Source organism: Eretmochelys imbricata, chromosome 11, assembly GCF_965152235.1.
Source record: "Eretmochelys imbricata isolate rEreImb1 chromosome 11, rEreImb1.hap1, whole genome shotgun sequence".
NCBI classification, from domain to species: Eukaryota; Metazoa; Chordata; order Testudines; family Cheloniidae; genus Eretmochelys; species Eretmochelys imbricata.
Genome location: NC_135582.1, coordinates 83,048,702 through 83,119,011, shown reverse-complemented (window position 1 = coordinate 83,119,011; position 70,310 = coordinate 83,048,702). Strand labels below are relative to the sequence as shown.

The following is a 70,310-nucleotide window of genomic DNA, read 5'->3' as shown; positions in this document are numbered from 1 at the left end:
GAAAAGGGAAATAATATCCCAAGTGTCTGTTAAAGGGGAAGGTTTCTCCAGCTCTTTTTTGTCTGTGGAGCAGACAGAAGGTGCCTCTCAGCCTGTGATGGTTGAGGGTAGTGCAGTTGTCTTAGAGTTGGTTCTGGTTACAACCAACATCCAGAAAAGAAATGGTCCTAAATTTTTGTCTGCTAGGGAGAGTGACACTGTAACTAGGTTGCATCCAGTAAGGGTATGTCTACACTACGGAATAAGGTCGAATTTATAGAAGTCGGTTTTTTAGAAATCGGTTTTATATATTCGAGTGTGTGTGTCCCCACAGAAAATGCTCTAAGTGCATTAAGTGCATTAACTCGGTGGAGCGCTTCCACAGTACCGAGGCTAGAGTCGACTTCCGGAGCATTGCACTGTGGATAGCTATCCCACAGTTCCCGCAGTCTCCGCTGCCCATTGGAATTCTGGGTTGAGATCCCAATGCCTGATGGGGCTAAAACATTGTTGCGGGTGGTTCTGGGTACATATCGTCAGGCCCCCGTTCCCTCCCTCCCTCCGTGAAAGCAAGGGCAGACAATGGTTTCGCGCCTCTTTTCCTGAGTTACCTGTGCAGACGCCATACCATGGCAAGCATGGAGCCCGCTCAGGTAACCGTCACCCTATGACTCCTGGGTGCTGGCAGACGTGGTACGGCATTGCTACACAGTAGCAGCACCCCCTTGCCTTGTGGCAGCAGATGGTACAGTACGACTGGTAGCCGTCATCATCATGTCCGAGGTGCTCCTGGCCACGTCGGCTGGGAGCGCCTGGACAGACATGGGCGCAGGGACTAAATTTGGAGTGACTTGACCAGGTCATTCTCTTTCGTCCTGCAGTCAGTCCTATTGAACCGTCTTATGGTGAGCAGGCAGGCGATACGGATTGCTAGCAGTCGTACTGTACCATCTTCTGCCAGGCAGGCAAGAGATGAGGATTGCTAGCAGTCGTATTGTACCATCTTCTGCCAGGCAGGCAAGAGATGAGGATGGCTAGCAGTCGTACTGTACCATCTTCTGCCGAGCAGCCATGAGATGTGGATGGCATGCAGTCCTTCTGCACCGTCTGCTGCCAGCCAAAGATGTAAAAGATAGATGGAGTGGATCAAAACAAGAAATAGACCAGATTTGTTCTGTATTCATTTGCTTCCCCCCCCTCCCCGTCTAGGGGACTCATTCTTCTAGGTCACACTGCAGTCACTCACAGAGAAGGTGCAGCGAGGTAAATCTAGCCATGTATCAATCAGAGGCCAGGCTAACCTTCCTGTTCCAATAAGAACGATAACTTAGGTGCACGATTTCCTATTGGAACCCTCCGTGAAGTCCTGCCTGAAATACTCCTTGATGTAAAGACACCCCCTTTGTTGATTTTAGCTCCCTGAAGCCAACCCTGTAAGCCGTGTCCTCAGTCGGCCCTCCTTGCATCAGAGCAACGGCAAACAATTGGACATCTGAGAGTGCTGTCCAGAGCAGTCACAATGGAGCACTCTGATGGGGCTAAAACATTGTCGTGGGTGGTTCTGGGTACGTATCGTCAGGCCCCCGTTCCCTCCCTCCCTCCGTGAAAGCAAGGGCAGACAATCGTTTTGCGCCTTTTTTCCTGAGTTACCTGTGCAGACGCCATACCACGGCAAGCATGGAGCCCGCTCAGGTAACCGTCACCCTATGTCTCCTGGGTGCTGGCAGACGCGGTACGGCTTTGCTACACAGTAGCAGCAACCCATTGCCTTCTGGCAGCAGACGGTGCAGTATGACTGGTAGTCGTCCTCGTCATATCCGAGGTGCTCCTGGCCACGTCGGCTGGGAGCGCCTGGGCAGACATGGGCGCAGGGACTAAATTTGGAGTGACTTGACCAGGTCATTCTCTTTAGTCCTGCAGTCAGTCCCATTGAACTGTCTTATGGTGAGCAGGCAGGCGATACGGATTGCTAGCAGTCGTATTGTACCATCTTCTACCAGGCAGGCAAGAGATGAGGATTGCTAGTGGTCGTATTGTACCATCTTCTGCCAGGCAGGCAAGAGATGAGGATGGCTAGCAGTTGTACTGTACCATCTTCTGCCGAGTAGCCATGAGATGTGGATGGCATGCAGTCCTTCTGCACCGTCTGCTGCCAGCCAAAGATGTAAAAGATAGATGGAGTGGATCAAAACAAGAAATAGACCAGATTTGTTTTGTACTCATTTGCCTCCTCCCCTGTCTAGGGGACTCATTCCTCTAGGTCACACTGCAGTCACTCACAGAGAAGGTGCAGCGAGGTAAATCTAGCCATGTATCAATCAGAGGCCAGGCTAACCTCCTTGTTCCAATAAGAACGATAACTTAGGTGCACCATTTCTTATTGGAACCGTCCATGAAGTCCTGCCTGAAATACTCCTTGATGTAAAGATACCCCCTTTGTTGATTTTAGCTCCCTGAAGCCAACCCTGTAAGCCATGTCGTCAGTCGCCCCTCCCTCCGTCAGAGCAACGGCAGAGAATCGTTCCGCATCTTTTTTCTGTGCGGACGCCATACCAAGGCAAGCATGGAGGCCGCTCAGCTCACTTTGGCAATTAGGAGCACATTAAACACCACACGCATTATCCAGTAGTATATGCAGCACCAGAACCTGGCAAAGCGATACCGGGCGAGGAGGCGATGTCAGCACGGTCACGTGAGTGATCAGGACATGGACACAGATTTCTCTGAAAGCATGGGCCCTACCAATGCATGCATCATGGTGCTAATGGGGTAGGTTCATGCTGTGGAACGCTGATTCTGGGCTCGGGAAACAAGCACAGACTGGTGGGACCGCATAGTGTTGCAGGTCTGGGACGATTCCCAGTGGCTCCGAAACTTTCGCATGCATAAGGGCACTTTCATGGAACTTTGTGACTTGCTTTCCCCTGCCCTGAGGCGCATGAATACCGAGATGAGAGCAGCCCTCACAGTTGGGAAGCGAGTGGCAATAGCCCTGTGGAAGCTTGCAATGCCAGACAGCTACCGGTCAATTGGGAATCAATTTGGAGTGGGCAAATCTACTGTGGGGGCTGCTGTGATGCAAGTAGCCCACGCAATCAAAGATCTGCTGATATCAAGGGTAGTGACCCTGGGAAATGTGCAGGTCATAGTGGATGGCTTTGCTGCAATGGGATTCCCTAACTGTGGTGGGGCCATAGACGGAACCCATATCCCTATCTTGGCACCGGAGCACCAAGCCGCCGAGTACATAAACCACAAGGGGTACTTTTCGATAGTGTTGCAAGCTCTGGTGGATCACAAGGGACGTTTCACCAACATCAACGTGGGATGGCTGGGAAAGGTGCATGATGCTCGCATCTTCAGGAACTCTGGTCTGTTTCAAAAGCTGCAGGAAGGGACTTTATTCCCAGACCAGAAAATAACTGTTGGGGATGTTGAAATGCCTATATGTATCCTTGGGGACCCAGCCTACCCCTTAATGCCATGGCTCATGAAGCCGTACACAGGCAGCCTGGACAGTAGTCAGGAGCTGTTCAACTACAGGCTGAGCAAGTGCAGAATGGTGGTAGAATGTGCATTTGGACGTTTAAAGGCGCGCTGGCGCAGTTTACTGACTCGCTTAGACCTCAGCGAAACCAATATTCCCAGATGAAGTGAGCTGTAGCTCACGAAAGCTCATGCTCAAATAAACTGGTTAGTCTCTAAGGTGCCACAAGTACTCCTTTTCTTTTTGCGAATACAGACTAACACGGCTGTTACTCTGAAAACTGTTATTACTGCTTGCTGTGTGCTCCACAATATCTGTGAGAGTAAGGGGGAGACATTTATGGCAGGGTGGGAGGTTGAGGCAAATCGCCTGGCTGCTGGTTACGCGCAGCCAGACACCAGGGCGGTTAGAAGAGCACAGGAGAGTGCGGTACGCATCAGAGAAGCTTTGAAAACCAGTTTCATGACTGGCCAGGCTACGGTGTGAAAGTTCTGTTTGTTTCTCCTTGATGAAGCCCCCCGCCCCTTGGTTCACTCTACTTCCCTGTAAGCTAACCACCCGCCCCTCCTCCCTTCAATCACCGCTTGTAGAGGCAATAAAGTCATTGTTGCTTCACATTCATGCATTCTTTATTCATTCATCACACAAATAGCGGGATGACTACCAAGGTAGCCCAGGAGGGGTGGTGGAGGAGGGAAGGAAAATGCCACACAGCACTTTAAGCACAGCACTTTAAAAGTTTACAACTTTAAAATTTATTGAATGACAGCCTTCTTTTTTTTGGGCAATCCTCTATGGTGGAGTGGCTGGTTGGCCAGAGGCCCCCCCACCGTGTTCTTGGGCGTCTGGGTGTGGAGGCTATGGAACTTGGGGAGGAGGGCGGTTGGTTACACAGGGGCTGTAGCGGCAGTCTGTGCTCCAGCTGCCTTTTCTGCAGCTCAGCCATACACTGGAGCATACTGGTTTGGTCCTGCAGCAGCCTCAGCATTGAATCCTACCTCCTCTCATCACGCTGCCGCCACATTTGAGCTTCAGCCCTGTCTTCAGCCCGCCACTTACTCTCTTCAGCCCGCCACTTACTCTCTTCAGCCCACCACCTCTCCTCCCGGTCATTTTGTGCTTTCCTGCACTCTGACATTATTTGCCTCCACGCATTCGTCTGTGCTCTGTCAGTGTGGGAGGACAGCATGAGCTCGGAGAACATTTAATCGCGAGTGCGTTTTTTTTTCTTTCTAAGCTTCACTAGCCTCTGGGAAGGAGAAGATCCTGTGATCATTGAAACACATGCAGCTGGTGGAGAAAAAAAAAGGGACAGCGGTATTTAAAAAGACACATTTTATAAAACAGTGGCTACACTCTTTCAGGGTAAACCTTGCTGTTAACATTACATACATAGCACATGTGCTTTCGTTACAAGGTCGCATTTTGCCTCCCCCCACCGCGTGACTACCCCCTCAACCTTCCCCCCTCCCTGTGGCTAACAGCGGGGAACATTTCTGTTTAGCCACAGGCAAACAGCCCAGCAGGAATGGGCTCCTCTGAGTGTCCCCTGAAGAAAAGCACTGTATTTCAACCAGGTGACCATGAATTATATCTCACTCTCCTGAGGATAACACAGAGAGATAAAGAATGGATGTTGTTTGAATGCCAGCAAACATACACTGCAATGCTTTGTTCTACAGTGATTCCCGAGTACGTGTTACTGGCCTGGAGTGGTAAAGTGTCCTACCATGAAGGACGCAATAAGGCTGCCCTCCCCAGAAACCTTTTGCAAAGGCTTTAGGACTACATCTAGGAGAACCGCGAATGCCAGGGCAAAGTAATCCTTTCACATGCTTGCTTTTAAACCATGTATAGTATTTTAAAAGGTACACTCACCAGAGGTCCCTTCTCCGCCTGCTGGGTCCAGGAGGCAGCCTTGGGTGGGTTCGGGGGGTACTGGCTCCAGGTCCAGGGTGAGAAACAGTTCCTGGCTGTCGGGAAAACCGGTTTCTCCGCTTGCTTGCTGTGAGCTATCTACAACCTCCTCCTCATCATCATCTTCTTCGTCCCCAAAACCTGCTTCCGTATTGCCTCCATCTCCATTGAAGGAGTCAAACAACACGGCTGGGGTAGTGGTGGCTGAACCCCCTAAAATGGCATGCAGCTCATCATAGAAGCGGCATGTTTGGGGCTCTGACCCGGAGCGGCCGTTCGCCTCTCTGGTTTTCTGGTAGGCTTGCCTCAGCTCCTTCAGTTTCACGCGGCACTGCTTCGGGTCCCTGTTATGGCCTCTGTCCTTCATGCCCTGGGAGATTTTGACAAAGGTTTTGGCATTTCGAAAACTGGAACGGAGTTCTGATAGCACGGATTCCTCTCCCCAAACAGCGATCAGATCCCATACCTCCCGTTCGGTCCATGCTGGAGCTCTTTTGCGATTCTGGGACTCCATCATGGTCACTTGTGCTGATGAGCTCTGCATGGTCACCTGCAGCTTGCCACGCTGGCCAAACAGGAAATGAGATTCAAAAGTTCGCGGTTCTTTTCCTGTCTACCTGGCCAGTGCATCTGAGTTGAGAGTGCTGTCCAGAGCGGTCACAATGGAGCACTCTGGGATAGCTCCCAGAGGCTAATACCATCGAATTGTGTCCACAGTACCCCAAATTCGAGCCGGCAACGTCGATTTAAGCGCTAATCCACTTGTCAGAGGTGGAGTAAGGAAATCGATTTTAAAAGCCCTTTAAGTCGAAATAAAGGGCTTCATTGTGTGGACGGGTGCAGGTTTACATCGATTTAACGCTGCTAAATTTGACCTAAAGTCCTAGTGTAGACCAGGGCTTAGTGTCCTAACAAAATCCCAGAGACCAAATGACTCTGGTACTGTTGCTTTGCCTGTTGCTAGTGTGTTGCTGGGAAAGGGTGCAGCAACATTGTCAACGTTATCAAGTTGATACCCTAGCCAGGGCACAAGGAAAGCATAAAGGTGATTTGATTGTGTTGCCCACTGACAGTGTGGAAACGTAACCAGAAGGAAATGATTCCTGAACTTGTGTGTGTTGAGACTGACAACTTGTATGTTGCCTAGTCAAGGCACTAAGAGAATTTCTCTCCTGTGTGTAGGAGTCTCTGATGTTCAGTGTGGTGTTAGTTACAACTGAAGCATTTTCCAGGCTAAGGACATCTGAGAGGGCTCTTCCCTGTATAGACTTGCTGATGCTTGATGCCATCTGAGCACGAAATGCAGGTACCCCTTCAAGCTCTTTCTTGTGTGAATTATCCAATGCGGAATAATGTGTGAGTTCAGACTGAAGTTTTTCCTGCAGTTATTGAAGCTTTTCCCACATTCCAAGTATTTATGGGTTCTCTCTCTTGTGTGGATTGTCTGATGTGAAGTAAGGTTTGATCATCAATGAAACTTTTTCCAGTCGAGGCATTTATAAATACAGTGCTATGTGGATTCTGAAATGTTTACGAAGGTATGAACTGGAACTGAAGCTTTTCCCATCATCCAAGCATTTGTGGGGTCTCTCTCGTATGTGGATTGTCTGATGTATATTAAGATTTGAACTTTCATGGAGGCTTTCCCACAGTGCAGGGTGGGCAGAAAAGTTTTGCTACACTGAAACATGGTCAAAGAGCCACAGCGGCTACATTTCAGGTCGGAATCTGGGATAAGGTTGGTTTGACTCAGGTCTACATGCTTCAGTGTGGACACCAGAGCCCCAGGTTTGACCCTAGGTTAGAAATGTCTTTATGTAGGGTTAAGAAACAGTGTCGATGCTCAAGCCCAGGGTTCTCCAACATGGGCCAGCTGACTCCAGACTCAGTAACCCTGGGCTTACATTGCATTGTAAGCAATCCCAGAGTGACAGACATGCATATCCCCATTAGTGTTCGGTGACACAACCACGTCAGGAGAAAAAAAAATTCCACGACTATCTTCAAAAATCTCAGCTGGAAAATGAAAGGGATATAAACAAGGAAACATTTTTATATGCTTTATTTACATTAAGTAAATGTCAGGCTTAAAGAGACTGGGAGGGACTTTCATAACCAGACCATGTGGTAAAAACAGTCAAAAATTTGATGCATTGTCCTGAAAGGCATTAAAGTGGAAATATTGCAAATGAACTCTGGGTAGGAATTAATGAGCAGGGGTGAAAGTGGCTGGTGCAGGCCGCTATGGCGTGCTGGTGAGAACTGGCCGCCGGTACCAGCCAACGTTAAAGCGCTACTACTTTTGCTCCCCCGCGTCGGCAGCCCTGCGGTAGGGTCCGGCAGGGCCCCTGATGGGGGGGCCAAAAGGGCAGCGGCCTTGGGTGGCCCTTCAAATCACAGTGGCGGCAATGAAGGGCTGCCTGGGGGAGCCTGATCCCCAGCCCCCCCTCCACACGAGGCCCCCCCCTTCCGGTGGCCAGAGCCACCCCCCACACCTTGCCCAGGGGGGACCCAGGGTACCAGTAAGTCCCTCTGCTTACTTTCACCCCTGCTAATGAGTTACAGTCACACATTCAGAAAGATTTTATAGATCTCCCTCTCGTGTTTTCTTTCCTTCTCCCTTTTATTTTATTTCACCCGGTTTTTCACATCATTTTAGCTAGCACTTGTTTTCCATCCATTTATTTCTCTGTCTGCCCCTAAATCTCTTTTATTCCCTATCACAAATCATTCCAACACAGGTTCCCAGTTTTCTCCCCGAGCTCTTCCCTTCCTCTCCTCTGCCCCAAAGAGGTTTTCTGGTTTCAGGATTGTTTTGCTTTCACTCTTTTCACATTAGTTCCCTACCCCCCATGCCTTTCCCCAGGTTTCTCTATTTACACTTGTTTTACTTTATTCCCCCCCCACACTTTGATTTCTTCTCTCCCTTCTGATTAAAGCTGCTCTGTACCTGCCTCTCTCCTCCCTGCAGCCAGCTCACCTTCATCCAAATGACATCCCCCCCACCCCTCCTCCTCACCACAGCATCCCTTCCCCAGTAGCCTGGAGGTCACACTTCCCAGTCCCTGGGACTGGGTCTCTATCTCCCAGGCTCCCGGCTGGTGCAGAGGATCCACCTTCTCTCCAAACCTCCCAAATCACAATTAATTTGCTGTCCTTGCCACCCCCACATCTGCCTGTCCCCCAGACCCGCTAGTAGTTACAGCCCCAAGCCCCACATCACTTCTGTCCCTGACCCTCCAACAGTTCTCATCCTGCAGCCCCCACATGTGCCCTTCAGGGCCCCTATGCTCCTCCTGCAGCTCCAGAGCTATTCACACGCCCTCCTTCCCATCCCTGGGGCTGCAGGGCGGGAGGGGGAGTGTCAAAGAGATTAGATATTGGAGTTGGGTAGACAGGTGTCCTCCAAGGTCATACAGATGAGTCCCAGGCTAGGTAGATGAGAGTCCTCCAGTATCATAGAGACTAGGATGACTGTGATTAGAGACACCCATTTTTTCATGCCCATTGAACTATTCCCACCACGTTTCAGGAGCACTGTCTGAGCCAGAATTCCCACAGTCCTCCTGCGCCATAGAGGACAGTGCCATACGGGCGGCAAAAGCCGTGGGTCGATGAGATCGGAGGAGGTAGAGAAGCTGCCCCTGCTTCCTATACTTCGACAGGTCAGACACCTGTCAGGCCCTCCAGGGTCATAGAGATTGCATGGCAGAAAGTCTGAAGGAAGACAGGAAACGTCCAGTGTCACAAAGACAAGTGTGCGTGAGACTAGAGAGGTTGATTTCAAGGGGATATCCCTGTGATGGGTTCGGTCACAGAGCCCCCGTTGGGACTGTTACCTGATGTGCCAAAATTACTTCTGAGCCAGTTTTCCCTGCCAGCCTGGCCCCCCCAGAATCCTGCTTTGTTGAGCCAGACATGCTAGCCTCCCAACACAGACCCAGGGTCTGGGCCATGCCCCCAAAGCTGCAGAATTCACTGAAAACAGCTCAGCAGGGTACCTGTCTCCAGCACCCAGACACCCAGCTACCAATGGGATCCAAACCCCAATTAAATCATTTTTACTCTTTATAAAGCTTATACAAGGTCCATTCATAAATTGTCCATCCTCTATAACACTGATAGAGAGAGATGCACAGCTGTTTTCTCCCCCAGGTATTAATCACTTACTCTGGGTTTATTAATAAACAAAAGTGATTTTATTAAGTATAAAAGGTAGGATTTAAATGGTTTCAAGTAATAACAGACAGAACAAGGTAAGTTACTAAGTAAAATAAATCAAAATACGCAAGGCTAACTTAATACACTAAGGATCTAGTTACAGCTACTAACTTCTCACCCTGGATGTTATCTCTGGTATAATCCTTTTCAGACCAAAGCTGTAGTTTATGGCCTGGTTCCAGCAATCACTCCCACCCCTGTAGTTACTGTCCTCTGTTCCAGTTGCTTTCAGGCATCTCTTTGGGGTGTAGAAGCCATCTCTTGAGCCATCTGAAGACAAAATGGAGGGGCTTCCAGGGCCTTTTATATTCTCTGTCTTGTGGGAGGAAATCCCTTTGTTCTTCTGTGCAAAATTACAACAGCAAGAGGGAGCTGGGAGTCAGATGGGCAAGTCACATGTCCATGCATGACTCAGTTGGCAGGCATTGCTCGCATGCTACCTTGAACGTTCCCAGGAAGGCTCCTCAGACATGTATTGGAGTCTCCCAAGGTCCATTGTCAGTCAATTACTTGAATAGTCCCTTCACAATAAGATTAAGATTCAACTCGATAAATTTATGGAGGAGATGGTATGATGGGATAACATGGTTTTGGTAAGTAAATATTCATGGTAAATAGGCCCAATGGCCTGTGATGGGATATTAGATGGGGTGGGATCCGAGTTACCCAGGAAAGAATTTTCTGTAGTATCTGGCTGGTGAATCTTGCCCATATGCTCAGGGTTTAGCTGATCGCCGTATTTGGGGTTGGGAAGGAATTTTCCTCCAGGGCAGATTGGAAGAGGCCCTGGAGGCTTTTTGCCTTCCTCTGTAGCATGGGGCACGGGTCACTTGCTGGAGGATTCTCTGCTCCTTGAAGTCTTTAAACCACGATTTGAGGACTTCAATAGCTCAGACATAAGCGAGAGGTTTTTCACAGGAGTGGGTGGGTGAGATTCTGTGGCCTGCGTTGTCCAGGAGGTCAGACTAGATGATCATAATGGTCCCTTCTGACCTAAATATCTATGAATCTATGAATATGTTGGCCAAACCTCCCTTATGTGTTTTCCACAGCAAATGCTTCAAATACAAGCATAGAGCCAACGCTCATAACTTCAGAAATAAAAATGACACATGCATACAAATAGGATGAATATATTCAGTAGATCATAATCTTTACAAAGATATATTACATGGCATATTTAGCATAAAGCATATTACAGTTATGTCACATTTGCACTCATAAGCACATTTCTATAAAGCATTATGGGGTGCAACATCAAAATCCCCCCACCCCCACCCCACATCTCAGCTACACTGTTTGGGCCAGGATCCTGTCCAGAACCAGGGACGAATTCACTGCCCGGTGAAAGAGGCTGGTGGGAAAGTGAAGATCGGGGCCTCGTTATCAGCATCAAAAAATGCCACCTGCCCCCATTCACAGTCCAGAGAAACCCAGATCCTTCTGGGGACCCGGCTCAGGGGAAGGGGGATCTCAGGGAAGGTGAGAGCCTGGAACCGATGCCCCCACCGCTGCACAGCCCAGATCCCCCCCTCAGGGTTATGACTGATCCAGCCTTTCCTCCTCACAGACTCTCTGGCCACCCCCACAGCCCAGCGCCTCCCATCCCCCAGCTCCACCTCCCAGCAATGTCTCTGAATCCCTCACAGCCCAGCACACAGAGCTCAGTGTCAAATCGCTCAGGATTGTCAGGCAGATCCTGCCGGGTGTATCCCCTTCTCACACTTTTCCGATCCTCAGATAGGATGAGCTGGGGATGAGCCGTGTCTGGATCCAGAGTCACAGTCACTAGGGAGAGAGAATCAGAGTGTGAGGGGCAGGGCTCAGTCCTGGGGGAGGCTGGGACTATTTCTCACACTCCCCAGCAGCCCTGGTCTGGCTGGGACAGGCCTGGATCCCAGGGAGCTGCCTCTGTCCTGGGCACCTGACACTGAGCAGAAATGTCACTGCAGTTCTCAGTCTGGGTAATGGGACCCACTTTTGTACGTTCTCATTTGGTTACAGAGGCTGCAGCTCCCTGTTCCCCAGCTGGCTCTAGCTCAGATGGCAGAGAGTCTGGAGGGGGAAAGGGTCACAGAGATGAGAGCACCTGGTCTCGGATTTACAACGCCAGCCTGGGGAGCTGCTTCTCTGCCCTGAGTGCCTGAGACCCAGCAGAGATGCCCTGGCAGCTCCTCCCCATGGCTGCTGGGACCTGCTGTGGGGGCTGCAGAAACTGCCCCTCTCTCCCCCCTTCCCTGCTGCAACTCCCTGCTGGGGCTGCTCCTCTGAGGGTCAGAGAGGAAGAACCTGACGTTGTGCAGAGAGGAGTGAGAGGAGGGAGGCACCAGATATAAACCCAGGGGGAAGCTGTACACTGAGCCCATCCTCCTGTCCCTGGCCTGGGAGAAGAGGAGGGGACAGGGCGTTGGGGCAGAACCACTCCAGCCCAGAGAGTGGTAAATGGGGGGTGGTCTTGGGAAGAAAGAAGGTGGCAGCATCAGAGGGACACGCTATCTCTAACTGAGGAAGAACTGGGGAGCTCAGCCTGCCCAGCTGAAGAGAAAGGAGGGATGCTGGTGAAGAACAAGGGGAGAGAGCCCCTCACCCAGGGAAAAGCAGAGAGGTATGGCAGTGTCCTGAATTTAATATTTCAAAGGCACATGGACGGGTCTGGAAACACCAGGACATTTGTGTGTTGCTCAGTGCAAGAGTGTCTGTTCATGGACTCAGTGCAAAGGCTGGTGCCAGGATTGTTTGTTTGACTTCAGCATGGGACCTCCTTAGCATTTCATGTTTGTATTTTTATTTCTTGGGGGTGGGGGTGTCACGGTCGGTGTTGGTTTGGTTTGTGTCTTTAGCTACTTGTTCATAAACCTGTTTTCATGCATTTTTTCTCTGAAGTGCAAGTTAATCTCTCCTGAAATCTCTCACCTGGTCTGTATGAGCCTACGGATTTCCCTCTTTTTGTCTGAATTTCAGAGCACAATTCATGAAGCAGTGAATAGCTCTAATGGGAGAGCCCAGCCCTGGCCTAAGAAAAGGTCGGATGTTGGAGAAAAGCTATGTAGGAGACCCCCTCTTCCAGAGTAAAGGAGAGGGATGTGTCTGCCCTAAGGGGAGAGTGCTCTCTACACATTCCTCTCAGTTTAATATTGGAAGGGCCTGTGAATGTCTATGAAAACCCCAGGGTCAGAGTTAAGGGTGTTTGGATATTGGTCAGTATCTGTTTCTATTCACTGGTGTGGGCATGCACTGAGCACTAAGGTTGGTGTCAGGACTGTTTGTGTGCCTTCAGCGTGGGATTTCCGTAGCAGTGAATGTTTTCTTTTTAAGTCTGGTCGGTGTTGGTTTGGAAATGTTTTCATGGGAATTTTCTCCTTTTTTAAAGATAACCTGCACCTGCAATCTTACCCTGTCTGTGTGCTCCTGTCTCCAGTTCAGATAGCAGAGTGTCTGGAGACGGAAAGGATAAAAGAGAGGTGAGATTTCATGCTGTCATATTTATAACATCCCCACTCTTAACTGACATAATTATGTCTTAATAATGAGAGAGAAACAGAGACATACCCACCTCTTTAATAATAACTAAACTGAAACCTTCTATTTCAGGGGTCAGCAACAGTTGGCATGCAGCCCGGTAGGGTAATTCGCTGGCGGGCTGCAAGACATTTTGTTTACATTGAGCGTCCACAGGCATGGCCCCCTCTGCAGCTCCCAGCTGCTGTGGATTACACACAAGAGGCTCCTGTGCTGGAGAGGCTCACCAGGATTTACGCCTTCCCTTTTGGCCAACACCAGCTGCCATATGGGGCCAGAGCTGGTGGGCTGGGTCCACATTTCAAGAGTGGCCTGAAATGTTGGGTTCTAAACTGCTCTCGAGCACATGCCCTGTGCTCGAGTTGTGTAGCTGGGAGAGAGAAACTGAGGTACCCCAAGTTTTGCTATATTTTTACCTTAATGATTTTGCCAAGGCGCTCTAAATGAATCAACGTGAGACATCCTGGTGCCTGGGCCCCTACTACATCTGCTCAATTTGATGATAGATACATAACCTAATTATTAACCAATTGGCCAGAGTCTAACTCCTTCCACAGTCTCAGAGACACACCATGATTTCCCCTCCTAGATTTCAACTCTCAGTACCTTTGAATTTCCTCACAGTCTCCATTAAAACAATATTTTCTTGGGAGAAATCACTGAGCCTCTTCTCTAGCTCTGGAGAAATCTCCACTGGCTGCTGGAACTTCCCCTTCTCATACCTGGAGAGAGAGAATTTCATTATTACATTTCAGTCACTAACTCACCATCATCCCTTGCTAGGGGAAGTTGCTGCTCTACGGAACCTGCAGCACAGACCATGGCCGTGCCACCTTCCCCCAAAAGCCCAATTCGTGCTCTTCCACTCTGGCCTGGACAGAGCAGATCTGAGGATAACAGAGGAGTTGAGTCTCTAGGGCCAATTCTCTCGTTGGCTTCCATGCACCAATACTGTTATGCTCCATGTTTCTTGTGTGCATCGTGCTACAGGATCTTTCTTTCAGGTAGTAGACTGAGACCTCAGCTGCACCCAAACCAGCTCATTCCACACAGGTCTCCAAACAGACTTCCAGTGGAAAAGACCCTTGATCCCTGCTGAGCAGGGTCTGATTATTACCAGTACGCTAGGGGTGAACGGCCCGTATTGCATCTCCAGAACCCTGAGGCAGCCAGTCCCTCAGGATGTCACATCTCCGGGAAATACTTTAGGTCAGTCTTTCCCACTGAATAGATATTCCAGAGTATTCTATAAAAGGCGGAGACCCTCAGAATTAAGTTGATCAGAGAAATTTTTATCCAAGAAGTGACCCTGCCCCACGCATTTTGCTGTAGAGCCCTGTGGAGATGTGCTGTTAATGTTCTCTCCAAGCCCTTTCATAGCATCGTGAATTACAAGGGGGGTGAGAAAGAGCCATGTACCTGCTCAAGTGCTTCTGAAATCCTAGAGAGGAAACAGACAGAAAAACAACCTTAGTCTCACATGCCATGACGCCACCCGCTGCGGATCCCAGGGAAGGGATTTCGCAAATATTAGGAAAAGCAGCTTGGCCCAGGGCCCAGGCCATGGATCTGCTGACTCAATGTCACCTTTATATCTACGAGTGACACTGAGATCTCCGACTTCTGCACCCTGGTGCCCAGGATTCAGGATCTGTCCTGTCCCTGTGGTGGGATATGGGATGTTTCTAACTCAGTCTCACCTGCAGGAATTCACTCGCTGGCTTCTGACCCTTCCCCTCCAGCTCACTGATCAGCTCACTGAGATGGGAAATCTCCTCAGAAAGTTTATTGACATTGTCATTCTGTATCTTTACAACCTTCCTGTCCAGCTTCTCCAGCCGGGCCGGCAGGAGTCGCTCTTGTTCCTCCAGGAACTGCCGCAGTTGCTGAAATTCAGACACAATCTTCTGCCTCTCGGCCTATGTCTGGATCTATTAAAAAAAATGGCAGGCCAGGGACATAGAATCTAGGGTCCTCTCATGGAGTGCTGAATGTGCAGGAGACACAATTTTTTTGCAAACTCTAAGATGTCTGACACTTGACTTTACCCCATGGTTAATAGGGAGAGGATTTTCTAACACATTCCCACTACGGTGACCAGATAGCAAGTGTGAAAATTCGGGACAGGGGATGGGGGTGGTGGTGGTAATAGGAGCCTATACAAGACAAAGTCCCAAATATCAGGACTGTCCCTATAAAATCAGGACATCTGGTCACCCTAATTCTCACCAGCCCTCATATCTCTCAATGGGAAGTTTCTATGACTAACATGGGCAGGACACTGTGTTATCAGAGGTCTATGTTAATCCAGACCTAGAGCAGAAGGAGGCAGGACTCAACACTACATTGACAGAGATGCTAGGGGAGAAAAAAGAATGGAACAATTAAACAAGGCAAGAAATGCCTGCAGACCCAGGCAGACAGCGCTGCCCGGGATATAGGTCAGTTCCCTTGGGAGGAGTTTTGTGAAAGCCGCAAGGGCTAGAAATGAATTGGAATGAAAGTTGAGATTCTGCAGAATATGATGTTGTCCTGATCCAGCCAGAGGAGTTCGCAGGGCCAGTGTATGTGTGTGTGCAAACATGAATCTAACATAACAATCCCTGGTCATGGAGAAACACACACAAGCCCACTTTCTCCAAGGCTACAGTGGAATCTGTTTCCCAGCAGACCTCCCACTGCAAGTCTCTGCAGGTTAATAACATTGGGCACCTACCAGATATTCCCGGGTTTTCCTCGCTCCAGTCACTTTAAATCCCAGCAGCTTTTCTCTCTCTTCCTGCAGAGTCTCCAAATGGGCCTGAATCTTTCCCTGGAGAAACAGAAATGATTTGAGGGAGTTTATTTTGAGGGTTCAGAGTGTGTTTGTGGAAAGGGGTGTTTTTCCATTGCAACCAAAGACTCTTTAGGTGACTGTCAGCTCTACAGGGTCCATGACATCAGGAACCACAAGGAAATAAAAAGAAAAGGAGTACTTGTGGCACCTTAGAGACTAACCAATTTATTTGAGCATGAGCTTTCGTGAGCTACAGCTCACTTCATCGGATGCATACCGTGGAAACTGCAGCAGACTTTATATACACACAGAGATCATGAAACAATACCTCTGTGTGTATATAAAGTCTGCTGCAGTTTCCACGGTATGCATCTGATGAAGTGAGCTGTAGCTCACGAAAGCTCATGCTCAAATAAATTGGTTAGTCTCTAAGGTGCCACAAGTCCTCCTTTTCTTTTTGTGAATACAGACTAACACGGCTGTTACTCTAAAAGGAAATAAAACCTCATTAACAGAGACTAGGATGTTTTATATTCAGACAGTTTAGAATTATTTGTCCTCTTTCTCCATTGAGTTAAACTGGCAAGAAACTGCAGTCACATGGTGGTGAATCAAGAAACCTACATTTGACAAGTTTTCGCTAACAACTTTGGCTGGTGCTTGGCCACATACACAATAACACAGTACAGACTGCAATCCAGTCTAATCCCAATGGTATCTGATTTGGACCTGCGCTGTCTGGGGCCCTTCTGTGTTTGGATTCAAGGTGCTGAGGGTCCACACAGAGTTTGGCTCAGTGACCTCCCCTGTTGCTGGTCGGCTTCTGAGTATTAACTCCTCATGGAGCAATACGGGAATTCAGAACCCCAGTGGGAAACCTCATCTCCCTTCTGGGTCTGGGATTGTCATCAAGGCCTCGGCCTTGAAATGGCCACACTTCATCACAAGCAGGTACTGTTGGGGAGGCAACATGGCCCAGCAGTTGGAGCTTTGGCCTAGGCCTTAGAAGACCCGGTTTCTGCTCCCAGCCACTCATTTTCTGGGCACGTCAAAGCCCTTCTCTATGGTTCAATTTTCCTCTCCCACCCTTTGTGTCTCTTGTCTATTTAGACTGTAAACTCCTCAGGACAGGGATTGTCTCTTTGTGTTTTGTGGGGGCCCTGCAGAATCCAGGTCAGATCTCATCTGGGATTTGTAGTGGTTACTCGGATGCAAATATTATTATTATTATTAATAATAACAACAACAACAACAACAATAAATTTAGTAATAGCAACAGCTTTGTAACTCCCCCTTCCCCAGTCTGAAGGCAGCACTCTCACATAGATCAGCCTGCAGCTCTAGTGATTTAAACTTCACTGATCATTTAGCAGCTTAAGTTGGGCTGTAGGATCCCTTATCACTTATCTCACTAATGGGAACTAGATTTGAAATGGCTTCAGCTGCTCAGAGAAATGTTTCCCACATCCATCATATTTAAAGTCTTCATTTTCGTCTCATTAGCCACCTTACCCTGTACATTTCTTTTCATATCATTTTTCATACTGTGAAGGCTTTATGGAGCTGAATGATGCAGTTACATCCACAGCTGTAGGAGGGAGAAATTAAGCCTGACCTGTGAGTTATTGACAAAGTTAACCTGTAATTAACATAGAATCAACCAGACAGGACAGTGATTCCCTACCTTGTACTCCTGGGCAGCCTCCTCGATGGGAACCACTGTGTGAGCTCGGTGCGCCTGGGATCTGTCACACACCATGCAGATGGGACTTTGATCCTCCTCACAGAACAGGTTGAGAGGCTCCTGATGATCCCCACACACCCCCTTCCCTCCTGCTCTCTTTGCTGCCTGGAAACTCAGACCTTTGGCTATTTCTAGGACTGTTCAGTCTGAGGTTTCTCTGCTGAGCTGTTTCTCTGCACTGGGGGCAGGTGAAATTCGCATCGGATCCTTCCCAGCTCTGGGTGATGCAGACTTGGAAGAAACTGTGCCCACAGTCTATAACCACTGGATTTTTAAAAAGCTCCCAACAGATGGGACAAGCAGCTTCATTCTGGAGACTTTCCAAGACTTTCTGCAGCCATGGCTCCCTCTGGGCAGTGGAACTGGGTTAGTTTCACTTTCCTTAGCTCAGTGGAACTGACCCCCCCCTGCAATAAAAACAGGGTGTTTCCCTTCCTGGCACTGACTCATGCTGGTTGCTCAGCTGGAACCAGCCCCCTGGCAACATTCCACCCCAGAAGCTTTTGTGGAAAATGCACTAATAAGGCTCTGGTCCTGCAATCAGCCCCCTGTGTCTCTAAGGGGTGATATTAAATTCACAAGCTGAAAAGTTGGTTAAAGGGAATCAGTGTTTGAAAGGCCTGTTTGCCATTGGCACCAAGGCTGCTGGGACTCAGTGTCAAGGCGCCCTGGTGTCTCCAACTCTCATGGTTTTATCATGAGTCGAGGCCATTTAGTGGCACCCAGCTCCTGGAAGCATGGTGACTAGCTGAGAATCTTGCCTGCCAGTTTCTAAAATGCGGAAGTTTCTAGCCCTTGTGGCTGAAGCAAAAATCTTGAAATTGTTCCCCAGGCTTCAGATTTATGAGACTGTGACGCACTCTATATGATTTTATGGAAATATGCTTATGACTGTATATATGACATAACTGGAATATGTTTTATGCTACATATGCCATGAAACATATCTCTGTAACGGTTATGATCTACTGAATCTATTCATCCTATTTTTGTATACATGTGTCATTGCTGTATTTGAAGTTATGAATATTGGCTGTATACTTGTCTGATTCTAAGTAGGTTTTAGTGAAGCAGTTGGTCAGCTTCCTGAGAAAAGACTGTTCTCAGTAAGTGCCCAGTCAAGAAGCCCTTAAGCCAACAATGAACTTGGAGACACCAATCCACATCTGGGCTTTCCCAGGAATGTGTCTTGGCTGGTAAGGAACTCAGTCATGCATGGGCATGTGACTTGCCCACTTAACTCCAAACTCCATTTTGTAGCTGGGCTTGCATAGGAGAGAGGAGGGGGTCGCCACCCACAAGAGAAAGTGTATTTAAACCCCTGGGAGACCTCTCCATTTTGCCTTCAGCTGGCTAAAGAGAGAGCCTCTCCACCCCCAAAGATACCTGAAAGAAACTGGAACAAAGGACAGTAACTACAAGGGGTGTGAGTGATTGCTGGACCCAGACTAGAAGGAGATTAGTCTATAAAAGAAAGCTTACGGGAACTGGTGAGGTTATTATCTGTATTCAGTTTTCTTAGACATAGACTTGCGTGTTCTATTTTATTTTGCTTGGTAATTCACTTTGTTCTGTCTGTTACTACTTGGAACCACTTAAATCCTACTTTCTGTATTTAATAAAATCACTTATTAATTAACCCAGAGTATAAATACTGGGGGGGGGGGGGAAACAGCTGCGCATCTCTCTCTATCAGTGCTATCGAGGACGTACAATTTATGAGTTTACCCAGTATAAGCTTGAAACGGATTTATTTAGGGTTTGGACCCCTTTGGGAGTTGGGCATCTGAGTATCAAGGACAGGAACACTTCCTAAGTTGCTTTTAATTAAGCCTACAGCTGTTAGGGGACGTGGTTCAGACCTGGGTCTGGGTTTGCAGCAGGCTGGCGGGTCTGGCTCAAACCAGGCAGGGCGCTGCAGTCCCAAGCTGACGGGGCAGGAAAGCAGGAGCAGAAGTAGCCTTAGCACATCAGGTGGCAGCTCCCAGGGGGTTTCTGTGATCCGAACTGTCACAGAGATTTAAAACAAAACAAACAAAACCTACATTTTCCTTTATTCGACCGACATTTTAGTTTTGTTTGTTTGTTAGCTTTTGGGTGTCGCTCTGCTTTCTTTCTCAAGATTTTCTGCAAGACTAAATTTTTTTTAGAGAAAACTGCTCTTCTCCTCTAAGCACAGCACACCGAGAGCTGGGGCATTTAGGAAAGAATTGAAAGAACTGGGATACAATGGTAAGAGCCAGGGACAACACCGATGTGAGAGGTTTGCTGATGTGGAAAGGGCTGCACTGCTGACTAAGGTAGGTAGAAAGCCTCTGTCCTCATAGTATCTGAGCACATACTTCACAGCACCTGCATGAGGCAGAGAAGGGCTGTTATCCCGTTTTTTATACAGATGAGGACAGTGAGGCACAGAGTGAATAAGGATTTGCTTAACTTCCTCAGAAAAATGTTGACAGAGCAAGGAATAGAACCTGGGTTTGCTCTCTTCTTTCACTACCCCCTTAACTCCCCCACCCCGACAGTCATTGCACTGTCCCTCTCCACAATCATGAGGCCAGACATATGCACACTGAGGGGAAATAGTGGACAAGAATTGATTACATGAAGTAAAAAACTTATGAATTTTCAGGCCTGTTCTAAAATATACAGGATATCTCTGAATGTCTTTACTCAGCCCTCTGGCCCACATCCATTCCCCTCTCCTGTTCTGACTGCATCCACAGATCAGCTACTCCTTGGGGCTACACTGTTTCTAGAGATGAGAAAGAGAAACAGAGATTCAAACATCTCTCTCTCATCCACAAAGAAAGGGGAAGAACAGGTTAAAGAATATCTAGATAAGTTCAATGTATTCAAGTCAGAAGAGCCTGATGTAATTCGTCCTAGGGTGCTTAAGCAATTTTGGAACCATTAATAATTATCTTTGAGAACTCCAGGAGGACGGGTGAGGTCCGGGAGGACAGGAAAAGGGCACACAGAGCACCTATATTTTAAAAGAGGACCAAAGAGGCGGCCCCTGGATATCATAGACCAGTCAGCCTGACTTCGATACCTGAAAAGATACTGGAACAAATTATTACCCAATCCATTTGTGAGCACCTAGAGGATAAAAGCATGATAAATAATAGGTCACCTGGATTTGTCAAAAGAAAAACAAAACATGCCAAAGCAACCTAATGTACAAACGATTCAGTGTCACAGAGCTGTGTCCGTCTGGGCTTCCCTCTCTGGGCTCCCCTCTGGGTCAGACACTCCTGTGGTCCCCCAAATAGGGAAGGTGACCCTGGTCCAGCTGTGAGCTCAGCTGTGACAGACCCTTCGCTGGCCAGCAAACCCCCCCCCCGCCCCCCCGCAACTCAGATTGGGCTTCCTTCCAGCTACAGAGTCCCCGGGGTCTGTTCCCACCGCAGCGGTCACCAGGACCCCAACTTCCACCTTTGGGGTACATGCCTCTGTGCACCCCAGGGCAGGACCCGTCCCCCTGTCGACCTGCAGCTTCCTGGCAGCCAGCAGCTGGGATGGCCTCAGTGGGATGCTCCCCACCCCCAGAGAGATGACAGGACAGGAGCTGGCTTTATCCAGCCACTTCCGCAGGGACTTGCCTTGAGCCCCAGGGCTACCGGAACTGCTTTCGACCACCCCTTCCCTCAAAGCTGCATTTTCCACTCTTATAGAGGAATTAAAGAGACACTCCCTTATTTCCCCAGCAGAACATGTGACTTTATCCTCCCCTCTGGAGCTTTCCGCACAAGATTCCTTCTTGCTGCTAACAAACCCTAGGACAGATTCTGCCACATCAAAGATATCATTCCCCAGTAGAAATGGTGCAAAATTGCGTGCTTCTGTTGCAACAGTCAGTTCAGCCTGCAAATCACCAGTTTCCATGTGCACTGTAGCTAAAGGTGCAAGGACTTTGTAACCTCCCGCCAGTTCTAATTCTGCCATTTTCCCTGGCAACAAATCCTTCTCCTGGTCTCCCTCCTGACCACAGAAATCTCTGCACCCGTGTCTCTTAAACCGTGGAGTACTTTGCCATTAAGTTTAACAGCATGCATGTGCACGCTGCTTGGTTGTGTAGAAGCAACCTTTACAAATCCTGTGTGGAAAGAAGCAGTAGCCTGGCTCTGAGAAGCAGCAGCTTCATGTGTTACTTGCTGCCTGTTCTCACTCAGCGAGGGACATTTATTCCTCAGGTGCTCAGTGGACTTACTATGAGAGCACCTCTTGGGCTCCTCTGCTTGCACAGGAAATTTGGGACGGGTAACAGGAGGATGGGGAGGTGAACACCCCGCTTCCTTTTTCCCAGGGGTAAAATGGTGATTCTGCTTTCCCTCAACCCTGTACCCCTCTGCCAGTGGTTCATGTTTAATTGCAGCTTGTGACGGCTCAAGAGAGTCTGCAAACTCAGCCAATCAACCCACTCCATCCACCTTTTTGTCCCACAAATACTGTTTTACATCATCACTGCACATATTCAGGAACTGTTCCTGAGTAACCAAATCACACATTCCTTCAAAGCTTGTAATGCCTTTTCCCCTCACCCACTTGTCTAACAAATCTCTCATTTCATTTACATAGGCCACATTACTCAATCCAGATCCCCTTTTAAGATTCCTGAATTTAACCCTTTAGGTTTCAGGAGTAATCTGAAACTGTTTTAAAATCAGTTCCTTAAATTTACCATAGTTTGAAGCATCATCAATAGGAATCTTATTGAATATATCCAGAGCTTTTCCAATCAATTTTGCCATCAACATAGTCATTTCTTGATCATCAGGGATTGCATGGAGGGTGCACAGTCTCTCAAAGGTGATGAAATATTTGGCAATATCACTGGACTCACCATACTGCGGATATAATCGTTCCCATTTGTGGATTTTGGGGGAAGTGGAGCCAGCTGCTGGAGGGCTTTGTCTCTTCCACTCCATAACAGTCAGTTCATGCTTCTGGGCCTCCCTCTGGGCCTGTATTTCTCTGTCTTTTAACTCCATGGCTAGCTGCTTCGCTCGCTCCTTCTCCTGCCTTGTTGGTCAGCCTCCAGCTGCCCGAGTTTCATGGCTCTTTTGTGAGCAGCTTCCTCCATGGCTGCCCGTGCCTCTGTAGCCCTTGTGTGTGCAGTCTCCTCCCTGGCTGTCTCTGCTTCTTTGAGCTTCAGTTGAAACTCGCGGTCCTTTGCCTTCTCTTCTGCTTCCAGTCTGGCCACCTCTAGTTTTGTAGGTGCCTCACCGGTAGTCATTTTCCTGCTTTCTTGTGCTTATTTCCCTCACCCTAAATAAACAAACAGAAAATAACAAACCAGTAACCACTTTGTCTGTTCTCCAGCCACCACACCCGAAACTCACTTAAAATCACCACCAGTGTCTCAAAGCAATCAGCTGTGCACAGATCCTGCTCGACTACGCCACTGTGATGAGTTGTGTCACAGAAACCCCTTTGGGACTGCCACTTGATGTGCTGAGACTACCTCTAAGCCCGTTTTCCCTGGCAGCTTGGGACTTCAGTACCCGGCCTTGTGCCAGACACGCCAGCCTGCTCCAGCACAGACCCAGGTCTGAACCACGTCCCCCACAAGCTGCAGACTTAACTGAAAAGAGCTTAAGAAGTGCTCCTGTTTCTAGCACCCAGACACCCAGTTCCCAATGGGATCCAAACTCCAAATAAATCCGTTTTACTTTGTATAAAGCGTATACAGGGTAAACTCATAAATTGTTCGCCCTCTATAACACTGATAGAGAGAGAGGCACAGCTGTTTGCCCCCGCAGGTATTAATACTTGCTCTGGGTTAATTAATAAGTAAAAAGTGATTTTATTAAATATAAAAAGTAGGATTTAAGTGGTTCCAAGTAAAAACAGACACAACAAAGTAAATTACCAAACAAAATAAAAGAAAACACGCAAGTCTAAGCCTAATACAGAAGGAAACTAAATGCAGGAAAATCTCACCCTCAGAGATGTTCCAATAAGCTTCTTTGACAGACTAGCCTCCTTCCTCATCTGGGTCCAGCAATCACTCCCACCCCTGTAGTTACTGTCCTTTGTTCCAGTTCCTTTCAGGCATCTCTTTGGGGTGGAGAGGCTATCATCTGAGCCAGCTGAAGACCAAATGGAGAGGTTTCCAGGTGCTTATATAGTCTTTCTCTTCTGAGTGGAAACCCCTCAGATGGAGTTTTGCAGTCACCTGGTCAAGTCACATGTCTATGAATGATTCAGTTTTTGGCAGGCTAATGCCATTGTTTACGTGTTAGTTTGAACGTTCCCAGGAAAGCTCAGATGTGGATTGGCGTCTCCCAAAGTCCATTGTTAGATAAGTGCTCCCAATTACGTGAATAACCCCTTCACACTATGTTGACCAAATTTGCCTGATGTGCTTCCTACAGCAAACACTTTCAATACAAGCACAGAGCCAATGCTCGTAACTTCAGATATACAAATGATCCATGCATACGAATAGGAGGAATACATTCAGTAGACCGGAGCCTTTGTAAAGATAGGTTACATGGCATATCTAGCATAAAACATATTCCAGTTATGTCACATGTACACTCATAAGCACAGCTCCATAAAGCATTATGGGGGGCACCGTCCCAGCAGGAATGAAATTTAGCCTGGGAAAGGCGTGGTGGGGGACGGAGATGAGCAGCCTCTTTGATAATGTCTGTCGAAGTGGTTAGACGCTCTCACCCAGAAAGGGTGTGTTTGAGTTTCAGGCTAAATGCACCTTTTTTCCTGTGCTCCAACAATGGCACCTGATGGTGGTGTGCTCTAGTCACACTACCTGGTGCCGTCTCCTGACTGTCATGAGGAATAGCTGTCTGTGGCCGTGCTCCTTCTTGCAGTTGCTCGCTGCATCTCTGCCCGTCAGTCTCAGTCTGCAGCCCCTCTCTCACTCCAGGAGCTGCTGCTGCCTCTTTGTGACCTGGCCCTTTGCCCAGGTCACTATATATGTTTTCGCCTTTTGGGGCAGAGTCCTTCAAAATCTCTTCCATTCAAGAGGTGTCCTGTGCCCTTATCCTTTGACTTCTGCAGTTGCCCAGACAGTCTTCCAGTTCACTTCCCCAGTGGTGGGAGTGGAACTCAGACCTGCCCTGTACTCCAGGGTCCAGCCCGGGATCTAGAACACACAGCCGAGGTCTGTTCAGTCTCCAGGGTGTGAAGGATTCACAGTGCCTGGAGGGGTGCTGGGAGGATCCCTACTGAATAGAGCACTTGGGAAAAGGGAGCAGGTTACAGGTACAGCAATGGCTGCACAAAATACACTGGGCAGTGAGAAGCAAGGCTGTCAGTCATCAGGACCCCTGTAAAGTGGAATTTGAAAGTTTATTGTGGTGCTGGCAGACCACGTGCCAGCTCATGCCAAAGCCCCTAGGTGTCAGCTGAACATTGCCAAGCACAGAGCTGGAACCCATCTGGCGCACCAGTCTGTTAGTATTGTTAAAACAGGGATTAGAGTTTATAAGAATATGTTTAGTGTTTGGACTTTATGAAAAGCTTGTAAGCTTCTGCATGTGTTAGTCTCACTCGTAATATCTGTGTCCCGTGTTATAAGGTGATATTTAGGTGGTTGCTCTGTAACTCTAAATCACCCACAAAGAAGGCCCATTGACACCAGACAAACCATTCTGCAACCTCAGGGGACAAAAGACTGTTGATTGATCTGCCCACCATGAAGAGGAGACGTTCAAGTGAATTCCTCCCAACAGTGAATTTGCGATTCAAAGCAGAAGGGGGGGATGGAATAAAAAGCCCTGACGAGGAGGAACTTTATCTCTTATGTTGCTGGGACTCTGAGGGGCAAGGATTACTAAGCGTAAAGCAAAAGGTCCCCAGTGCTTGGTCTGGACTAGCCCTAAAGGACATCTAGAGTGTGCTTATTATAGAAGCCTCTTTTACTTTTTGAGACTTAAGATTGGAACTCATTTGTGTGTATCTCTGTTCACCTGCTTTAACCTTGCACATAACTCTCTTATTTCCTTTCCCTAGTTAATACATCTTTAGATAGTTTTTATTATAAGATTGGGTTTAAGCATTGTCTTTGGTGTAAGATCTAAGGTGCAACTGATCTAGGGCAAATGACTGGTCCTTTGGGACTGGGCGTAACCTGAATATTGCTGTGATAGGTGGTGTAAGGGACCATCTATCACAAAGGCATGCTTAAGGCAGGAGAGACTGGGGCATTAAAGGGGACTGCCAGGCTAAGGCTGTTGTAATGTTTGAGGAGGTTACATTTGATAATCGGTTGGTGAAATCTAAGTATAGAACTCCCTGCCAATGTGGGGTTTGTGCCCTGCTGACTAACAGTCTGCCTGAAGGTTGGTACGCATGGTCTGGAGCCATGGCAGGACAGCTTGACAGAGACATGTACAAATAGGCTGACATCAGGCTAACCTTGTCATGTAGACCAGGCCACAGCCCCAGAGACCCAAGATCTTGCTGAATCACAGCCAGAAGAACCACCAGACGGAAACCCAAATGTGAGAGGGGACCACTTCCATTACATATTGCGTGATCCATTATGACACAACTTCAATAGGGGGATTTAAATAACTGAGTTCTGAGTCCCGGCAGGGTGCTGCCATGTTGGTCTAACCTCTCTTCACCTTTTGCTCTTTTCATCCAGGCCATGTTGGTGGAAGCTCTCTCTGCCCCCCAGGCTTTTAACTCACCCATCCATGCTCACAGCTGCATTCCTGCCAGGGAGGTACAAAAAATGATGCAACAACCAACCACAGCTTCAGCTTCCTGTCTTCCCCCTTCCCACGGCCACGCTGTCTGTCAGTGGCTATTCTAATCCCCTGAGCGTACCTGCTCCTGGCCAAAACAAAACAAAAAAGTGGAAAATTCACCAGGCAGAAAATAACTTTATTTTAAACTGATTCATAGGAAATGTGCAGGATTTGAATGCCTCGAAAGGGATCATTTAATAATCAGAACAGAAACCAGGAACAACATTTGTACAAAGCACTTTTTCAAGGCACTGAAATGGCTACATTTCTCCTCAACTAAAGCATTAAAGTGATGAATTCTTTAAATAACAAATGACACCATCACTTTCAATGGAATCTACAAATCTCACGGTCAAGCAGTTCCTCAAAGGATTTTAAGTGCCTGACTCCCATTGATCTCAAAGGGAGTTAGGTGCCTAAATATGTCTGACCATCGGGGCCTTTTCCTTTTCACTTCTATTCATTTTGTTCCATTCAATTCCCAGATTCCCCACTCCAGCCCCACTGTCTTCTGCCCACTAGTGCCTCAGAGTTCAAAACGCCACCAACGATCACGAGATTGGCCTAAAATTCAGGAGAATTTTAAGATATACATATTTTTAAAAATTCTGGTTTGGGGTTGAATGTTTGACTTTTTGAACTGTTGCCTCCCCTGCCAAATGTTCCAGAGATAATTTCAAGTTGAAAATATAAAAAATAAATTCTCATATTAAAGAAATTAATATAATAAATACAAATACATAATGTAATCAATAAAATAAATATCTTTGGCCCATCATATATAAATATTTATAATTATCACAGAAATTAATCATCATTAATTCAATACCCCATGAAATAATCCTCCTCCAATATTCCCTGCCCTCCCGTCTCCCATCTGAGACCAGCTTTCTGAGGTCTCCCTTCACCTCTCTCCCACTTCTCCCAGGCCCCTTTTCCCACATAGTCCTGCTTCCTGACAGCTGTCTCTAGCCTTCTCCTTCCTCCAGAGCCCTGCTCTCTGAAAACCTCTTCCCCTGCCCCCAGCCCCACATGGAGGAATCGGCCTGGCTGGATGGTGGTGGAGTAGAGCAGAGGTTACATGAGGACTGACTGGAGCAGCACTGACTCCCCAGCAGAGAGCAGCTGGACCAGAGACCACAGAGCAAGCTGACTTCACAGTGCCCCAGCCCAGCCAGCTGGGAAAGCTGAGCTGAAATTACAGACCTGGATCCAGTAGCTCCTCACTGGGGTGGGACAAGGTGGAGCAGTGCTGCTACCAGGCTGGTGCAGACCAGCCGAGGAGAGACGCCTCTGGGTGCCCCTAAGCTACAACGGAGACTGACTCCATGTGTGAGAGGGGATTTGGTGTGTGGGCTTTGTGGTGAGTTCTGGGCTTTGCCTCCGCAGCACAGCTATTTGAAGGTGGGAGGGGCTGACGGAACTCCGCATGTTTTTATTTGGGTTGCTCAAATTCTTATCTTCAAATACAGATGTAAGCAGAGTCAGGATGGGCTCCACCCTGACATCTGGTGGCGAGGTGTGGAAAAGAACTTCAGGGGCCGATCTCATTTGCATAGACACACCCACCCCGCCTAGAATGAGGCCGTAGCTGCCCAAATGGTCACTTTGGCTGCTGTGGGATCCCCATTGTCTCTGTTACTGGGGCAGGAAGAATAAATTGTTATTACCCTGATTATGGGAACTGTGCTTGGAACTGCACTTGGCCTTTTGTTATGATGGAGGGACTCACCATCAACTAAGTAGCACTCGCTAGGCAAGGGTCATTGGTTCCAAAACTCTGTGAATTGAGAGAGGCTTGAGACAGGTATTAGTACCTGGTGGTGGGGACCCCTTTGTGAGGCATGTTTACCTGGGTGGCAGGATTGACACCAATTGCACCTCTGTCTCTCCCTGCTGTGGAATGTCAGAGCTAATTTTGGGTCTATTAAGAGTTTCAGGTACTGTGCTGAATTCACTTTGGTCTTAGGGTGCCCCAGCACTAAGGCTCCCACTGCTATGAGCTGGAATCACTGAGCACTGTGTCAAGTAGTGGGGAGCTGGAAGATCTAGAGTGCAGTGGTGCTGTTTGTGGATAGGCTGGCGGAGCGTTTGTGAGACGGCAAGTGGAGCCGAGCTGTTCGTGAGATGACGGAGTGGAGCGGAGCTGTTCGTGAGACAGCGGAGCCCTGTGGAGCTGTGGGGCAGTCAGCTTCAGGTCACGTAAGATGACCCTTACCTCTTCCCCCCCCCACAGGCACATTTTTAGCCGGACTGGGGAGTAACACTCTGCAGATGAACTTTTGAACTCTGGGGCCTGACCTTTTGGACTTTGGGTGATTTTTTGGATTGCTGGACTCAAGAGACGTTTGGGTTGTGGGACTCAAGAACCCAAGGGGGGGAAAGGATGTGGCCCAATTTGCTGGGGGGGGGGGGGTCTTTGCTCATGGTTTGGTTAATGAACACTAGTTGTGGTGTTTTCCCAATTTAATGCTGATGTCGTTTACCTCATGTTATTAAAGATTCTCTGCTACACTGAGACTCTGTGCTTGCGAGAGGGGAAGTATTGCCTCTTTGAGGCGCCCAGGGGGTGTGTAGGATTTTCCCAGGTCACTGGGTGGGGGCTCAAGCCAGTTTTGCATTTGCCTTGATGAGGGGGGACCCCTGTGCACTGAACCCGGCCCTTGCTGCTATCAACTTGGCCTGGCAGAAGGGTTACACATATACTGGGGCTTTCATGTTTCTTTTGACTCTTTTCTTCCCCACCCCCAACAAAGATTCCCATGTTCCATGTTGCCAAAGAGCATGTTCCCACTATCTCCTGGCTGCCCGGGCTGTGTTTGTCTCTTTGTTCACCAGATTTCATGAGCGCTGTCTCCTCCTGGTCTGTGCTGTGGTCATTGTGCCCTGTGCTGGTGAATGTGTTAGAGCCCCTTTCCCTGCCCAGGCCATAGAGGGGGAGCCTGCTACAGCCTCAGCCCAGGAGTCAGACCTCTGGAGCAGTGCCGGCTCTCGCTCTAGAGATGGCTGGGTCAGTCCCCGGTGTACTGGCTACGGTGCACCATCACGCTTATAAGCGGGAAAAACCTTCTGCAAAGTTAAGCGAGGTTTTGTCTTTAGTTCCCACTGCTCTGTGTGGAGGTTCAGTGGACTCCTAACACATTGACCCAGCCCTGTTTGCTCCCACAGGCACCTGGCTTCACAATGGACTGAGCGACCCACTGAGATAACTTACTCTCAGGATCATAGAGGCTAGGAGCTAAGGGGATAGAAGAGGTTTCTGCTAGAGTGATAGATGGGAGTCTTCCCAGATCATAGTGAGGTGGACACCAGAGACTACAGAAGACCAGCTGATAGTCCCCCATGGGATATTCCCCTGGTGTCTCAGGACACAGTCTGAGCTGGGATACTTTGCCCCAGCCCAGAGCCAGGGGCAGATTCTCTCTCCATTGAAAGAGGCTGTTGGGAAAGTGAAGATTGGAGCCTCGTTATCAGCATCAAAAAATTCCACATTCCCCCTTCATAGTCCAGAGAAACCCAGATCCTCTCAGGGAGCCGGGGCAGGGGCAGGGGCAGGAGGGTGAGAGGGGAGGTGAGAGCCTGGTACTGGTCCCAGTCACACTCCTCAGGGAAATGTCTGATCCATTCCTTCCTCCGCACAGATTCTCTGCCCCCCCCACCCCCAGCCCAGTACTCCCCATCCATCACCTCCACCTCCCAGTAACCTCTCCCCAAGGTGAACCCCTCATAGCCCAGCACACAGGCCCTAGAGTCAAATCTCTCTGGCTTGTTGGGCAGATTCTGACAGGTGTGTCCCCATCTAACACTTTTCCAATCCTCAGACAGGCCGATTTGGGGAGGATCCCTGTCTGGATCCAGAGTCACAGTCAGGGGTTGGCAACGTGTCTGTACATGGACACAGTGGCCAGTCAGGGTAAGCCACTGGTGGGCCGGGACGGTTTGATTACCTGCAGCATCCACAGGCATGGAGCCCCACAGTTCCCAGGGGCCATGGTTCACTGCTCCAGGCCAATGCGGGAAGTGGCACGGGCCCAGGGATGTGCTGGCTGCTGCTTCCTGCAGCTCCCATTGGCAGGGAATAGTGAACTGCGGCCACTGGGAGCTGTGGGGCTCTGTGCCTGCGGACACTCCAGGTAAACAAACTGTCCTGTCCCGCCAGCGGCTTACCCTGATGGGCCGGGAGCCAAAGGTTGCTGACCCTGGTCATGGTCACTGTAGGGATGAGAGAGAATCAGAGAGTTAGAGGTGGAGCCCAACAGGCTCAGGGAGTAACCTCAGCCCCACTGGAGACAGGAGGGCAGCAAACCTCACAATCTGCGTGGTCACTGCAGGTCTGTGCAACTGCCCCCTCCTCCCTCAGTGGCAGTCTGTGGGGGAGGTCTGGCAGCCCCCTCCCCAGCCACAGTCCGTGCGTGCCCAGCAGTCCATGTGTGTCTCAGCAGCCCCCTGCTCACTCCCACGTGGAGCCCAGATCAGAGTGGGCTGAGCCTCTGGTTTGTTTGATCCCTGAAGGGTTTTCTGGGCACTAACTGGGACCCCAAGTTTCTCCTACTTTGAGGAAATCCCTGTGAAAACTCACCTTTTCCGGGTGTCTGTTTCACACCCTCTGCCAGAGACGTTCCCCATTCTTTCTCCAGTTCAGCTGGCAGCAGGTCTCGTGCGAGGGGCGGGGGAGAGCTGAGATTTCAGGCTGCCGTCTTATGGCGGGATTGCTGCGATTAACTGGCTGAACGTGCTAATTCTGAGGACGAAACGGGGAAAGGGGCAGAGATCGAGAGTCAGGGAGTGAAATGGAGAAAATACAGGAAGCATTTCGAGCAAGGGCGAAGTGCAATGACCTGAATCCAGAATATTCTCTGCACCCCTTGTCTAACTCTGGGCCTGATTCTCTTCCGCATTGACGGCCCATTCCCTGTCTCCGGCCGTGTCTGGAGGGCTTTATGCCCCTGTCCAGCCCCTTCACACTGCCAGGAAGGGAGAGCTGTTATGGAATCTTAGCCCAAAGAGGAACCAGGCCCTGTGTCACCTTCATCCTGGGTTTCAGATGACCCCGAGAAGTTGGGGGGCCACCGGCGCCTAGAGCATGGCCCTGCCACAGAGGCTCCGCCCCGGTCATCCTCTTCCCCCGAGGCCCCGCCCACCCACTGTTCACTCCTCTGGCCCCCGAGGTCCCCCTACCTGCCCCTCGCTCCTCTTCGCCTCTTCCCCCAGGACTCCACTCACCCCCTGCTTGCTCCTCTCTGCCCCTTTCCCCGAAGGGGGGCTGCCGGGGGGCCATGGGGCCAGGCACCCATCCCTTTTCTCTGTCTTCGGTGAGCGGGGGGCAGGGGGGTCCTTGGGGAAGGAGGTGGAGCAGAACAGGAAGAGGCACGAGAAGACGGGGCCGCGGTGGAAAAGGCCGAGGGGGGTGGGGCGCAGGTTTTGGGGGAAGAGGCGGAGGGGGGATGGGAAGAGGCAGAGCAAGAGCAGGGCATCGGGCTAAGAGGCAGAGGGGAGCGGAGTGCAGGCGAGGCCCCCACTTCTCTGGAGCTTCGCTTCCAGTGCGGCCCACGGGCCTCCGGAGGGGAGACCCGCTCCGCATTCCCAGCGTCTCCGCCCCGCATGGACGGCCTTTTGGGGGAGGCTCAGCCTCCCCTGGCTTCTGATACGTGCTGCCCGTGCTCAGCTCCTTCCACGCTCTGGAGAGGAGCAGCACCCAGGGGTGGGGCTGAGCCGGGGGGCGCTGGGTGAGGGGCAGAGGCCTCGGGAGCTGAGACCGCAGGGACACAGCGTGAGGCACCATCCCAGGCATCCCCATGAAAGGAGCAGAACAGGGTTTACCTGGGGTGGGGAGTGTATGGAGAGCGTCTCAGGGCCGGTGGAGATGTATTGCCCTGGTGAGCAAGTGTGGCTAAAACACAGGCCTCGCTGTGAGCAGGATTTGAACCTGCGCAGGGAAACCCGATTGGATTTTGAGTCCAACGCCTTAACCGCTCGGCCCTCACAGCTGTGAGTGACGTGACCCCCTAAGGCCCGAGAAACTGGTAAATAATCACAGTGCCCAGGCCTGAAGTCCTCTGAAACACAGAATTCAAACAGGAGACCTGGTTCCCAAAGCACAGGGGGATTTCGGGTTCTCGTTGCTTAGCCATGTGGTTAAACATCAAACCAACCCCCTCCTGTGGGGCCTGTAATTGTTGCTATCCCCACTGTAAAGGGAGACAGGGAGAGGTTCACTGACCTGACCAAGGCCAGCTGGGAGTTAGAGCCCAGCTCTGCCCCTCCCTGCTTTATCCTCCCCTGTCCTGACTGTCTCGCTCGATTCCCCTGTTTTTATTGTCTCTTGTCTCTCTTTATAAACAGGACTAAGCCATGACTGGACTGTCAGCCGGGAGAATGGGACACGGCTCCCTTCACCTGGACCCTGGATTTCTCATTCCTTCAGAGAAACTTCTCAGTGGAAAAATGAATCACATTCAAATGACTACAGATTATGAACCGTTTGCTATTTTTGTTGCCTTGGAACACTGCTCTCCCCCCGCACCCGCCCCAGCCTCTTCCCCTGAGTCAGGAATTATGGTTTATTGGTTCACTCTGATTTGTTTCAGTTTTATGTTCGCGTCTCTTGCAACTAATTGGTCAGAACCTGACACTTCCGAAAGTCCCAGACGCGTGCCTCAGTTTCCCCACCTAGCTCCCTTCTCGGTACCTTTGATTTTCCTCAGAGTCTCCTTCAGATCACTGATTTGTTGGCACCAATAACCAGGTCTGATTTCCCGGTCAGGAGACGTGTCCTCCAGCTGCTGGAACTTTCCTTTTTCACATCAAGAAAGAAACAGGTTTTTTCCCCAAATAATCATGATTTATTTTATTTTTGTATTTTACTATGAATTTCTTGCCACTGCAAAATGCTGAATTGAGGGGCCTGGAGAATGAATTTCTGTGTAGCCAGCCACAGAATAGCTACAGCCCCAGCAATGGCTGGGCAAGCTTCCCCGAGGTGTCCCGTCAATGTGCTTCAGCCCTGATTGACTGAGACCAGCTCTGAGGACAGGATGGGAGTTCAGTCCCTGCGGGCAATTCACTCCTCGGCCTCCATCCTTCAGTGACCAATAGATTCCAATGTTCCTGCTGGTCTTTGTTCTGTGGACATCTGCCCACCTGCAACTGGACCGAGATCAACTCCCCTCAAACCAGCTCATTCCTCACCGGTTTCTGAACGGTCATCACGTCCTACAGACGTTTGCTCACTCCTGCCTTGGGCAGAAGAGAACCCCAGTGCCCTGGAGGTGACAGGCCCGGACTGTGTCCCTGGAGTCCCGGGGCATCGTCCCTGCCCTAAGGCTGTGGCTGCACTGGGGAGTTTACAGTGGCAGTCTCGAGTGGAGCCGCTGGAAGCCGACGGGAGGGAGCTCTCCACCCTCAACGAGCAGCCGTAGCCATGTTGGCAGGAGAAGCTCTCCCAGCACCATAGCACTGTCCACACCGGCGCTTTGGTCCGTGTAACTTGTGTCACTTGGGGGGTGGCTTATTCACACCCCTGAGCCACATACTTTCTACCGACACAAGGGGGAGTGTAGACGCAGCCTTAGCAGAGACGCGATTAAGAAAACCGCTTTAGTTTTGTAGGAAATGCAGGAACCCCAGGTTTGTAATAAACCAAAGGAGATTCCGACCCCACGAGTCACCTTCCCCACTTTGCAGTTGTGCCCTGGGATAGTTGTTTTGTCTCAGCCTGTGGCCAGAGTAATGAGGTGTGAAGGGGAAGGAGCCAGGCACCTGTCTATGGTGCTTCTGACATCCTAGAGGGGAGAAAGGAGAAAAGACGCTCAGTCCCCCATGCCACTCACACAGGGGGTGGGAACTTTGGTGGTAATTTAAAGAGAATCAAGGGGCTCAAAGAGAGACAAAGGTGTTAACGTGACCCTGTCACTGTCCAACATTAAACAGGTGAAACAAGGCTTGCAGTTTGGTATTTAGAAACTTCAGCCTGCTTAGTCCCAAGGCAAACACCCCTCTAAAATCCTTGTTAGTGTTTTCTTAAAATACAGAGAAAAAAAGAGAAAGAGCTAAAGCAATAGAAATGTAAAATATTCAATACGACTTTTCTTTTTACAGCATCCCTTGTGCCCTTTCTCTTTAGCTGGGAGAGTTTTTAGAAGGAAAGTTCCTTATGTGACAGTCTCTTAGATGGTGTTTAAGATGGTAAGAGCTGTCCTTCTGGGGAAATAGAAGAGGTTAGCTGAGGTGGGCTGGAGCTGTCATTGTTGTGGTGTTTCTTGTAAAAGTCCAATCCCATTTCCTAGGTGGCAAGAGACGGCAAACACACACCCAAATGGGGAACGAAAAGAACAGCAAAGATAGAAGATGCAGCTTCTGCCTCTGGTGTTGACATTCTCTTGCAGCTTCACTGTCAGAGAAACACAAGCCTTGCACAAGGCCTTCCAGCCACTCTGAGACTGAGCAAACTTGTTTCAGCTCAGGCTGCTTGGGGCATGGCATTTAGCTGTCGTTCTGGGCACAGGCTTACAGCAGTGTTGCAAAACATGCAGTCTTGGCAGGCTAAGTCAAATGTTGATTGAACAGAAGCAGAAGGAGAGGGATAGGAGAAAGAAAAAGAGATACGGAAGGGAAAAGAGAGGCTGGGGGTGGAGGTGTCTTACTTAGGCCTGGCTACACTAGAAAATGAGGTTGACAGAACGACATCATTGAAGGGTGAAATCCAGACCCCTGCGCAGCCTAGCGGAGCCAACAGACGTCCCTCCTCCCCCCGCGCCCCGACCCGGAGACAGTGCTCGGTCCAGGAGAGAATTCGTCCGTCCCCCAGCTCTCCGCAGCCGGTGATGGCGTTCCGTTGGCACGGGGGTGTCTCCATGGAGGCACACAGCTGTGCTACAGTGGTGTTTGAAGTGGAGACAAGCCCTTAGCCCTCGTCTACACTACGAGCTGAGGTCGAATTTAGCAGCGTTAGATCGACTTAACCCTGCACCCCTCCACACAAAGAAGCCATTTTTGTCGACTTAATGGGCTCTGAAAATCGATTTCTGTACTCTTCCCCGACGAGGGGATTAGCGCTGAAATCGACATCGCCGGGTCGAATTTGGGTTAGTGTGGAGGGAATTCGACCGTACTGGCCTCCGGGAGCTATCCCACAGTGCTCCATTGTGACCGCTCTGGACAGCACTCTCAGCTCAGATGCACTGGCCAGGTAGACAGCAAAAGCCCCGCGAACTTTTGAATTTCATTTCCTGTTTGGCCAGCGGGGCAGGCTGATCAGCACAGGTGACCGTGCAGATCCCATCAGCAGAGGTGACCATGGAGTCCCACGATCGCAAAAGAGCTCCAGCATGGCCCGAACGGGAGGTACTGGATCTGATTGCTGTATGGGGAGACCAATCCGTGCTATCAGAACTTCGTTCCAAAAGACAGAATGCCAAAATATTTGAAAAAATGTCCAAGGACAGAGGCTATCACAGGGACCCGCAGCAGTGCCGTGTGAAACTGAAGGAGCTCAGGCAAGCCTACCAAAAAACCCAAGAGGCAAATGCCCGCTCGGGGTCAGAGCCCCAGACATGCCGCTTCTATGTTGAGCTGCATGCAGTTCTCGGGGGTGCCCCTATAACTACCCACCCCTGTACCTGGACTCCTGCAAGGGCATCTCACGACACAGGATTTGGGGGACGAGGAAGATGATGAAGAGGGGGAGGTTGAAGATAGCACACACCAGGCAAGTGGAGAAACCGTTCTCCCTGACAGCCAGGAACTGTTGATCACCCTGGAGACAGTACCCTCCCAACCCGGGCTCCAGGACCTTGAAGGCGGAGAAGGCAGCTCTGGTGAGTGTACCTTTGTAAATATAATACACGGTTTAAAAGCAAGCGTGTTTAATGATTAATTTGCCCTGAAGACTTGGGATGCATTTGCGGCCAGTACAGCTATAGGAAAAGTCTGTTCACGTGTCTGGGGATGGAGGGGAAATTCTCCAGGGACATCTCAATGTTGCTGTCCTGGAGGTACTCCCAAAGCCTTTGCAAAAGGTTTCTGGGGAGGGCAGCCTTATCGCGTCCTCCATGGTAGGACACTTTCCCACGGCAGGCCGTTAGCACGTAGTCTGGAATCATTGCATAAGAAAGCATGGCAGCGTGTGGTCCCGGTGTTTGCTGGCATTCAAGCAACATCCGTTCTTTATCTCTCTGTAAAAAAAGAAAAGGAGTACTTGTGGCACCTTAGAGACTAACCAATTTATTTGAGCATGAGCTTTCGTGAGCTACAGCTCACTTCATCAGATGCATACCGTGGAAACTGCAGCAGACTTTATATATACACAGAGAATATGAAACAATACCTCCTCCCACCCCACTGTCCTGCTGGTAATAGCTTATCTAAAGTAATCTTCAGGTTAGGCCATTTCCAGCACAAATCCAGGTTTTCTCACCCTCCACCCCCTCACACAAATTCACTCTCCTGCTGGTGATAGCCCATCCAAAGTGACAACTCTTTACACAATGTGCATGATAATGAAGTTAGGCCATTTCCTGCACAAATCCAGGTTCTCTCACTCCCTCACCCCCCTCCAAAAACCCACCCCCATACACACACAAACTCACTCTCCTGCTGGTAATAGCTCATCCAAAACTGACCACTCTCCAAGTTTAAATCCAAGTTAAACCAGAACATCTGGGGGGGGGGGGGTAGGAAAAAACAAGAGGAAATAGGCTACCTTGCATAATGACTTAGCCACTCCCAGTCTCTATTTAAGCCTAAATTAATAGTATCCAATTTGCAAATGAATTCCAATTCAGCAGTTTCTCGCTGGAGTCTGGATTTGAAGTTTTTTTGTTTTAAGATAGCGACCTTCATGTCTGTGATTGCGTGACCAGAGAGATTGAAGTGTTCTCCGACTGGTTTATGAATGTTATAATTCTTGACATCTGATTTGTGTCCATTTATTCTTTTACGTAGAGACTGTCCAGTCGCTATCTTAAAACAAAAAAACTTCAAATCCAGACTCCAGCGAGAAACTGCTGAATTGGAATTCATTTGCAAATTGGATACTATTAATTTAGGCTTAAATAGAGACTGGGAGTGGCTAAGTCATTATGCAAGGTAGCCTATTTCCTCTTGTTTTTTCCTACCCCCCCCCCCAGATGTTCTGGTTTAACTTGGATTTAAACTTGGAGAGTGGTCAGTTTTGGATGAGCTATTACCAGCAGGAGAGTGAGTTTGTGTGTGTATGGGGGTGGGTTTTTGGAGGGGGGTGAGGGAGTGAGAGAACCTGGATTTGTGCAGGAAATGGCCTAACTTCATTATCATGCACATTGTGTAAAGAGTTGTCACTTTGGATGGGCTATCACCAGCAGGAGAGTGAATTTGTGTGGGGGGGTGGAGGGTGAGAAAACCTGGATTTGTGCTGGAAATGGCCTAACCTGAAGATTACTTTAGATAAGCTATTACCAGCAGGACAGTGGGGTGGGAGGAGGTATTGTTTCATATTCTCTGTGTATATATAAAGTCTGCTGCAGTTTCCACGGTATGCATCCGATGAAGTGAGCTGTAGCTCACGAAAGCTCATGCTCAAATAAATTGGTTAGTCTCTAAGGTGCCACAAGTACTCCTTTTCTTTTTGTGAATACAGACTAACACGGCTGTTACTCTGAAACTTATCTCTCTGTGTTATCCTCAGGAGAGTGACATCATTCACGGTCAGCTGGTTGAAATTGGGGAATTTTATTAAGGGGACATTCAGAGGTGGCCGTTCCTGCTGGGCTGTTTGCCTGTGGCTGAAAAGAAATCATCCTGCCTGTTAGCCATGCGGCGGTGGGAGGGAAGAAGCGATCATCCCAGAGAATTGGAGGGGGGGCGTGTGTTGGGGGGGCGGTTAGTTGGGTTTGTGCTGCGCATTAACCCGAAAACATCAGCCCCTCCTTTGAAATGGCCAGTGTGTCTCTTTCAGTTTTACTCTCCCTTTTTTCCCTCCGGCAGCTGCAAATGTTTCAAGGCTGCCACTCGCATCTCCGTCCCAGGGGCTGGCACAGATAAGAAGGGGAAAAAACACACTCGCGATGAACCGTTCTCTGAGCTCGTGCCGTACACCCAGCCTGAAAGAGCCCAGCCCAATGCGTGGAGGCAGACAGTGGCAGAGCCCAGGAAAGCACAAAATGAACGCGAGGACAGGTGCCGGGAGCAACAGGAAAGCTGGCGGGCTCAAGAGGAAAGGTGGCAGGAGCATGATGGGAGGAGGCAGGATGCAATGCTGAGGTGACTGGCGGATCAAACTGAGATGCTCCGGCGTATGCTTGAGGCGCAGGAAAGGCACAGACCGCCACTGCAGCCCCCGTGTAACCAACCGCCCTCCTCCCCAAGCCCCATAGCCTCCCCACCCAGACACCCAAGAGCGCGGGGGGCAGGGCTCCGGGCACCCAGCCACTCCACCCCAGAGGACTGCTCAAGCAACAGACGGCTGGCATTCAAGAAGTTTGAAGTGCACCCCAGCCGGTGCTTCCCTCCTCCCCCACCTACCCGGGCTACCTTGGCAGTTCTCCCTCTATTTGTGTGACAAATTAATAAAGAATGCATGAATTTGAAACAATGACTTTCTTGCCTCTGCAAGCGGTGATCGAAGTGGGGAGGGGAGGGCGGTTGGCTTACAGGGACGTAGAGAGAACCAAGGGGGCAGGTTTTCATCAAGGAGAAACAAACAGAACTGTTACCCCGTAGCCTGGCCAGCCATGAAACTGGGTTTTCAAAGCTTGTCTGATGCGCAACGCGCCCTGCTGTGCTCTTCGAACCGCCCTGGTGCCTGGCTGCGCATATCCAGCGGCCAGGCGATTTGCCTCAACTTCCCAGCCCGCCATAAACGTCTCCCCCTTACTCTCACAGAGATCGTGGCGCACACAGCAAGCAGTCATAGCAATGGGAATATTGGGCCCTGGGAGGGTGGGGGAGGAGTTGGTCAGCGGGAGATGCTCTGGGGAACGGCAGAGCTTGGCTGCTGGTGGGTGCTAAGCACCCACTAATTTTTCCCCATGGCTGCTCCAGCCTCGGGGCACCCATGCAGTCAGCTCCGATGATGCCCTCCCCCAAATCAAAAGTCCTCGAGATTTTGGGTGCATCTCTCCATGTTGTAAATGTTACCAGCTCCTGTGTGTGTGTCTCTCTGGGTGGGGGGGGGGTCTGTGTGTGTTGATGCTTAAGTTGATTGTGAGGTCACGGATGCCAACAGCAAAGACTGTTCGGCCTCAGCATTCTTGCCCTGCCTTCAGTCTGCCAACTGCCTTGGCTGACAACGGCTGGTGACCCAAGGAGCTGCTGAGAGACGCGGACTATCCCTCTGTCAACAACTTCTTGCATCAGCTTTTTCCACAGGTTTTCGACAAAAGATGAGTTTTTACAGAAGGTAATTCCCACATTCTTTTCCTGCTCCTTCGATTGCACATGACAGGTTGGTGCCTCCTTCCCTTCGGGCAGGGGTAGCCGACCTGGGGCTCCGGGGCCGCATGCGGCTCATCAGAGGTTAATACGCGGCTCCTTGCACAGGCCCGGACTCCGAGGCTGGAGCTACAGATGCCAACTTTCCAATACGCTGTGGGATGCTCAGTGCTCAACCCCCTGCTCTGCCCCAGGTCCTGCCACCTCTCCGCCCCTTCCCCCTAGTCCCCTGCCCCTTCCCCCGAGCCTGCCATGACCTCGCTCCTGCCCCTTCCCCACCAGAGCCTCCTGCGCACTGCAGAACAGCCGATTGCGGCGGGCGGGAGGAGTGGGGAGGGAGGGGGAGGCGCTGACGGGGGGGGCTGCCGCTGGGCGGGAGGTGCTGGGGGCTGGAGGGGGTGGTGGATGGGGGGCTGCTGGCGTGTTACTGGGGCTCTTTGGCAATATTCATTGGTCAATTCTGGCTCTTCTCAGGTTCAGCTTGGCCCCCCCGGTGCAGGGACGGGTGGGGGCCAGCGTTGCAACAGTCAGGTCTCAGCGTTCCATTTTGATTTGAATGTGGGCATCTCTCCCTTCTCCGTCTGCTTCAGCCTTTCCCGGTCTTTGGAGGCAGATTTCGATGCTTTTATCTTTCAACAGACTAGTATGGGTGAATTTCCATGGGTATAACCTAAAGGGAAGATAAAAAACTGGTGTAGAATTTAGACTGATAGCTCCATCAATAGTATTTCCCTTGGAGTTGCTCGACCCCCAACCTTGCTGTGGCCACCCAGGACAGGGGCTACGGTGTCCCGACTCCGGGGTGCTCTCTCTGCACTGGGCGCTTCCCTGACCCACTGATCATTACATACGATTTAAAGCAAATACAGTTTATTTAATCAGCAATTAATGTAAAAAAGAATAAGGAACAATGGGAAAGATGAAAGAAAACACATCACCCCGCTCTGTGGCAGGGAACGTCACAAACCATGTCTCCTTGCCTTCAAGTAGTGAATAGAAACCGTCTGTCTCATGTCATGACTGTCTAATGTATGTGTATTGAGACAAGATCGGTCTCAGAATTTACATGATTGAAAGACACATAAATGAGCTCAAATATGCAGAAGAAATAAATCTGAAGCTATTGAAAGTGACCCAGCTCCACTCCCATCCCCTGGTTGCCATCTTGGTAGTTCTCTCAGAAATAATCTCATGGAGAGAGACTTCAAAACTCTCTACAAATTCTACTATACCCCCATTGGGCTACATAAAATAGATGTGTCAAATCCCCCCTGCAATTCCTTTCCAGGAAAGGGGTTTAAATAAACTGCAGCCTAAATTTGTCATGGGTCTCGCTGTGATTTCTTTGTCATTGTTTGGGTGGCCTATTGTTCTGATTGGACGTTATAAATCGTATGGGAAATTCTTCAGTTAACCAGTTCACTGGTTATTTTCCCCATGCGACTACAGTCCAGATTTTGAAATAGTTGAGAATAAGTCAACATATTTGCAGCTGCTAATCCATCCTTCCAGACCCTCAAGCCTTCTAGATGACAATCCTTTGTTCCTTTTCCTGGCTTCTCTGGGAACAGAGGTTTCTTGGTTTCAGCTTGGCCCTGTCTGTTCCCAGAGTCCCAACATTCTGTGTGCAAAGGAGTGGGGTTAATAATGAAGCATTTTTGCAACTAGGCCCCGGCAATGAGCAAAGAAAATAGAAATTGACCTTGGCTGTTTCCATGTCTGTCCATTGGCAGAGGGGGCGTGAGCTCCATGGAGTGAGAGTCAGGCTAGGAACTGGAGCCAGTGACTGTGCTAGGACGGGATTACGGGTCTGGTGCGTGGAGGTTTCTTGTTATAGAGCAAAAGGGGAGAAGCTGTGATGTGCTGTGTCCAAGAAAGACTGTGACAAAGGTGGAACGGGGATCCTGGTGCCTCTCCCCAAGGAAACCTCAAAGCATCTCCTCTTGGACAGGAGCAGCAATTTTCATCCTAGCCGTTAAAGGCAACTTTAGGTTCATAAATTCACAGTTTCAAAGGCTCTAAGGCCAGCCCTGATCATCTAGTCTGACCTCCTGCATAACACGGGCCCTGGAACTTTCCCAGAAGAATTCCTCTTTCACCATGGTCCCAAATGTCTTCACCTGGGGCTGGGTCTAGTCATGGGGGTAGAGCTCAGTGATAGAGTGTTTGACTGCACATTAAGTGGTCCTTGGTTCAAATCGAAGTGCCCCCATTGAAGCCTTTGTTAATAAGCAGCAAATTTCAAACAAAAAAGGATTCAAAAATGAACTAGATAAATTCATGGAGGATCGGTCCATCAATCGCTGTTAGCCAAGATGGGAAGGGATGGTGTCCCTAGCCTCTGTTTGCCAGAAGCCAGGAGTGAGCAACAGGAATGGATCACTTGATGATTCTCTGTTCATTCCCTCTGGGGCACCTGGCACTGGCCACTGTCGGAAGACAGGCTACAGGGCTAGATGGACCTTTCGTTTGGGCCAGTGTGGCCAGTCTTTTGTTGCTTATGTTCTTGGTTGTATGAACCAGTCGTGGCTATTAGAGGAGCAGATGGCTTCAAAAGACCACTCTCTTGGATCTGGGAATCCTGGGCAGACTAATTCCCTTCCTTTAGAGTAGGACAGAAAAACCCATTTCCTCCGTCATTCTATTCCAGGCTTCGTTCCTTTTTTCAAAGACTCACCTCTTGGGAGCACAGAGAGAGCCATGTGCACACAGTGGTCGTCCAACCTGCAGCCATGGAGGCATGCTCTGCCATCAGCCAGCAAGAACAGGCCTTGCCAGAGAAGCCCACGAGAAGCAAATGCTCGTGGAAGATCCTGTCAGGCATGAAAAGACTCTGTGTCTGTAGCCAGTCTGACAACTCAATGGCAGATAGCGATGAGGAGAGAACAGTTTCCTCTCCAAGAAGGTGGACGTGCTTTTCCCTGAAGAAGGAGAAGAAGAAGAAGAAGAAGAAGAAGAAAGCAGCCAAGAACCAGGTGGAGTCAGAGGAGGAGAAGCTGCAGGAGAAGCAAGACAAAGTTGAACTGGATCTTACAGGTGAGGATACAAACCACATGGTTAGCAAGGAGCATGTGAGGAATACTCTCACCAGTCACTCTACAAGCCTTATGGAAGCGGGGGAACGGTCCCGCTATTGTGGGGAACTTTCCTGGCTTCTGCACTACTCCGGTGAAGTGCGCTAGAGGAAGGATCTGAGTCCTCGCTCCCACTTCCTTTCCCCAGAGGCCTCCCTGCCCTGGAGGACTCCCCTTCCACTCTCCTGTCTGGCAGAGTCCTCAACAAGGCTGGGCCCACGATTCCTGGGGGGCTCGACCCCCAACCTTGCTGTGGCCACCCAGGACAGGGGCTACGGTGTCCCGACTCCGGGGTGCTCTCTCTGCACTGGGCGCTTCCCTGACCCACTGATCATTACATACGATTTAAAGCAAATACAGTTTATTTAATCAGCAATTAATGTAAAAAAGAATAAGGAACAATGGGAAAGATGAAAGAAAACACATCACCCCGCTCTGTGGCAGGGAACGTCACAAACCATGTCTCTGGAACGTCAGGGCCGTTCACAGTTGGTTCCTTGTAGGTCCCAGGCCCCTTCTCCGGCCCTGGCTGTGCCGCAGGGATGCAGCGGGTCGGACACTTGCTCTGGTGGTGACCACACCCCTCCGGGCTTTGGGGAGTGGGACCCTCCTTCCCGCTGGGTTCAGATCCCCCTCCCAGTCTGGCCTGCAAGGACCCTCGGCTGGGGGTGCCTCTCTGCGCTGGGCCCTTTGCCAGGGTCCCCCCTTGGCTGGCCCCCGTTGCTCTCCGCACCCAGCTCCAGACTGCTCCAGCCCCAGCCCCAGCCCCAGCCCCAGCCCCAGCCCCAGCCCCACTGTTTGAGCTCCGGCTCCACCCTGCCTCAGCACGGATGCTGCTGCTCTGCCTCCAGCCCCCGGGGCTGCTTCTCCGGCCCCGCTGGCTCTGTGGCTGCAGCCCTGCTCCCAGCCCAGGGTCTGCTCTCCCTGGGCTGTCTCTCTGCCCCGCTGGCTGGCCCGCCTCTGCTCCCCAGCTCAGCTCGGGCCCCTGCTCTCTCCTTAGCTCGGCCCCACGCTGCCTGAGCCAGGCTATTCCAGCTCACGTGGAGGACGGGGACCTTTCTGACCCCCTGACTCTGTCATTAGCCTGCCCGCCCTTTCAATCAGGCTGACCTGGAGCGCTGGCCTCTCCCCATGGCCCCTGAGGACTGTCAGTATCAGAGTCCTGGTTTCCCATCCACCCTTCCCCTTCCTTTTGGGACTGGGACCTAGACAACCAAAAACCCCACTGAGTTTGAGTAAGGGGCCAACAGTCCCCTTACACTTCCACATCAGGGCCGTCTCATGGGACAGTGATGGGTACCTCAGACTCTGGAATCCATTTAGTGCCGGATCCTCTTGGAGAGGGTGGCAGAAGTCCATCGCTGAGGTGGGGAGAGCTGACAATGTCAGGTCACCCCCTCTTGGGTTCTGGCACTGTGGGGAGGGGAGTACTAACATTACTCCAGGCTGTAAGGGGAACAGAGAGGCTGGACGTTGGAGGAAATCATTTCTTTTCTCCTGGATCGGGTCCCTTTCATCAGGAGAATGCTCCCGAGGTCTCAGCAGGTCACAGCTGGGAACCGTACCAAAGCTGAGTCATTCCTTCTTGGGGGGTTAAATGCAAAATGAGGCCTGTTGCCCGTCACTGACGGGAAAGGTGGGCAAGAGGAGAGGAAGAGTAGAAAAGAAAAGAAACTGGCCCCGAGGTAAGAAGAAGTCTTGTTTGGTTAAAGCCCCCGGCTAAGAGGCATGAGATCGGAGTTCTCTGTTCAGCTCTGCCAACAACCTTCAGTCCAACCCGGGGCAATTCACTTCAGGGCTCTGTGCCCAACTTCCATCCTCTGGAAACCAGGGAGAAGACATGGAAAAGCAAAATGTTAAGAATGTTTCTTTCTGCTGCAGGGACGAAGAGGGAGCCGTCGGAGATGAAGGAGAAGTGGGAAAAAGGGAGCCCAGAAGAGCAGGAAGAAGAGCGCGCTCCCGTCTCCTCATTAACGAGCATCTCCCCTAGGACGATGGTAATGACACTGTGTGGCTGTGCTCATGGAAAGCACCCCTTGCTGTGTGTGTTCATATCTCCCAGAGCTGGGATCTCTGACAGGAGAACGACCTGCCCCTTGCTCAGGGGGCTGAAAAGGAACACTCTTGAAGTGTGATCAACTCCAGCCAGTCTTTACGAGTTTCTCTGGGTTGTTGAAGGAGGCCCAGTTTGACAAGGAGGTTTAGGCACCTCAAGAAGTCCAGGGGTGCTTCGTGGGATTGGCAGACGTGTCTGGCTCAGGTGCCTGATTCTGAGGCACTTCCCATGGCCCACAGGCACGGCTGAAAGTCAGACCAGGCCCATCCCTGCCCTTGTCGGGGTGACCCGCATATCTCCTGGCTGTGGGGTTCTGGCCCATCTCGTGGCACCAGGACCACTTCGAGACAGAACCGATGAGTCTGCTCTCCAGCCTGAGCTAACAGCCGCATGGGTTTTAGCTCCTGTGGTAGGGGCTCCTGCATTGAGATCCCAGGTTCGATCCCGCCTGCCAACATCTGGCTCCGTCCGAGTCACAAAGGCACCTCGACGCCTTTGTGACTCTTGCTGTCAGTGACAGGGCACCCTGCAGCGCATACAAAAGTCTGCAATTCTGGGAGCTCCTGAGGTGCCGGGGGGCTGGAGTGTGGAGGCGAGTCGGCCACTCCGGTGTGCTCTGCTGTGTCCTCAGCTGCGGGCATCCAGGACAGACGGTGCTAATCCAGCGCCACGCAGGCCAGCCGCAGCAATCCCCAGGGGCTGCCCTGAGACACCAGGGCAAAGGCCTCCAGCACCCCAGGCCCTGGGTTGAGGTGACCCCGGAACCAGGCCCCCTGGAGTAACATTGTGCCCAGTGAGTTCTGACCCACAGGAGCCTGGCCCCGGAGGCCCACGGTTTGGGGTTCTCCTCAGCCAGGCAGACTGCTCCTTCAGTCTCAGCTACTTTCTCTCCTGCCGGCGATTCCTGCCTGTTTTCTGGCAGCGCCTCACGCTGCGGGGTGGGGAAGGGAGAGGGCGTTTCCCTTTGGGCCCTATTCTCACTCCTTTCCTCGCAGACACTGTGGGCTGCCAGAGTTGCTGAGCCAATCTCCTCAGGCGCTCGGGGTGGGATGGGACATGGGGCAGGTTCTCCAGTGACCCCTCGGCGACACACAAGGAGCAACTCGAATCGGCTTTGCAGGACATTGAGGCTTTCTCAGCAACAGCTGGGCGTCCTGGGAGGAGGGGCTAGAGAGGGAGGAAATGGGGTGGCCCTTGGGGTCCCCGCACTGCCCGAGAGCCTCCCGTCTCTTCTCAGGAGAGGGGGACAGAGCGTGGACGAAAGGCTGAGGAAACCTTGGCACCTGGGGAGGCTTTTTAAGAAACGGGCTCAGCCGGAGTCTCCAGGGTCCCTCGGTGCTGGCAGCCTCCCCCGGGGACAGACTGTTCCAGGGCAGCTGCCCGAGGGAAATACTCAGTCCCCACAGGCTTTGTCCCTGTTCATTGCAGACCCTCGGGGAGCACCCTTCCTCAGCCCCGCTCCACGCCCTGCTGATGACAGCCGTGCAGGGTCTGACAACACCCACCCTGGAGAGATTTAGAGCCGCAGAGGAAGAGCTGAGGGCCATCGTATCTCTCCATGGAGACAAGATGGAGAGAGTAAGAGACGCCCGCAGTGGGGTAGGGGGATGCTGTGCATAGAGGAGGACGGGAGAATCGCCTCTCCTAGGAAACCGTTCCTGGGACACACTAGCATGATGCTTTGAAGCTTGGCTCAGCCCCTTGCCATTCAGCGCTTGGCTGCGGGGATCCGCGGCGTCAGGTTTTGAAGTGTTCTCTGCCCGAAGGAGCTCTGACACTTCCCTGAGGACGCCCAGCCACACTGAAGGTGTGTGACAGCCCCAGCCCTGGCAAGGCAGCACTCACCTAGTCTGCTGACGAGCCTCCACATTAGGCTCCAGGAGCAGACATGGTTTCCTCAGACATGCTGCAGGGCCTTGTTTTCCAGCTGAAGTATCAGGAAGAATTTGGCCTTGCACGTCTCTCTCTGTCTCTCCCAAGCTCTGATCCTGTTTCCCACCCCGCTAGCAGAACAGGTCAACCGAATCCTCCACCCAGGTTTGTCGCTCCTGCTCCTTGTTCGAGAGAGGCAAGAGCCATGACCAATTCCTCATGGAAGAGCCCTCGGGGGGGCTTGTCCCTTTCGGGTCTGTCTAGCCTGTGCTGCAAACTCTGCAGCAGGAGCCTGAAAGCCTCCTGGCCCTATGGACTTGGGCTCCCAGGGCTGGCACTGTGGGGCCAAAACAGGAATGCAGACTCTTCTGGGCGTGGGCTGGACCTTGATCTCTGAAGCCCAGGGAGGAGGGGAGCTTCAGAGCCTGGGCTCCAGCCCAAGTCACCACGTCTACACTGCTGTTCTTGGTGCCAGAGCCTGAGCCCGAGGGTAGAGAGCCGGCTTTAGGATTTGTTACGGCAGGTTTTACAATCCCGCAGTACAGAGGTTCTCCTTAGGGCTGGGGCCTGGAGCTGGCTCGCCCCATCCAACTAGCCCGGGCTGCCATCTCTAGGATGGGCTCTGGGGTCTGGAGCAGTGGTTCTCAACCTGCAGCCCAATCAGCAGAGAGTTGCGCCCCATGGGACATCCTCAGGGCCAAACAGGTAGGATTCGATGTGGCCCACAATGGAAACTAGGTTGAAAACCCCTGGTCTGGAGGAACTGATTGTGCTAGAAAGAGCAACAGGAAGCTGCAGAGACTGAGGAAAGGCTCCTGCAGGGAAGCCTTTGAGAGCAGGGCTGAGAGCAGTTTGCCATGGCAGGGAAGGCCCTGGGACATCAGGGGAGTTTCGGCTGTGCCCCCTGTTAGGTTTTGGGGAAGGCTTTTGTGTGTGTTTCTGAGCTTTAAGGTGCTAAACCAGACCTCAGGAAGACTGGGGTTCCTGGACTTGTCAAAGCCTCTTTCTTCAGATTAGGGAGGAGCCAAGGTGGGAAACTGAGGTCAGAGTCGGCTTGCGGGGCTGCCAGGAGGGCTTCCCTGGGAGGAGGCCGCTCTTTGATAAATCCATCCCTCAACTTCCTGGCATTCTTCCAGGTTGGAGACGTCGTGGGAGGGATCTTAATCTGGCTCGACAACGTCTGTGATCCCAGAGCCAGAAAAGCAGCGCTGAGGGCCACGGCCTTGCTGGCTCGCTCCCACCCCCAGGACGTGGTTCTGACCTGTGTGGCTCACACGCTGTCATCGCACAGGTAGGGAGCTGCTCTGTTATCACCTCAGCCTGTTATTTCTCTTCCTGCTCCCACTGACAGGCCACAGGCCGGGAAGGGTCCGTGGGGCTCACACAGTTGGAGGGAGTTTCCTGCTGTGCAGAGAGCTGTCCATGCTTACTGAGAGGAGATGGCCAGGCCCAGCCGCTGAGGAGCCAACCCCTCCTCCTGCACTCCCTGGGATGGAGACGTGCCAGTTTTCTGGAGAATTCCAGCATTGTCCTGATTTCTATGGGTCACCCACTTCCTCTCAGATCCAGTACAGGGCCAATAAATGACTTTGGGGCTCACTCAACATCCCTGGCTCATGAAGTCTGGCTGCTCCTTAGTGCATGAGAGAAGACAGAGACGGAAAAGGCCCATGAGGCCCATCTGTCTATCCCCTGCAGACCAGGGCAGGATTGTTACCTGTAGTCAGATCCCTAGTTATTCCATGGCTGAGGAATAGGTCAAAAAATACACTCATTCTTCTGGAGCTGTGCAGGAGAGGTAAATCTCTGAAGACAGAAATTTCCAGCCCTTATTGTTGCAAAAAAGACAAAAAATCATCCACACATGACCAGAGCGTAAATGCAGTGCAGCCTGCCTGAGTCTGCAGACAGCCGGCAATAATAGCTCTGAGAGGGGTGAGTGCCTCTTTTCATCTCAATATGTTGTAAACTCTGAGTCCTGCTGGTTATTGCTGGTCACTTTGCAGAGTCATCCAACTGAGGTGTTTAGAACACAATCCCCATGTCCCTAGGGGCCGTGAAACCCAACTTGGACCCTAGCCAGAGGTCACAACTCCGGCTTTTCTCAGCATCTTCTGCAATGCTGTTCTGCACTGCCCAGAGACAAATCTGTGACACATGGGAGAGCAAATTGAAGAGCAGCATGAAAGAAATTGAATTTCTTGCCTAGCCTCAGCCTCAGCGTTGAATAAATACAACGTTCTCTGAAGGGACTTGCCCAGCCTCAGCCTCCCCACACCAATCGGTGTTTCCACTGAGAGACGCCTTTCCTGCCTACATTGCAAGCCTCTCCCTGGGGAGGGCGAGAGGTGGCCAGGCAGGGAAGGTCTGACTTCTGTTTCTGACTCTGCAGATGTGCCCTTGAGCTGTGGAAGGCCCTGGGTGAAGAACCCCAGCTCACCAGGGAGGTGCTGCGGCAGCTGCTGGACAAGCTCCAGCAGAGACGCCGGGAGGAGAGGAGCGGCCATGTGTCCCTGGCTGTAAGTGAGATTTGAGATGTCACTTTGTGAACCCGCCACGGCAGGGAGGATGGTGCATCTTTGTGTGTGTGTGTGTGTGTGTCTGTGTGTGAGCTTCGCCCCTTCTGAGCTTCGGGCCACAGCTCCACTACACAGCTCAGCTGACCTAACCTCCCTCGGCTCACAGCCGCCACAGCAAGCCCATCCCTTGGGTGGGGCTGCACTTTGCTGCTTGTGTCAGCCAGGGCCGGCTCCGGGGGCCAGCAAAGGAAGCAGGGGCCTGGGGCAGCCAATAGAAAGTTGGGGTGGCACGTCCGGGTCTTTGGCGGTAATTCGGCAGCGGGTCCTTCATTCCCTCTCTTCCTCTTCAGCGCCACTTCGGGGGCAGCTCAATCAGGTTTTTCTTTTTTTCCCCTTCTCCGCTTGGGGCTGCCAAAAAGCTGGAGCCAGCCCTGGTGCCAGGAACGCACGTCCTCACCAGAAGCGCTTGTCGCAATTTCTCAGTCAGGGTGGGACATTGCGGGGAGGCTCCTGAGGGTCAGTTGACGTAAACGACGCGGTGTCCATGCTGACACTGCATCGACCGAACTGCATTGACTTGGACTCTCTGCCCCTTGGGGACGTGGAGTTATGAACTTGGCCCCCAGGGGCAGTTCTGCCAATGGGAAGGAAATTCCATAGTTAGGGTGATGCTGGGTGAGTGGCCTTGTGTTGACCTAACTCTGTCGTGTAGACCAGGCCTTCGTGTGTCCTGGCCACCTCCAGTCAAACCAAAGAGGTGTAAATAAAGTTTCCCCCAGGTAAAAGTTACAGATCTTAAGTGGTTTCTCTGCTGGTACCCTGGCTCCGTCGTCTTCTGCTTTAGATGGCCCTTTAGTGAGCAGGTGCAGTTCGGGTGTCTCTTGGAAGTATCCAGGTTTCTGGCTTTGTAAACTGTGGCTAGAATCTTCCCAGCATGGGATCTTGAGATGTCCAGTACGTTTGACTGGGCCAGAAACACTGGGCCTATGAGAACACATCTCCTCAGGATGATTTCAGCCCGTCCAGTCACGGCTGGAAAGCCAAAGTGCAGGGTCTGCACCATTAAGAGAAATAACGGGGAATAACGTCACCCAGACTCTTCTGATCTTTCCATAGGGTTCCATCCTGCTTCCGTTCCAGGAATGGGGGAAGGTTCAGGAGCTTCCAAATGTCTCCTCCCCTCTCAGGAGCCAATCCTCTTTTGTAACACGGCGGAGAGGAAATGAGACATGACAAAAGGACAGTTGCGAATGGCAATGGGGGCAGGGGACAGATTGGGATAGTTGAGTGAAATGCTTTCCTCCCTCCAGGCCATGAAGACCATTTACGAGGTCCTTTTCCTATGGGGATACCGAGAAGCCATCCTGGAAATGTATCCTCAGCTGCTCATCCTCTGCGTCAGGCAAGTGCAGTATGTGATGGATCTGCACTTGCCAGGGACCTACATGGCCAGCGAGACATCCAGCCCCGAGGAGGGATCCAGCTGCCTCAGCCCCCTAAGGTAATGACTGAAAGGAAAAGGAAGAACAGATTTGTTCTGCTAAACACCTGGGGTCCGTTCATGGCCATCGGTGGTTCGGGTGCTGTCGTTGGCCCAGGCTCAGTTGGGTGCAGGTCTCTCTTGAGGGAAAAGGGGTGAGAGCCGTGTGTTCTTGTGAGTCACACTCGCTCATCTGATGCCGTCCACAGGCCAGCTGCTTTCCCCACACACTCAGGCAGCAGCCATGTTTGTGCATCCATCCACCTGTGCCACCCGCCAAAGGGTCAGTGCTTTCATCACTGTCTGCTGAGCAAATCTGGGGGCCTCCGTCCCCAAACGCGGACAGAGCCACACCGTCAGCACATGGGGCCAGGCCCTGCAGGATCTCAGCCTCACAGGCAGGCAGGAGGAAGAGGGACCCGTTCAACTGGCTCTGTGGGCACAGTGAGGGGCTTCCATCTACACGGGAAAACCAGAGCGCCGGAAGACACCTCAGGTGGTGTAAACTGACATCGCTTTGCTCGCTTACACCAACTAAGGATCCGACCCCACATGCCCGCTTGAGTCCTGTTACCTGTCACAGTAAAGAGCCAAGTATTCAGCCATAGGGAGTGATGACACCAATCATCTTAAGAAGCTACATTGTCACTAATTGGTTAGAAACTCAATGAAACGGCAGTGTAGACAGGGCTCATTGGGTAGGGAAGCACCATGATATCACACTGGATCTATCCTCGGGGAGGCTAGCTACTGCTGACCACGCTGTGTATCCCAGGACTTCTGCAGATTTGCCATGCCTGGGGCTGATCTCGTTGCCTGACACTGGTATTTTTTTCTCTTTAGCACGTCAGTGGAGGCTGTGAAGACTCTTTTCTCCATGCCCGGCTACTGGAAGGAATTTGCCATCATCCAGTTTCAGCAGGGTTGGGACACGATAGCCTCCCGATATTACTATTCACAGGGTGTTGGCCTGATTGCAAGGTAGGAGCCCAAAGTTTCCTCCTCACTGGGTCTCTCTTGGGAATGGGATTTCCGTGTGAAATATTCCTCTGTTCCAGGCTGCCAGCTCAGCCTAGAAACTAGAGAGGAACTCTCTCTCCCCCTTGAAAATCACAAGGGACTTTCTGTTCCATGTTCCAGAGCCATGATCGAGTGTGAGAACCCTCAGCTCCCTGCAGTTTTCAGAGAGGCAATCACCATCGTCCAGAGTGAGAGGGAGGAGGAGCAGAGAACGATCGCCATGGCTTTCTGTATTGAGGTGAGATTCATTAGTTGACAGGCACAAGGGCGCTTTCTGGAGAGCAGCTCAGGCCAGTAAGCTCTGGGGCACATTGTCAGCAGCTCAGCAGCCTTAGCGCCAGCTAGGTCCTCTCTGCACAAGGATGGTTGTGGGGCATGGCAAAGAGAGGGAGGGAGAGACAGGGTGAGATTGCTCCTGGCTGGATGTGCCTCGATGGGATTATGGGACAAGAGGAGAGGTTTCTCCAGTGCCCCAAGACCATGCTTCTCTCCTCACCTTTTCCTGAGGTTGTGCTTTTCTTCTGTCCCAGGGGTCTCTACATGGCGCTCAATGAGGCCTGGAGACACCCCTTTCCCTGGGGGTTGATTTGTGATTTGTGCATTAGTCCAACTTTTGGGAATGAACATACTGAAACAGCAGCAACTGGCTCCCTGTTCACCAGAGACTTTGGGTGGGAGTAAGTGGCTCTTTGGTAAAGACGACTGTCCAGGGAAGAGACCCCCCAGGAAGACCTCTGCTCCTCAACCTGATGTTGATTTGGCTCTTTCCAGTTTCTCCAGAGTCCTTCCATTGACACAGTGCTGACAAAATCAGAGCTCCAGGCGCAGCTCATGGAATGGACCAAAGACACAAATCCCGTCATATGTAAGCTCAGTCTGCGAGGCCTTGGCAGTATTGTGTTCCAGCCAGAAAAGGTGAGAGGCGTGGATTGCCCAGGGGACCGAGGAAGCCGATGTCTCTCAAATAGCTCGGAAATGAGAACGAGATCCACACACAAGCCTTGTTGTTTAACACACAGCCCTCAAATGGTGGAGGTGCTTTCCTGAGCAAATCAAGGCATGACGTGCTCCCTGCTCCCATGAGCGGAGCCCTGATTGCACATGGGATGCAATGGGGGAGGTGGGGTGAGCAACGACAAAGGTTACAGTGAGCAGCTGGCACAGAGTGACAGGAGAATGACTTTCTGCCCCGTTGGGGGGCTGTGCCATCCATGGTTACTCCTAGGCGGGAGTGGTCCAGCATGTGCTCCAGGCTGTCACCCCGGAAAGTAATGAGTTGCCTTCTTCATTCCTGCACGTGAGATGGTTACAGGCCCAGCTGCCAGGAACCGTGGCCAGCTTTTGTGACCGGGATGGAGCGTGTGTCAAGGAGGCCATGCAGAAAGCCGGAGACATCATCTACCTCCTCAGGAGGGAGGGGCTTGGCTCCATCTCCCAGGACATTGCAGTCAGCCTTCGTCCCTTCATTGATGACGTAAGGCTTGGAACCCCAGGAGAAGCCCATGCCCCCCCCCCGCTCCACCTGTCTCTGATGCCCTTGTCTCTCTCTCCCCATCTCCTTGGCTCCCGCCCCTCAGGCCTGCCATGGAGCCTCCAAGGAGCGCCCCCGCCATGGGTGGGGAATGTCCTGCTTAGCCACCTCCCTGTCAGAGCCCTTCTCGCCGAAGCTCAGCCTCAGCGCCATGCTCCCAGCCCCTGCTGCAGCCTGGCCTGGGGGAGAGGGGGCCTGGCCCTGGGCAGATGACCAGCTGTCTGGAGAACACAGGCCCCCAAAGAGGTGGAGATTCTCAGCAGGAAAGAGGTGGGTCAGGAATGGCCCTGCTCTCGGGGGCACCGAAGAGCAAAAGAAATGCTGTGTTTTGTAGCAGCGAATCCCTGCAAGGCTCCAGCAGCGGCTTCTCCCCTTCCCCTGACCAGTCTCCACCAGACTTCCCTCCTTCTCCCCAAATCTTCTCAGGTTCTGGGATTCTGGGCTCTCCAGACAGAAACTGCCTCTGGGACACCCTGGGGCTGTGCTGTCCTGCACAGGGTCTCAGGCCCTGCACAAGATGTCTATGGCGCTGGCCTAGTGTCCGCCCTGCTCCCGCCAGCCAAGTCAGTTCACACAGGGGAACCGGAGCAGCGGGCGGATTATGACTCTGTCACGTTCTGCTCTGATACTGCCTGGCTTTAACCGGGCGTCCCCACCCCCTGCGTGTCATTGCCAGGAGAGGGGCAGTGTGTGCTCAGCTGCCATTTCACTGCTTGGCAACGTGGTGAGCAGGGTGCAGGACCCGGACAAAGCCCTCGTGCAGCAGGAAATCGTCCACTGCTTGCTCCCGCTGCTGCTGCATCTTGCAGACCAGGAGGAGAGTGTGACACTGGTAAGTGCCGCGGTCATTATTTCCTTCAGAGCAAAGAGCCAGAATCCCCTGGGGCCCCCACTCCAGTCATCGCCAGAGCCCCTTGCCCAAGCAGAGTCTTCTCCTCCCGGCTTCACTCCATGCTGGAGCCTCGTGCCTCATCCATCCTCACAGCACACAGCACAAGGGGTGGAGAAGGTCCAATGTCCCCCAGACTATCCCTCTCTCAGTGAGAACCCTCTTGGTCTCCCCTTCTCTTGCAGCGATGTAAACTGACGCTCTTCCGCTGCGCAGTGTTTCTCGGCTGGGCTCATTTGAAGAGGCTGTTCCGCAGCATGGCCTGGGATGGCTCCTCACAGCTCTTGAAGAGTGTCGGGAAGTGCTTGGTAGGTGAATTCCTTGTGCCTTGAGAGGGGTGAATGGGGACTTGAGGGAAACCTTTCTAACCCCACAGCCTGAGGACCCATCCGCTTCGGTCGGGTTGCAAGACTCTATTCCAGGCTCTCTGCTGGTTCATTTCTGCAGGAGTTACAATCCGTTCCCATTGTTGACATTTTCCTCCACAACTGTCAGACCTCCAAACTTTTGTCTTTTCAAATGAAAGCGGAGGTTCTGGAGAACACAACAGTGACTTCAGAGACGTGCTGCTCTGGTGTATGGGTTCGTATTGGCGTTTGCCATGGCCTGGCTATATGCTTTGGCTTTCCTGGACTATTCGCTGTGGGGAGAACATGTCATTTGTATATTGTGCATTTCTTCCTTCTTTCTTTCCAGATGCAGAACAACAAGAGCCACATCCCCAAATTCCTGTTCCAGGCCCTAGACTACCTGGAAAGCTCACAGACAACAATACGACACTCTGCAGCCTTGTTCATTGGTAAGCAGAGCAAATTCACTTCAGCTTTTTTAAATGTTTCCTTCAAAGCCCTTTTCTAGATGGCTGCTCTGTTCCCTCCGACAGCACCAGAATCTTAAAACGGGGTGTGTGTGTGTGAGAGAGAGAGAGAGAGAGAGAATTAACATGAATTCCAAGATGAAGGGAGCAACTTAGCTGTATCGAGTGCACCAACTTCCCCTGCCCACAACAGCTCTTTGGCTGCGCCTAATGGAGATTGAATTCACATCATGCTGGATTGATGTGAATTCAGTCTCCTTTAGAAATCAGCTTCTCAGTAACTGCTGGGCATCTGATGCTTTATCTAATGTGCTTTGTGAAGAGATGTAAGGAATGTATTTAATTTTCCGAAGGGCTGTCTTGGGGAAATGGCTGCATCTTCAGCAGTTTTCAGCGATGGATTTGAAAAGTAATGAGATCCATTGTATTCATGGGTTTCAGAGTAACAGCCATGTTAGTCTGTATTCGCAAAAAGAAAAGGAGTACTTGTGGCACCTTAGAGACTAACCAATTTATTTGAGCATGAGCTTTTGTGAGCTACAGCTCACTTCATCAGATGCATACCGTGGAAACTGCAGCAGACTTTATATATACACAGAGAATATGAAACAATACCTCCTCCCACCCCACTGTCCTGCTGGTAATAGCTTATCTAAAGTAATCATCAGGTTAGGCCATTTCCAGCACAAATCCAGGTTTTCTCACCCTCCACCCCCCCACACAAATTCACTCTCCTGCTGGTGATAGCCCATCCAAAGTGACAACTCTTTACACAATGTGCATGATAATGAAGTTAGGCCATTTCCTGCACAAATCCAGGTTCTCTCACTCCCTCACCCCCCTCCAAAAACCCACCCCCATACACACACAAACTCACTCTCCTGCTGGTAATAGCTCATCCAAACTGACCACTCTCCAAGTTTAAATCCAAGTTAAACCAGAACATCTGGGGGGGGGGGGTAGGAAAAAACAAGAGGAAATAGGCTACCTTGCATAATGACTTAGCCACTCCCAGGTCTCTATTTAAGCCTAAATTAATAGTATCCAATTTGCAAATGAATTCCAATTCAGCAGTTTCTCGCTGGAGTCTGGATTTGAAGTTTTTTTGTTTTAAGATAGCGACCTTCATGTCTGTGATTGCGTGACCAGAGAGATTGAAGTGTTCTCCGACTGGTTTATGAATGTTATAATTCTTGACATCTGATTTGTGTCCATTTATTCTTTTACGTAGAGACTGTCCAGTTTGACCAATGTACATGGCAGAGGGGCATTGCTGGCACATGATGGCATATATCACATTGGTGGATGTGCAGGTGAACGAGCCTCTGATAGTGTGGCTGATGTTATTAGGCCCTGTGATGGTGTCCCCTGAATAGATATGTGGGCACAATTGGCAACGGGCTTTGTTGCAAGGATAAGTTCCTGGGTTAGTGGTTCTGTTGTGTGGTATGTGGTTGTTGGTGAGTATTTGCTTCAGGTTGCGGGGCTGTCTGTAGGCAAGGACTGGCCTGTGTCCCAAGATTTGTGAGAGTGTTGGGTCATCCTTTAGGATAGGTTGCAGATCCTTAATAATGCGTTGGAGGGGTTTTAGTTGGGGGCTGAAGGTGACGGCTAGTGGCGTTCTGTTATTTTCTTTGTTAGGCCTGTCCTGTAGTAGGTAACTTCTGGGAACTCTTCTGGCTCTATCAATCTGTTTCTTCACTTCCGCAGGTGGGTATTGTAGTTGTAAGAATGCTTGACAGAGATCTTGTAGGTGTTTGTCTCTGTCTGAGGGGTTGGAGCAAATGCGGTTGTATTGCAGAGCTTGGCTGTAGACGATGGATCGTGTGGTGTGGTCAGGGTGAAACCTGGAGGCATGCAGGTAGGAATAGCGGTCAGTAGGTTTCCGGTATAGGGTGGTGTTTATGTGACCATTGTTTATTAGCACTGTAGTGTCCAGGAAGTGGATCTCTTGTGTGGACTGGACCAGGCTGAGGTTGGTGGTGGGATGGAAATTGTTGAAATCATGGTGGAATTCTTCAAGGGCTTCTTTTCCATAGGTCCAGATGATGAAGATGTCATCAATATAGCGCAAGTAGAGTAGGGGCTTTAGGGGATGAGAGCTGAGGAAGCGTTGTTCTAAATCAGCCATAAAAATGTTGGCATACTGTGGGGCCATGCGGGTACCCATAGCAGTGCCGCTGATCTGAAGGTATACATTGTCCCCAAATGTGAAATAGTTATGGGTAAGGACAAAGTCACAAAGTTCAGCCACCAGGTTAGCCGTGACATTATCGGGGATAGTGTTCCTGACGGCTTGTAGTCCATCTTTGTGTGGAATGTTGGTGTAGAGGGCTTCTGCATCCATAGTGGCCAGGATGGTGTTATCAGGAAGATCACCAATGGATTGTAGTTTCCTCAGGAAGTCAGTGGTGTCTCGAAGGTAGCTGGGAGTGCTGGTATCGTAGGGCCTGAGGAGGGAGTCTACATAGCCAGACAATCCTGCTGTCAGGGTGCCAATGCCTGAAATGATGGGGCGCCCAGGAGTTCCAGGTTTATGGATCTTGGGTAGTAGATAGAATATCCCAGGTCGAGGTTCCAGGGGTGTGTCTGTGCGGATTTGATCTTGTGCTTTTTCAGGAAGTTTCTTGAGCAAATGCTGTAGTTGCTTTTGGTAACTCTCAGTGGGATCATAGGGTCATGGCTTGTAGAAACTCGTGTTGGAGAGCTGCCGAGCAGCCTCTTGTTCATATTCCGACCGACTCATGATGACAACAGCACCTCCTTTGTCAGCCTTTTTGATTATGATGTCAGAGTTGTTTCTGAGGCTGTGGATGGCATTGCGTTCCGCATGGCTGAGGTTATGGGGCAAGTGATGCTGCTTTTCCACAATTTCAGCCCGTGCACGTCGGCGGAAGCACTCTATGTAGAAGTCCAGTCTGCTGTTTCGACCTTCAGGAGGAGTCCACCTAGAATCCTTCTTTTTGTAGTGTTGGTAGGGAGACCTCTGTGGATTAGTATGTTGTTCAGAGGTATTTTGGAAATATTCCTTGAGTCGGAGACATCGAAAATAGGATTCTAGGTCACCACAGAACTGTATCATGTTCGTGGGGGTGGAGGGGGAGAAGGAGAGGCCCCGAGATAGAACAGCTGCTTCTGCTGGGCTGAGAGTATAGTTGGATAGGTTAACAATATTGCTAGGTGGGTTGAGGGAACCATTGCTGTGGCCCCTTGTAGCATGTAGTAGTTTAGAAAGTTTAGTGTCCTTTTTCTTTTGTAGAGAAGCAAAGTGCATTGTAAATGGCTTGTCTAGTTTTAGTAAAATCCAGCCACGAGGAAGTTTGTGTGGAAGGTTGGTCTTTTATGAGAGTATCCATTTTTGAGAGCTCATTCTTAATCTTTCCCTGTTTGCTGTAGGGAAAGATTAAGAATGAGCTCTCAAAAATGGATACTCTCATAAAAGACCAACCTTCCACACAAACTTCCTCGTGGCTGGATTTTACTAAAACTAGACAAGCCATTTACAACGCACACTTTGCTTCTCTACAAAAGAAAAAGGACACTAAACTTTCTAAACTACTACATGCTACAAGGGGCCACAGCAATGGTTCCCTCAACCCACCTAGCAATATTGTTAACCTATCCAACTATACTCTCAGCCCAGCAGAAGCAGCTGTTCTATCTCGGGGCCTCTCCTTCTCCCCCTCCACCCCCACGAACATGATACAGTTCTGTGGTGACCTAGAATCCTATTTTCGACGTCTCCGACTCAAGGAATATTTCCAAAATACCTCTGAACAACATACTAATCCACAGAGGTCTCCCTACCAACACTACAGAAAGAAGGATTCTAGGTGGACTCCTCCTGAAGGTCGAAACAGCAGACTGGACTTCTACATAGAGTGCTTCCGCCGACGTGCACGGGCTGAAATTGTGGAAAAGCAGCATCACTTCCCCATAACCTCAGCCATGCGGAACGCAATGCCATCCACAGCCTCAGAAACAACTCTGACATCATAATCAAAAAGGCTGACAAAGGAGGTGCTGTTGTCATCATGAGTCGGTCGGAATATGAACAAGAGGCTGCTCGGCAGCTCTCCAACACGAGTTTCTACAAGCCATGACCCTATGATCCCACTGAGAGTTACCAAAAGCAACTACAGCATTTGCTCAAGAAACTTCCTGAAAAAGCACAAGATCAAATCCGCACAGACACACCCCTGGAACCCCGACCTGGGATATTCTATCTACTACCCAAGATCCATAAACCTGGAACTCCTGGGCGCCCCATCATTTCAGGCATTGGCACCCTGACAGCAGGATTGTCTGGCTATGTAGACTCCCTCCTCAGGCCCTACGATACCAGCACTCCCAGCTACCTTCGAGACACCACTGACTTCCTGAGGAAACTACAATCCATTGGTGATCTTCCTGATAACACCATCCTGGCCACTATGGATGCAGAAGCCCTCTACACCAACATTCCACACAAAGATGGACTACAAGCCGTCAGGAACACTATCCCCGATAATGTCACGGCTAACCTGGTGGCTGAACTTTGTGACTTTGTCCTTACCCATAACTATTTCACATTTGGGGACAATGTATACCTTCAGATCAGCGGCACTGCTATGGGTACCCGCATGGCCCCACAGTATGCCAACATTTTTATGGCTGATTTAGAACAACGCTTCCTCAGCTCTCATCCCCTAAAGCCCCTACTCTACTTGCGCTATATTGATGACATCTTCATCATCTGGACCTATGGAAAAGAAGCCCTTGAAGAATTCCACCATGATTTCAACAATTTCCATCCCACCACCAACCTCAGCCTGGTCCAGTCCACACAAGAGATCCACTTCCTGGACACTACAGTGCTAATAAACAATGGTCACATAAACACCACCCTATACCGGAAACCTACTGACCGCTATTCCTACCTGCATGCCTCCAGGTTTCACCCTGACCACACCACACGATCCATCGTCTACAGCCAAGCTCTGCAATACAACCGCATTTGCTCCAACCCCTCAGACAGAGACAAACACCTACAAGATCTCTGTCAAGCATTCTTACAACTACAATACCCACCTGCGGAAGTGAAGAAACAGATTGATAGAGCCAGAAGAGTTCCCAGAAGTTACCTACTACAGGACAGGCCTAACAAAGAAAATAACAGAACGCCACTAGCCGTTACCTTCAGCCCCCAACTAAAACCCCTCCAACGCATTATTAAGGATCTGCAACCTATCCTAAAGGATGACCCAACACTCTCACAAATCTTGGGACACAGGCCAGTCCTTGCCTACAGACAGCCCCGCAACCTGAAGCAAATACTCACCAACAACCACATACCACACAACAGAACCACTAACCCAGGAACTTATCCTTGCAACAAAGCCCGTTGCCAATTGTGCCCACATATCTATTCAGGGGACACCATCACAGGGCCTAATAACATCAGCCACACTATCAGAGGCTCGTTCACCTGCACATCCACCAATGTGATTTATGCCATCATGTGCCAGCAATGCCCCTCTGCCATGTACATTGGTCAAACTGGACAGTCTCTACGTAAAAGAATAAATGGACACAAATCAGATGTCAAGAATTATAACATTCATACACCAGTCGGAGAACACTTCAATCTCTCTGGTCACACAATCACAGACATGAAGGTCGCTATCTTAAAACAAAAAAACTTCAAATCCAGACTCCAGCGAGAAACTGCTGAATTGGAATTCATTTGCAAATTGGATACTATTAATTTAGGCTTAAATAGAGACTGGGAGTGGCTAAGTCATTATGCAAGGTAGCTTATTTCCTCTTGTTTTTTCCTACCCCCCCCCCCAGATGTTCTGGTTTAACTTGGATTTAAACTTGGAGAGTGGTCAGTTTGGATGAGCTATTACCAGCAGGAGAGTGAGTTTGTGTGTGTATGGGGGTGGGTTTTTGGAGGGGGGTGAGGGAGTGAGAGAACCTGGATTTGTGCAGGAAATGGCCTAACTTCATTATCATGCACATTGTGTAAAGAGTTGTCACTTTGGATGGGCTATCACCAGCAGGAGAGTGAATTTGTGTGGGGGGGTGGAGGGTGAGAAAACCTGGATTTGTGCTGGAAATGGCCTAACCTGATGATTACTTTAGATAAGCTATTACCAGCAGGACAGTGGGGTGGGAGGAGGTATTGTTTCATATTCTCTGTGTATATATAAAGTCTGCTGCAGTTTCCACGGTATGCATCTGATGAAGTGAGCTGTAGCTCACGAAAGCTCATGCTCAAATAAATTGGTTAGTCTCTAAGGTGCCACAAGTTCTCCTTTTCTTATTGTATTCATTGTATGTCTAAGAAATACTATCCACCATTACTGTGATTTGTTGTCTGAAGCAGTGAATGAAGATGGCATCTCCCGCCTGTATGAAGGTAAGGAAATACCTCTGTGTGTTTGTGCCTCTGTGGGAAGTACAGGGGTGGAGCACAGGGCCCGAACACAGGTTTGAATGTGGACACAGGTCCCTCTCTGTCTAAGGACAGCGTTTAAGGAAGAAGGATGGTCATGCGAGCGTCATCGAAGTACCACAATATGTGTATGGGAGCAGGGGAATTCCATCTTTAGCTCCTAGTATAGATGTAGCCTTAAAGCTGTGTGGGGAAACTGTCTTCATAAAGGTCTGAAAGTCTGTAATGGAAGGCCTGACAGAATTGAAAAGAGCCGTTGTTATTAAGGATGATGATGATGAAGACAATTAGCCTCATCACCTGCCATCCCTGTACTGGAGTGATTGCAGGCCAGGGAGATTCCCTCCGAGATTGGTCATCAGCTCACAGGAAATCCCATGAGGGCACATGGGAAACACTTCTCCCTGTGACCTCTTGAGGAATGAAGGCACAGGGCCACAAAAGATTTCAGTAGACATTAGGAGCCTAAATCCCTTTGTGGATCTTGGCCTAAATGTTGGCTGGTTTAATGTCGCTGCGGCTGTCACTTTCCTGTTCCATCGAAAGAACAAGTGCCCCCAACCGTCTGCGTGTAGGGGTGTGTGTACGGGTGTAGGCCGGCGGAGGGGGAAGTGACAAGAATGGGGTCTCCTCTCTGTGCAGGGCTATTTTGGGAGGAGCGGAGTTGTTGTTCTTGTGCCCTTAGACTCTTGGCGAGCTAATAGCAGGGGGCGATGGCCATCGGGAGTGGAGATTTCCTAGGCACCAGGCACATCAGCACCAGAGGCTTTTCAACCCGTTTCCTCTTGGTTTCAGCTTTTCAGGAAGTGCCTTTGAAATCTGACAGGACCACGTGGTACATCCTCAACAGACATTATAAATGGTTGCAGAAGCTTGTAAATCTCGTGTCGGGTTCTGCATTTGACTAGGGAACCGGGACCGACACAGAAGAGCTCTTTGTCCTGCTATGGTACGTACACCAGACGCTTATCAACTTTTTGGTGTCCCTAGCCTCTGTTTGCCAGCAGCTAGGAATGGGTGACAGGGCATAGAGCACTGGATGATTCCTGTCTGTTCACTCCCTCTGGGGCACCTGGCAGTGGCCACTGTCGGAAGACAGAATACTGGGCTAGATGGACCTTTGCTCTGACCCAGTCTGGCCTTTCTCATGTTCTTATGTTTGGAACTGGGGCTGAACAACAAGGTGGATATTGGCAGATGACACAAGATTATGCAGATTAATCAGCCTAGAGAAGACTTTGAAGAAGTTCAAAGGGATGTAATCAAGCCATGTGACTGGGCAGAACAATGGCAGATGAAAACCAGCGCTGACCAGGGCAGGCCCATACACATGGAAAGCAGTGAGGTGAACGACTCCTCCATATCGCTGGGGTCAGAAGCCAAAGCACGGCTGGTTGGGCCCAGTGGTTGGAGCAGGGGCGCTGGGGCCGCGTGCTCAGAGTGGTGGAGGTGGAGCCGAGGGGAGCCAAGGGTTGGAGCTGGAGTCAGGAGTCAAGAGCAGGATTGGAACAGGCTGGGGAGTAGAGCCAGGGCCGGATTAACGATTCCCGGCCCATGGGAGCTGCGGGGGGACGCGCGGGGGGAGGGCAGAGCCGACAGGCAAGAGCAGCCCCCGGGACAGAGGTTCCTGGTGCGGTGCTGGTCGCGGCGACGTGGCTGCGGGGGGACAGGAAGAGCAGCGCGTGGAGCCGCCTCGTCCCACCCCAGCCAGGCAGAGCCGGCCCGGCTGGAACGCAGCACACAGGGGCTTTAGTGGCTGCAGGTCGGGCCCCCCTTAGCCCTCCTCCTTTCCTGAGTGCACCATTGCCCCACTTCTGCCCCATTCCCACACACTGTTACAGGGCAGAACCCTGGAGCTGATCTCTGACATCTCTCTCCCTGGAATGAAGTCACTGCAGAGTCAGCACAACCCCACCTTTGGGCACCATGTAGGACATCTCACCCCACCGCACAGAGCCCGACATTCACACAGCTTCTCACATGTGGTTCCCTCACTCATCAGAGCCAGGCGGAGAGAGGAGAAATTTTCCCAGACTCCCTTAACCATTGCCAGCCCCCAGGGTAGCGGAGGTTGCGGGGGGTTGGGTGCTCTCTTTAAGAAATGCCAGCTCTCCGGGAAGTTGCAAATGAACATTAGCAAAGTGAGGCGGTTTTGTGCTGTGGAAAACAACCGTGCTTGAAGGTTTTGTTTTTCTAATTTGTGCTCCTGCCCTTTCTCCCTCTTCCAGACATCTAGAGGCCAACAGGAGCCAACTGAGCCCACCACTGATCCCATCTCTTGTGAGATGGCAAAGCAGCTGTTGCACGGGAAGGAGGAGACAGAAGAGGCCGAGCAGCGTGTGCCGGGGTGTACCAGCCCCACATAACCCCACAGTCTAGGTGGAGGAAGCCAAGCCCCTCCCCAGCCCTGCCGGACACGCTACAACTGGAGCACCAGTGTGAAAGGGAGCAGCTCAGCTCACGCTAGGCAGAGCGCCGAAAATGGAGGATGCACATTGTAGGCTCCAGTCCAGAAGCAGCTGAAGCCCCGAGGCGCCGAGACCCAGCCGCACCCCCGGGTGCCTGCAGACGTACAAGGGAGATCGGAGTGTCTGGGAGTTTCCCACGCCGGGAGCCCAGAGACCCCCAGCCCATGGCCTAGAGACTTCTCCTCTGAAGTAACCTGGGTGAACGAGCCATTGTCATGCTGAGTGACGTCAGCATGTTCTGGTTGGATCCCCACTGACTCAACGGCAAACACATTGGCCACGGACAAGGCCCTGGGCTAGGGCAAGGGGGAGTAAGGAGAGTCTGGGTCCCCCTGCCCTGGCTGCCATCCATCCTCGAGTGGCTGCCCACGTCCCCATTGTGCCACTAGACTGCACAGCCCCAAGAGGAGGGGCAACCATCTTGTCTCTGAACTCTCAGCCAAACAGCCCTGCACTGAAGGGCAGCCGTTGACTCTGGTCATTGGGCCACACTGCCCTGGATGGAGAGGGCGGCCGCACGGACTCTGGTCCCTGGGCCACACAGCCCCAACGGAGAGGGCGGCCGCACGGACTCTGGGCGTTGGGCCACACAGCCCTGACGGAGAGGGCGGCCGCACGGACTCTGGGCATTGGGCCACACAGCCCTGAGTCAGAGAGCAGCCATTTTGGCTCTGGCCATAAGGCCAAACCACCCTGAGGCTAAGGACAGTTATTTAGTTTCACCCATGGGACCTCGCCCCTTCACCCCTAAGGCATCGCCCATCTGTCACCATAAGACCCACACCATGATATAAGACTTTCGGGATCAGGATGCAAATATGAGTAGAAGCAAGGAGTAGCATGTGACCCCTCTAAGGGCTCCTGCCACTCCTCTACCAATCTGGGGGTGTTTTATCTCCATCCATCTGCCTCAGGAATGGATTTGACCAATGGGGGAAAGTTCTGGGGCAGAGTGACCCATCCGGAAGTGGGTCACGTGACCCCTCCGAGAACTCCTCCCAGTTGCGGTGAGCCTCAGCCCCTTAGGACCAGCCAGAGAGGGGATTTCACCAAATCGGGTAAGTGCTGTGGTGGGGTGACCTGCCCGCAAGAGGGGCCCATCACTGCTCCATGAAATCCCCCCACCGTCCTCTACTAATCGGTCAGGGTTTCACACACCCCATAGGCCATCCCAGAAGGGAAACGTACCGATCAGAATAGGCAGTGCCCGAAGGTCTAGGCCAGAAGCCGCCGATCTCTGGAGCTCCATGTTTGCGTGGCTGGCAGCATCCTCCTGGAAGTCGCAACACAACACTGCGTGGAAGAGCCCGTCTCGTTCCAAGGATGTCTTTTGCAGAAATCGTGGCCTAGGCCTTCGGACTATACCTGTTCTGGATTGGTACACGTTTACCTTCTGAGATGGCCTAAGGTGGGAGTGAAACCCTCGCCAATTGGTAGAGGGCAGTGTGGGGACTTTTTAGGGACCACGGGATCCTGTTGCGGGCAGCTCACTCCACTATGGCACTTCCCGTATTTGGTCAAATCCCCTCTCGGGGTGGTCCTACAGGGCAGACGCCCACTTCAACTGGTAGAGGACAGAGGGAGGAGTTCTCAGAGGGGAGATACAACCCCCTTCTGGATGGGTCACCCTGCCCCGCAACGTCCCCTGATTGGTCAAATGCATTCTCTGGGTGTGTAAAATGGTGTTTGCCCCTGCCAAATTTTCGTAAAAGAAGGGAAGAAAGGCATGTACGTTTTATGTTATCTATAAGGTGGCCATCTTGGACTTGGCAAAAGAATCTGGTGACCTTTTGCCATTGGTGATATTAGTTTGGGTTGGGAAGCACACTCCCACGCACGGATTGAATCCGCGTAGATAGGGTCTAACATCCAGGCAGAGACGACGCAAAGAGGGATAGGGAGGGTTTTTAGTTAGGTCTACTCACCCGGTCCTGTGTCCATCATCGAAGTCTGTCCCTGACGTCCAATGACAAGAGAGCAGAAGCTGTCCATCGCTCTCCCTGCAAGAGAAGGTAGAAAGCACATCAACATTTCCTTGTGGGTGTAATTGTTTGTGAGACTGGAGCATTTCCAGAGTTAAAGTTTTGTTACTCTACCCCTTCTCTAGCCTATCCTAGTCCTTTCCCCCATCGTAAATAAAGTCTTGTTTGTGTGGTTACCACTTTGTGGCCTTATTTTCGTGTGCTAAGGCAAGCTCTGACTGACGGGATTACAGAGGGGACTATGTGGGAAGACTTTACTGTAAGATTCCCTGCATCTTCTGAATGGGGTTTGGGTTCTGCCCTCTTTAAAGGAAGGAAAAATCCTGACAGGTGATCCTAGGGGGCTGAAACCCTCTGTGATGAGTTAGTAATCTGTCCTGTTCACCACTCTAGGATGGAGTCTGGGATGCAGGCTCTGGGATGGAGTTTGGGTGCTGGGTGCAGGCTCCGGGCTGGGGCACAGGGTGGGGGTGCAGGATGGGTGGAGGGGTGCAGGCTCTGGGAGGGAGTTTGGGGATGGGAGGGGCTGCGGAGGGAGGGGATGCAGGCTCTGGAACGGAGTTTGGTTGTAGTCTCTGGGCTGGGGTAAGGGGTGGAGGTTTAGGAGGGAGTTCGGGTGCCGGGGGGGGTGGGAAGGGGGTGGGGGTGTAGGCTGTGGAATAGAGTTTGGGTGCTGGGTGGAGGCTCTGGGCTGGGGAAGGGAGAACCGCAATTAAGTCAAAAAATTAATAGCAATTAAAAAAATTAAAACTGCAATTAATCATGATTAATTTTTTAATTGTGATTTTTTTAGTTATGATTGATCACACTGTTAAACATTGAATACCAATTGAAATTTAGTAAAGATTTTGGGGTGTTTTTCTATTTTTTTCAAATATATTGATGTCCATGACAACACAGAATACAGGGCTCACTTTCTAGGATAATGGTTTACAAATATTTACCCTGTCAAAGTAATAAAAGAAAGAGCATTTTTCAGTTCCCCTCATAAAAGTGCAGCAGTGAAAGCTCTTGGCCGTGAAAGTGCAACTTACAAATGTAGATTTTTTGTTTTGTTCCAGAGCTGCACCCAAAAGGAAAACAGTGTAAACGTTTCGCGCCTACAAGGCCACCGGACGTTGAGAAGAGGCGTTCGCATGGCACTTTTGTAGCCAGCATTGCATGGTAGTTATGTGCCAGGCATGCTAAACATTCGTATACCCCTGCATGCTTTTGCCACCATTCCAGAGGACATGCTTCCACGCTGATGATACTCGTTAAAAAAAAGTAATGTGTGAATTAAATCGGTGACTCAGCTCCTTGGGGGAGAATTGTCTTGGGGGCCTAGTGGGCTGTAGTGGGCTGAGAATTGTAGATGGGGGCCTAGTGGGCTGTTCAAAACAGGTTAAGCACCAGGGGCTAGCTCCACAAAAATATTGAGGAGGGCTTGGCTGCTACTTTCACTTTAGCTCCCTAAATCTGACACTGAGATGCCGCCGATCCTCAACCCCCCCAGCTACAGCCTAAATGTAGGGGGACTGTTGCCCCCTTACTAACAGTCAGTGGGGGTGTTTTGGTTGGCTCGCTCCCAGTACTAAAATGGGAAGGGTCGATGGGAAACCAGGACCCTGAGACTGATAGTCCCCAGGAACAATGGGGAGAGGCCAACGCTCCAGGTCAGCCTGAATGACAGGGCAAGAAGGCTAATGAGGGAGTCAGGAGGCCAGGGGGGTCCCATCCTCCGTGTGAGCTGGATTTGCCTGGGTCAGACAGACAGAGTGGGGCCGAGCTAAGGAGAAAGCAGGGGCCCGAGCTGAGCTGGGGAGCGGAGCTGTGCCGATCCAGAGGGACCAGTAAAGCAGCCCAGAGAGAGCAGACCTGTCGTGGGAGCAACCAGAGCCAGAGGGGCCAGAGAAGCAGCCCAGGGAGCTGGGGGCAGAGCAGCAGCCGTGCAGAGACCGAGTGGTGGGGCTGGGGCTGGAGCAGTCGGGAGCTGGGTGCGGTGAGCAGCTGGGGAGAGCGAGGGGGACCCTGGGCAGCGGGCCCCGCACAGGGAGACGCCTCAGCCAAGGGGCTCTGCAGGCCAGGCTTGGATCGTAACCCCGACAGGGCGGGGGCCACACTGGGAAGAAGGGTCCTGCCACTTCGAGCCTGAGAGCGTGTGGCCACCACCAGAGCGAGTGTCCGACCCGCAACATCCCCGCAGCACGGCCAGGGCCGGAGAAGGGGCCTGGGACTCACAAGGAGCAGACTGTGAACTGCCCTGACGTTCCAGAGACGCTGTTTGTGATGTTCCCTGCCACAGAGCGGGGTGATGTGTTTCCTTTCACCTTTCCCATTTTCCCTTATTCTTTTTAAAATTAATTGCTGATTAAATAACTTGCATTTGCTTTAAATTATATGTAATGATTAGTGGGTCAGAGAAGTGCCCAGTACAGAGAATACCCCGGAGTAGGGACACCCGAGCCCCTGTCCTAGCTGACCACCGCAGGGTTTGGGGTCAAGCCCCCCAGGAATCCTGGGCCCAGCCTTTTTGGGGTTACGAGGACTCTGCCAGACAGGAGAGTGGAAGGGGAGTCCTCGAGGGCAGGGAGGCCACTGGGTAAAGGGAGTGGGAGCGAGGACTCAGATCCTTTCGCTAGCCCACTTCATCGGGGTCATGCAGAAGCCAGGACAGTTCCCCACAAGAGCGGGACTATTCCCCCGCTTACAGGAAGAAGGAGGTGCCTGAAAATAGGACCCACAAAACCCAGCGTGCGAGGCATCTTCACACCTACGGGAAAGGCCGATGGGAGGGGTGTGTCCTGAGCCCCACCCCTCTGTGGATCTCAGGTTACGAGGTCTGGCTTGGAGAGAGGTACCTCCCCTGGCTCCCGCCCGCCCAGGACCAAAAGGACCTGAGTCTCCTCGCTGTCGATAGCCCCCCCCTCGGCCAACCAGCCCTGAGACTCTGAGGGGCGGGCGGCTGAGAGGTCTCACCAGAGGTCCCACATGACGGCCAGGTCACCATCAGAGCGGATCGCTCTCAGATCCAGACCCACCTCTTTGTGAGGACGTCCCGGGATGAGAGCAAGCCCCCCTTGCCCACCCTCCACACACACCCCTCCTTGGGAGAGAGAGGGAAACAGGGAAAAAAGAAGCAAGAGAAGAGGAGAAAGGAGGGAGGAAAGAGGAAAAGGGAAACCAAAAAGGATAAACCCCAAGGTCCCCAGTGACTCCAAGCGTCAAAGCGCTCGGTAGGAAATCACATTCTGCCCCCTTAAGCCAGTGTTTTCTGTGCCGAGAATTCTGCCTGCAGCAGGTGCATCAGACCCAACAGCTTCCAAACCTCTCGCAGCCTCCGACCTTGTCCAAGGGACGTTCGTTTTCTGGCACAACCAGGGGTAGGAAAGGAGAAAACTCCACAGAGGCTCCTCCTCATGCTACGATGTGAATCCTAATTCTCTCCCCGTCCTCGAGGGGAGACCAGGAGAAGGAGACGTGTGGCAGCAAAGCCGGGGGGGTCTCAGCGACTGCCCTGGCCCTGCACCTCGGCCCTGCCCCGCTGATGTCGGGGTCTCTCTGTGAGGTCACCCCCTCCCCACCACCTTTGCCCAATGGGCTGAGGTCCTGCAAAAGGCCTTTGGGATGTCACTGCCCCCCCACCCCCCCCTCCCAGCTGATGTCCTGCCCCTGCCCAGCCTCTTGGAGCTTGGAGTTGTTGCCCCCGGATCTCCGCACTCCATGACTGGTGAGTCGGGGGGTGGAGCCGGCTATACAATAAACCACCAGTTTTTCATAAATTAGTCGACTTAAGGCCGGAAGGGACCATTGGAGCATCTAATATGATGCCCTGCATCTCCCAGCCCTCCCGTGTATCACAAGAGCTGCTTTTTGATGAAAGCACTTTACCGAAAGGCATCTAGTCTTCACTGGAAGACATCAAGAGATGGAGAATCCATCACTTCTCTTGCCAGTTTGTTCCAGTGATGAGTCGCCCTCCCTCTTGCAAATCTCTGCCTTGTTCTAAGGAGAATTTTTCTGATTTCTGCTTTCAGCCATTGGTTCTTGTTCTGCCTTTCTTTGCAAGACTAAAGAGCCTTTTAAATACTTGGTGTTTTCTCTCAGCGAAGGCACTTGTACGCTGCCATCAGCTCACCTCTCCATCTTTTTAAACACTAAACAGACTGAGTTTTTCAATCCCTCCTTATAAGTCTTCTCCATCCCTCAAATATGGCTCTTTTCTGCACCCTCTCCAGTTTTTTTAACGTTATTTTTGAAATGTGGACACCAGAACGGGATGCAGTATTCCAGTGTCAGTCTCCCCACTGCTGAATCACCTCCCTTTCCATCCTCTCTTTATCTATCCATGGATGGCGTCACGGACTCACAGGACTTGTGCTCTCTCTCAGCCTCGTACAGTCCTTGG

The 70,310-nt window shown here is 51.2% G+C and overlaps 2 protein-coding genes, 2 long non-coding RNA genes and 1 other non-coding gene across 5 annotated transcripts; 2 read left to right on the top strand and 3 right to left on the bottom strand.

Moving 5' to 3' along the window:
• Positions 1–10,721: 10,721 nt before the first annotated feature.
• On the bottom strand, positions 10,722–14,531 carry LOC144271996 (zinc finger protein RFP-like). The gene is given in 4 exon segments (XM_077829736.1): positions 10,722–11,240; positions 11,243–11,392; positions 12,998–13,039; positions 13,730–14,531. Coding segments are annotated over 4 exon segments (630 nt in total). The 5' UTR covers positions 13,866–14,531; the 3' UTR covers positions 10,722–10,938.
• A 6,489-nt stretch (positions 14,532–21,020) lies between these two features.
• Positions 21,021–27,704, bottom strand: LOC144271999 (uncharacterized). The gene is made up of 4 exons (XR_013347475.1): positions 27,576–27,704; positions 26,032–26,454; positions 23,590–24,941; positions 21,021–22,914 (listed from the first exon to the last, which is right to left on the bottom strand). It is a non-coding gene; the product is annotated as an uncharacterized LOC144271999 (long non-coding RNA).
• On the top strand, positions 27,631–38,867 carry LOC144272003 (uncharacterized). The gene is made up of 3 exons (XR_013347479.1): positions 27,631–27,732; positions 28,339–28,571; positions 38,331–38,867. It is a non-coding gene; the product is annotated as an uncharacterized LOC144272003 (long non-coding RNA).
• TRNAL-CAA (transfer RNA leucine (anticodon CAA)) lies at positions 32,275–32,356 on the bottom strand. The gene has a single exon. It is a non-coding gene; the product is annotated as a tRNA-Leu (tRNA).
• A 10,416-nt stretch (positions 38,868–49,283) lies between the features above and the next one.
• Positions 49,284–53,866, top strand: LOC144271889 (maestro heat-like repeat family member 5). The gene is made up of 5 exons (XM_077829492.1): positions 49,284–49,297; positions 51,621–51,758; positions 51,918–52,035; positions 52,569–52,662; positions 53,826–53,866. Exons 1-5 carry the CDS (start codon positions 49,284–49,286, stop codon positions 53,864–53,866), a joined length of 405 nt encoding a protein of 134 aa, XP_077685618.1.
• Positions 53,867–70,310: the final 16,444 nt, after the last annotated feature.

Excerpts from the sequence above, each read along its gene's own strand:
- LOC144271889 (XM_077829492.1), top strand. Across the intron at positions 51,759-51,917 it reads GGTGTTGGCCTGATTGCAAG|AGCCATGATCGAGTGTGAGA; the intron begins GTAGGAGCCCAA and ends TCCATGTTCCAG. Across the intron at positions 52,663-53,825 it reads AGACACAAATCCCGTCATAT|GGTCTCAGGCCCTGCACAAG; the intron begins GTAAGCTCAGTC and ends TGTCCTGCACAG.